At 38.8% G+C, this 72,089-nt stretch overlaps 1 protein-coding gene across 1 annotated transcript; it reads left to right on the forward strand.

The window, feature by feature from the left end:
* The first annotated feature begins 15,507 nt into the window (after nucleotides 1-15,507).
* LANCL1 (LanC like glutathione S-transferase 1) lies at nucleotides 15,508-58,655 on the forward strand. Its single transcript, XM_024763285.1, has 10 exons — nucleotides 15,508-15,540; nucleotides 15,852-15,948; nucleotides 19,359-19,476; nucleotides 40,391-40,598; nucleotides 49,353-49,488; nucleotides 50,037-50,183; nucleotides 52,474-52,656; nucleotides 54,561-54,737; nucleotides 55,824-55,896; nucleotides 56,507-58,655. The coding sequence occupies exons 2-10, from the start codon at nucleotides 15,868-15,870 to the stop codon at nucleotides 56,581-56,583; spliced, it is 1,200 nt and encodes a 399-aa protein (XP_024619053.1). The 5' UTR covers nucleotides 15,508-15,540; nucleotides 15,852-15,867; the 3' UTR covers nucleotides 56,584-58,655.
* The last annotated feature ends 13,434 nt before the right edge of the window (nucleotides 58,656-72,089 follow it).

Raw genomic sequence — 72,089 nt, forward strand, 5'->3', positions numbered from 1 at the left:
CAGTGTTGGCTGCTGCCAATGGCTCCGTTGCACTGTCACCAGCTCTGCTACTACCACCGCTAAATCTCCACTGAAGCCCCTGCTAAGTTAAGGAGGAAGAACTGAGTGGAATGACATGACTATTCCTCAGGTTAATAGGCTTGAGGGAAGGCCCGGTCCTCCAACAGGAAAAGGCGCCCCCTGCAGAAGATTCCTCTTAGGAGGGAGCCATCCACAACTCCCCAGGGCTGTTAGATCTGCTAGAGGTGATCCCACATCTCTCTTTATGAGGGAATTGGTGGATACCTGGTGCCTTAATGGTGGTGGCGAGATGGTAACTGCCTACTGTCACAGGACACTCAGAACACCAAGGGGAACTAAATAAACCCACAGATATCAAATGCACACTTGTACAACCGATGCAATTCAAATACATCTAACATTTAAATCATTCCTGCAGGAACTCAACACAGGCAGTAATTACATCATCCGAAGAAACAAAACACTCTCTTATAACCAATTAAACTCATTCAAGTCAACTATTCAAACAGTTGCTGCCAATACACAGTTTAAACCTTCACATCAAAAGAATTTGCTTATAAACCAACTAATCGCCTCTAGAAATAGCTCTCCGGAAGCACTGTAAGATGTACCAGTCCAGAGCATCACAGCCCTCAAGCGGGGTTTCCAACTTTGCCCCGCAATATTCTGCATCTTATAGATGAGCAATCCAGCAACCAAGGAGTTTGACGGGACTCCTCTGAGACCACAGACTCTTGAGGTAGAAACATAACTGGAATCTCAAGTTGGGCTCTGTGGATTATATTGCTATTTCAGACACACAGGAAAAAATATAAACTGAGCTTTTTAAGAATTACATTAACAGACCAAGAAGTTCACTGTGTACACATGTATTGTGTGGCCCACGTTTTAGATGACAGTTTGATGGTACAAGAATTGGACTAACCCACTTTTAATTTTCCAAGAAATCCAGCTTTTGTTGATTATAGCCATGGCTCACCACTGAAAGAAGAGAGCCTTTCTTCTCACTTTTGATATACCCTGTCACCATTAATTAGGCCAATAAATGCCCTAATCCCCACTACCTTCCACAAGTACTCTGAAATCCTATCTCCGCAGACACAGTGGGCCTAACTCCACAAGCAGAAGAGGAGTTCAAGCTGCAGTGGCAAATTCAGATATTAACATGCATCATTTAAAATTTTTCAATTCTGCAATAAAAATGCTATTTTACAAGCACTTAGGACATAATTCTTCATTTACGTATTAAAATCGTATGCATATATTAGCTGCAAGATTATTTTTTACAACCAATGCTAAGACTGATCTACCAAAGTCACATAAACCCATATAGAGAAACCCATCATGGCTGCTCAGGAAAGGAAAGAAGGGTTTATGCACAATTATAATCTATACTGGGGACAGTTTGTGGGTCAGAAGTCAGTCTATATATATCTCTGAGAATATTACTGCTAGCAACAAGGCTCCAGTTCTAAGAGATTTCCTAAATGCTATTCAGAGGAGCAGAACAATGCTGATAACACTGTTATGTGCTGATAACACAGTTATGTGCTGATAACACGACCCAGAGAATGCTGATAACAGCTGAACCACTAACTGAAGCAAGGCTACATATAAAGTTAAACTTTCTTTCTCTCTTTCTCTTTCTTCTTCCTTTCTTGCTATCTTCCTTCCTCCCTTCCCTCTTTCCTTCCTTCCTCTCTTTCACTCTTAGGATAGTATAAGGAAAAGAAAGTACGACCAAGGTTCTGTGATTGGTTTATGGCTCTGTCTCGCCATTTTATGATGTTTGACTTAAGCTAGATTTCCATATCTTTGATTGTTCCTTATCTAATATTTATTTACTTGCTCCTATGACCTCCACATTGGAAATATCAAAGCGCTAGCAGATAAGTATGCCAGGGAAGGGAAGTTTCTCTCCTGCTCACACATGAAGTGGAGCAGCCTTCTTTCTGGGTCGCTCCACTGGTGTGGAGTCCATGTGCAGGGAGGAAAGTGTTCATTCCTGAGATATGCCGGGAGTGAACCAGTGCCAACACACACCCACCTATACTGCACCCAGCAAGAGATGTACTCTGTCTTCTGAAAGTTCTGTAGCCAGAAATTCAAAGCAAAGTCAACAGCAGTTGAATACCTCACCCCTCAAGTCAAACCAACCCTGGGTGCAAAGAGGGAAAGGAGGACCCCTTTCCCTTTAAATCCTGGAATAAATATTCTTCAGTCCTAAAAGGTAAATCAAACTAAAGATTTTCTTCTAGGGCTGCTTGCACGGATCCAGGCCTCCTCCAAACTTCCCCATCATTCTATAAATTTGCAGTCTAGACCACACAATTTGTCAAATGTTAAAATAATATGTTTCTTACCAAGCTCTCTAATGAACAAATAGCAATATTTCTTAATAATCTGCTGCATCTTTAATTTACTAGATTTGTATGAAACTAAGGATTAGAGGGATATACGTGAAAAGTGTGAACCTGCAGTCCACTAAGATTTCTTCTAGATTTGCTAGGAAAATCTCAGTAAATGTACTTGGGCAAATGTTTTCACCTTTTTTTTTCTATAGAACATAAAAAAAAATTAAGCGTTCCATGATTTTTCTGGCTATTAATTGCAATTATAAATAAAAAAGTAAAAGGGATGAGGGAGTGGGAAAGGGGATGTAGGCACAGTTGTAAACACGAGTTTTAACTCCCAATTCCCAAAGGAAACTTTACTTTCCCAAGAAGAGATCTTTCAGTTATTGTCCAAAAGGTGGGTAGAATTTGTACAGTCACTAATAGATCCGTTGGTTTATTTCTGCTCACAATGCACCCTTAATCTCTGAGGGCAATAGTACCTATACACACAAAACAATCACTACCACAGCAGGGCAGCAGGAGTGGACAGAAGGAACAGGCAGCATGTTAATAATGAGACTTAGAAAAAGCACAGTTTGTCAAGCCCTGGAAAAGAAATGTGGTCATGAGCAATTCAGCCTGCAATCAGAGGCAGGGTTTTTCTGAATGAGGATGATGGGCCCAGATATATGCTGTCATCCTTCCTCACTTTTCAAATAGAAAGGATGTTTTTGCTTCCACTATGGCACTGGAGCCATTATAATAACTCTTTGTATTGAAAATTAGTTCGTCTCCCATCTAAACCAGAGGAGGTGTGTCTTTTCCTCCAACACGAAAGGAAAGGTTCTACCTGTGATCTAACAAACAGTATGATTTAGCCCCAATTTTTTCTTTTCTTTTTCTTTCTTCTCTTTCAACCTTGGAGAATAGCCAACTTGTGCAGCCAAAAAAGAATAATGCAAGCAAGCCAAAGTAAAAGGTTGTCGAGCAAATCAGATATTTAATAAAGAAAGAAAAAGGCCATTTCAATGTAGATTCACTTAGTTTCAAGTCCAAAGGTTTCCCACAGGTCCCCTGTATGGACCCATGAGTTATACTGAGTGAGTTTCAGTTGCTCCTTTTTTTTTTTAAAGAACTAGGACATATCCCTATGGTCCCTGACACAGGCACGAAAACTGATTTAATGGCCTAATTCCATTCTCAAAATTTGAAACTCCAGTATTGCATTGGTGCCTTCTGGGCATTTTCCTGACATTTCACTGGTGCTAAACTGTTCTCTATTTGGCTTTTTACAAATTGATATGTATGGCTGGGAACACAGACATGTGTAAAGGTAAATTTACTCACCAAACACTTGAATGAGGAAATACAAACTGTGGGGAAAAGAAAACCAAAAAAGAGAAATCAGACTTTGCTTTTAAAAAGGGGGTGGGAAGGTGGGGTGGTGCATCTCAACGTCCTAAACAACACCTAAGATAAACATAAAGACACCAAGTCATTCAAAGAATGCCAGTGCCAAGAGGTGGCTTGGAGGAACATTAATATAATTTCCATCAACTTCCTCATCGTTCATTCCTTCATACACACAATAGACTCTTCTTCTTTCTTAGGTAAAGTTTTTTGCAAATGCAGGTTCAGACAACCCCGTTCTGTGTTCCACCCCATGAGACAGCTACCTGAGCCACTCCCACGTACAAATTATGGAGCTGCCACAAAATTCCAATGACTCAGATTGAATCTGTTGTATATTAGGGTCCATGCATGATTTGTACAGCTAGTTTTAAGACACAAGAATGCATATCCCTCTGCTGAATATCTAAATGGCTAAGGTCAGAAAGGTGACAACAGGCTAGCAGGAAGGAGGTTTGGAGGTGGAGGCACTACACCTAGAGCCCCATGAAAGACAAGCGGAGTGGCCTGTGGTTCAGTAGGTCCTTCTGAGAAAGTAACGTACAGCTTCTTTAAGGAAAAAAGAGGGTAGAAGAAGGTTATGTATATGCTTGAGTTAGACTTGATTTCCAGAAATTTTAACTAGGGACAAACAAAGATGTGCTTCAGTGTACATTTTTGTGTGTGTATAGGGTAGGATTCAGTTAGAGAGTAAGGATTTAAAGCAAGCAAAAACAGTCACAGGCCCTGCTTTAGGTGTGGTTCCTGGAAACTGACTCAGAGAGAAACTTGCATGTAAGAGGTTATTGTAGAGTATCCTTTGGAATAAGAGCTGTGAAGAAGAGAGAAGGCAGATTGCAGACGGAGCAGCTGACCCATAATGTAGTCAGAATAGAAGCCCTCGCCCATCCCATGGGGAGCTCTGGATCTAAGATGTCCCTTCAGAGTCATCCCAGAATGAAGCAAGGGTTCTGGGCACTTATACTCCCCCAAATAACCAGTCATTAGATGCTCTTCAAAGACAGTGTTAAGAAAATGAGAAGACAAGACACAGCCTGAGATAAAACATTTGCAAATCACACATCTGATAAAGGACTTGTGTACAGAATATATAAAGAACTCTCAAAACTACTAAGAAAATAAACACCCTAATAAAAAGAGGGGCAAAGGAACTGAACAGACACATCACCAAAATAGACATATGGTTTGCAAGTAAGCATATGAAATGATGTTTAACAGGTGCTAGTAACTGGAAGAATGAAAACTAAAAGTATAATGACATACTACTGCAAATCCACTAGGACGGCTAAAATTAAAGGACTGAACACACCGTGTGTCAATGAATATATGGAGGAACTGGAACTCTCATACACTGATGGTGGGAATGAGAAATGGTACAGCCACTTCGGTGAACAGTTCATTCATTTCTTAACGTCTACGTACTACCCAGCCATTCCATTCTTAGGTTTTTACCCAAGAGAAGCAAAAGCGTATACCCTTACAAAGGCTTGTACATGCTTCTAGCACTTTTATTTGTAAATAGACAATAACTGGAGATAACCCAAATGTTCATGAAGAGGTGAATGAAGAAGCAAATTGTGGTATATCCACAGAATAGAATAAAACTGAACAATAAAAAGGATATTGATATATTCAATATGGATAAATGTCAAAATAATTATGCCAGGTGAAAAGGAGGCAGAATACATACCATATAATTTCATATATATATAATCTAGAAATGAAATCATTCTAGTACAGAATGATCACTTCTGCTCACTTTTATTTAGCTCACTGCTACACTTCCTTCTAGACTCGTCTCAGGTGTCACCTGTGAGGAAACCTTCCAGGCTCCCCCAGGTCGGGTTACGTGCTCCTGCTATGATTTCCCAGTTTCCTGCACATCTTATAGCATAACTTTTATGTAGGTTGTACTCATCTATTTACTTGTTCATCTTCTTACTAGACTGAGATTCTTTAGATCAAAGACCACATCTTTTAGCTTTGTATTCCCAAAACCTAGAACACAATAGACGCTCCACAAACATCTACTTGAAATACCTATTTGAAAAGTAAAAGGATGAATAATGAACAAAAGAACCAACAAATGAATCAGAGAGTATAATTTGGAGGCATGTTAGAGGCCCAGCCCTTAGATATCCAGGCAGGGCCAAACTTGTGTATAAACCAAATATATGGAAACAGATAATAGGTGATTTTTACAGGCAAGTGTAAAATTTTACCTCCCACCACATACATCTGCATCAGGTTATTTGAACTCTAAATATTCAGAGTGAGAGAAACACAGATTTGGAGCAGGAAGAATAAATAGGAATTTATAAGGAATGGTGGGGGTTATGAGAGGGTCTGAGTAACTGACAGGCAGCACTGGGGCCCTAATGTCAGCAGGGGGCAGGGACGGAAGCACTGAGGGCTGGGGCTGGGTTGAAGGAGAAGGATAATGTGTGAGCATGCTGGCTCTCCAGTTGGAAGGTCTAGGGCCACCTTGGAAAAGTGTCTTAACTTTGGAAGTCTTGGTTTCCTTACCTGCAAAAGCAGGATGTTAATAGTAGTGACTACTCGCAAGACTGTTCCGAGTATCAAAGCAAATATCTCAAGTAAACTTCCCAGCACATGCTAAAGGCCCTGTATACAGTAGATGTTGTTATTAGGAAGGGGCAGTGGACCCGTCTTTCCTTCTTGGCCTTTTTGTAGCCCCGTCAACAACACCAAATGCTCTGGCAGGTTTATGAGCGACAGCAACCTCCTGGTCCCCTCAGCACTATCTGCCTGGTTCCCAGCTTGATGATTTGGGGCTTTATTAAAGAAAAACAGTAAAATAAATAAATAAAAGGAAACTAAAGGTAAAAAAAATGGGCAGAGGTGCAAAACAGACATTTTTTCAAAGAAGTCATCAAGATGGACAACCGATGCATGAAAAGATTCTCAACATCACTAATTACAAATGATTATAAATAATCACTAATTATAAATGAGATTCCATTTTCCAGTATATTTTCTTGCTAGTTTGTATATTTTGTATATTTCCTTGCTAGCTTGTAGATATAAAGGAAAACTCCCATTTTTTTCTTCATATTTTTCTTTTCCTCACCAGTCAGCTCGTAAAATCTCATTAAAATTTTGTCACTTTTATGTAGGAATCTTTTTCACTTACTTTTCTTGAGAATTTTTGCTGGAAAAACAAAACAGAAACAACTATTCAACCAGCCAATTAGAAAATAAAAACAAAGGTTAAAAAACAGAAAAAATAAAAATAAATTTGGGTGCCCTCCATGCACAGGTACAAACTGATCCTCTAACCATCAGCTTCTTACAATCCAATAAAATCCATGGGATTGACACTTAGGCTGGAAAAGGCTCTGCTGACTCTGCAGACCCCAGAAAGAAGTTTGGAAGTTGCCAATTGTCAGTTGGTCTCTTTAGACCTCTTGCGAATGATACCTTTGGAAAGTCAAGAGATGGACTGAAAATCTTAAGGGAACTCTCCACTTGTTACACGTTGACTTGTGTCCTTCACAAAACTCATATGTAGAAGTCTTAACTCTCAGTACCTCAGAATATGAGATTGCTGTATTTGGAAACATTTGTTGTTGTGGATATAATTAATTACGATCAGGTCATACTGGAATAGGGTGGGCCCCTAATCCAATATGACTAGTGTCATTTAGCAAAGGAAAAATTTGGACACAGAGGCATGCCAGGGAGATGCCATGTGAAGACTGGAATTATGCTGCCACAAGCCAAGGAACTACCAGAAGCCAGGAAAAACCTGGAACAGACCCTTCCCTAGAGCCTTCAGAGGGAGCATGGTCCTGCAAACAACTTAAGCTCAGACTGCCAGCCTATATAACTGTGAGACAATACATTTCTGTTGTTTAAGTCATTCAGTTTGTGGAACTTTATTATGGGATCCCTAGATCACGAATATTCCATTTTTCTTATTTTAAAGTATCAGTTTCTTATTTCCCCTATCCTCAACCTTTCCATTACTTATGGCAGCAAAATTGCCTGGATCTTACAGGCACATACATAAGATTTATTTCTTCATTATATTTTCAAAGAGAATCTTTAACTCTATGGGATCTTCCTAACATTACTCCTTCACTGGCCATTTCATTTGTTTCCCTTTTATATCCCAGGCTCTTATGGATTTGAGGATCATGAAATACCACCATGAGGGCAGGTAGGATGTGCTGTCACAACAGAGCTAATTATCATCTCTTCATCACTAAACTATCAATGAGAACAGGGCAGAGGGGATTTCTGCAGTCTAGACTGGAACTCACAATGGACAGAAATGACCTTGCCACTCATGAAGCCAACGGCCCAAGATGAAAGTATCCCAGGCAAGGCTCAGCCTTCCCAGTGATCTGAGGGACCCACTAGGTGTTTTGTCTTTCTTACCCAAAGATCCAAAGCACACAGCCCCTCGCAGGGGATGGTTAGAAGGTTTACTCACTTATTTTCCACATCGTGGATCGTGTCAGGCAAAGGCAGATTTCTGGTTTCAGGTAGCAAAAGGAGAACAGGACCAGCAATGATGGGAAAATCTCCATAGGTGATCCAGGGCAAGGTGGGTAGATATACCACTAGGGTCATCAAGAGCAGGGCCAGTGTTGCCCCACACCTACTAGCCATCATATCTAATCTTGAAGCTTTTGCCCTGAGGGGTAAACAGTAATACATAACAATTCAGTAAAAATCCAAACATGTAACTTATGATCTAATGTTTTGATGTGATTATGGAAGACATAAAACACAACTATTAAATAGATGGGTTTGATGAAAAGAATTAAAAATTTAAAGCAATTAAAAAAAATAATAAAGAGCTCTTAGATAGCCCCATGATGAAAAGGTGTAAAATGCACCCTGCCTGAAGAAACTCAAGCTCAAGTTTCAAAAAGACTTGTCCTGACCAGTTGTTCTCCACCTTGCTCAAAAGATGTTTAAACTTCTGTTTGAGAGACATGTAGGTTAGATCTAAGACAGAACTCCTGGAAATATAAGGATGTTAAAAACCCTAATTGGCTGTCAAAAGAAGTTATGAATGCTCCTTTTCTGGAAGGATCTAGGGTGAAACAGTTGCCTGTAGGTGCAGGCTGTACTAGCTTAGAGTGAACAGACATTTCTTTTTCCTTTCTCTTCTTTCTTTCTGGGGGGTGGGGGTTGTTTTCTGGTTTCTAACAGTAGTCCCAGGAAATATTTAAGGGCTATGATGCATCACATATAAATTGGAGAGTATGGTACTTCACAAAAGTTCAGTCTACTTGTTACCATTTAGCACCATCGTTTTTATATTCTCTCCCTCTCTCTTTCTCTCTCTCCAGCATTTTTCAAATTTTAGTCTGCAAGAGAATCCTACGGAGAACTTTTTTTAAAAACGCAGATTCAACCCCAAACTCCGGAATCAAGATCTCTGGCAGTGAAGTTAGAAAATCTGTATTTTTAATAAGTTCCAAGGTGACACAATACATTGATTGCTCTAGAACTTGCAATTACCTGGGGGGAAAGTTCTGTATAACTCCTTAGACTCCAAGTCCTGTCTCTCAGGGTTAAGGAAATCAGCCTGAGAATTTGCTCCTGGCTCTCTCAGCCGCCTCCAAGAGCAGCTCTGGATCCAGGCTTTGAGGTTCAACCCAGAGGATGATGGCAAAGGAGCCAGCTCCTCCTTGGGTCTGCAGGCCCTCTCCTCTGTACCAAAGCCACTGGATGACCAGTAATGTGGTCAGTTCCAGATAATCTCATGTGGCAGTAGCAGAGTGAACCAGCTGAATTCTTGAAGTTTCCTTCTAAGTCTGTAAGTTGCATGGCAAAGTTCATATTGCCCTGAAGTAGCAGTTCCTCCCACATTTTGTGTTTGTTTGTTTTCTTTTTTTTTAAAACATCTTCATTAGAGTATAATTGCTTTCCAATGGTGTGTTAGTTTCTGCTGTACAATAAAGTGAATCAGCTACATGTATACAAATATCCCCTCGCTCTTGGACCTCCCTCCTCCTCCCATCCTCCCCGCCCACCCATCTAGGTCATCACAGAGCACCAAGCTGAGCTCCCTGTGCTATCCAGCAGGTTCCCACTAGCTATCCATTTTACACATGGTAGTGTATTTATGTCAAACCTAATCTCCCAATTCATCCCGCCCTCCCCTTCCCCCGCCTGTGTCCACATGGTCCGTTCTCTATGTCTGTGTTTCTATTCCTGCCCTGCAAATAGGTGCATCTGTACCATTTTTCTAGATTCTACATATATGCGTTAATATACGATATCTTTCTCTTTCTGACTTACTTCACTCTGTATGATAGACTCTAGGTTATAAACTAATCTACTCACGTAGTTACTCCCCGATCCATTTGAACTCTCTCCTCTTATGGCAAATAGAAAGGAAAAACAAAGTACAAATAACGTGGCTACCAGGCAAGTCAGGAAATTTTAAAGTTTCTCTTTTAATGATTGAAAAATACCTGCTGTGAGGCAATTCTGAAGCTTAAAAGAAGGACTATATGGGCCAGAATGTCTCTCTGTTGGTTACTTCCCCCTACCAGGAAATAGGACTGCCAGATATGCCAAAAGAACACCTTGAAATGGGAAAACATTTTGCAAGGCTTTGATAATAAATCATCTCATTCCATGGGTGGGTTCTGTATGGTTGAGTGGTGAAGGAAGCAAATGTAATCCGCCTGATTAATGATTCATTGTCGTGAGAAGGTTGCTCTGCTTAGGTACACTTTCCATTGCAACCTTCATTATGCATCTAAAGCATATAGAGAAATGGGGAGCTGCATAATTTTAACAACTAGTACAGGTACATATGTTCAGCAACAAAGGGCGAAGCCTCTGTTTTATTTTGCTGGTAAAGACATAGACTAACACTGTTGATCAAGATCCCTTCTCAAATGTTAAGTGTAGAGAGGAAAAGACAGTTTAAATGTTTGTACACTTTTTACCAACTTTCTGTACTCACAGTCCTTAATATCCCAAGAAAACCCCAGTGCACCTGTCTCACATAATAGAGGCTCTCACCCAGCAGGTACATTTAGAGAAAGGAATCTGTCAGCATACTAATAACAGTCCTGACAAGGGAGGGAGGAAATGTTATCAGTACCTTAGGAAATACTCTCTCTGGGAAATTAAAACCGTACCATAGTGCATGTGGTGTACATCTGTTTAGGTTCTTGTTTCCTCCACTGGCAATAGCTCCTGTCAATCCATGAATTCTGTACTATAAATGAAATAGAAAATTGCTTCAATATTACACAGCCCCAGATGGATGTTAAAACAATAGCGTGGCGATATTAAACTCAAACTTAGATAATGCTTGCTTTATACTTCTTTGAGCTGAAACGGAAATAGGGTACTCTCCACAAAGATGTAATACTTAAGAGAAAAGTGAAAAAAAGTCATAGCCATATGCCTGATTTTGTGCATGCATTTCATTTTCTTTTGTTTTGAGAGAGGAGAATTTTCTAGAAAAAAGAAAGAATATGGAGTCTTACAATCTATCTTCTACCATAAGTCAATGACCCAGAAAGTTCAAGGGAATATGCAGGAGGAAACAGAGATGATGTGGTTGCTAGGAGGTCAGAGGAAAAGGGAACACCACAGAAATTTAAGCATGTTGCCCCTTTGATGGGAGACACAGTATCAGTTACTAGAGCTTCCACTCTGCATTAGAGACCAGTAACTGTCCACCACAGTGAGTCTTCCCTTTCTTTCATTATAGCTGGGCACTTCATTCCACAGCCTCCCAGGCAGCTGGAGGTGGCCACGTGCTGGATTCTTACCAATGGAATAATGTGGGAAGTGATGGATTCCACTTCCTGCTCTGAGGTTGAAGGCATCAGATGTGTACTTCTCTGTATTTTCCTGACCTTCCCACAAGCTGGAAGAAACATGCCTAGGACCAGCATGGATCTTGCAGACGAGGATAGTGCACTCTGGAGGGAAAAACAACAAGATGGAAGTAACCTGTGATCATAAATGGCTGCATGGAGCAAAGTTATGTTTGAGTAAGAGAAAAATAAATTTCTATTTATGTCAGTGATTGTGTTTTTGAGCCTCTTTATAACTGTAACTTAGTCTTCATCCTAATACACATTATAGCATTTTGAAATTAAGGTCTTAGAAGAGAACTAAGGAGCTTACAGATGGTACATGTTTTCTCAGTTTAATATAAACCTTCCCAGATTTCTAGAGGTATTCTTTTTTAAAGGCAATAATACAATGACTGTTTCCTAGGAGTTCACACAAAACAGATTCACAAATTAAGAGAAAGAACATTAGAATGCTTTTCAAAAAAATTCTAAATTTATCAAAAGTGTAATGGTCCTTGAAACATAATCAACAATCAAACCTATGTTAGCCACAAATGTGTGCAGACACCACAGCCATACATGAAAACATAAGCACTATTATGGGCTGCACTGTGTCCCCGAAAATTCATTTGTTGAAACCCAACTCCCAGTACCTCAGCACATGGCTAAATTTGAAGATGTAGGTTTTTCAAGGAGCTAATTACAGTGAAATGAGGTCAGTAGGGTAGGCCCTAATCCAATATGACTGGTGTCCTCATAAGAAGAGATTAGGTAGCAGACACATACAAAGAGAAGACCGTGTTAGGACACAGAAGAAGACAACCACGTGCAAGCAAAGGAGAGAGGCTTCAGAAGAGATCAAGACTGCCGGCACCTTATCTTGGATTTCCAAGCTCAGAATTGTGAGACAATAATTTCTGTTGTTTAAGCCACCCAATCTGGTGGTACTTTGTTATGGCTGCCCTAGAAGGCTAATACAAGTATGTCAGTGTCAATCACTTTTCTTCTGAGTCAGAACCAAGGAGAAATTCTTTGGGTTGCTTCTAAAACAAAACAAAACAAAATGAACGAAAGAAATGAATTTTATATGATTTCCAGTCTTTCAAATCTTTGGGTTTTTCTGATTAACAAACAGAGGACTTGTCATGCTTTGACCATATCTGAACTTTCAAAACAACTCTATACCCTTCCAAAATAAGTGTGGATCCATGCCTTATACTATATTCATAAGCGAACTCCAGACAAAGACCTAAACATAAAAAGTAAAAAGCTAATAAAACAAAATGTAAGTCATCTTTGCAGCCTAGGAATGTATAAAGACTTTTTGAACATGAAGCTAAATCCATAAATTGCAATGTTAAAATTGGATGGGTTTTCCTTCATCAAAATGAAGAATTGTGGTTCAACGAGGGTTACCTTAGAAAAAGTTAACAGATGAGAAGATATGTACAACATCTAAAGCCAAAGGAGATTGATAGCTAGAATATCCTCTCCCTCCAAAAAAACAAAAACAAAACGAAAAACTGCTACAAATCAACAAGAAAATAATACAATCCCAAAAGAAAAATGGGTAAAAGATAATAGTAGGTAAATCTTAGGGAAAGGTCAGATGTCTAATGAGTATATGAAGAAAAACTCAACACTATTAGCTACAAAAATACTTAAAGTTTAACAATCAATGAGATTCCATGTTGTCCATTAGAATTGCAAAAAATAGAACACTAGATAATATCAAGCATTGGAGAGGACATGGGAATGACAGAAACTATTAGGTACTATTGGAGAGAATATACACTTGTCTAGTAGTTCTGGAAAGCAATCTAACAGTACTGGGGAAATTAAGTATGAGGATGTTCTGTGATCCAGCAATCTACTTCTGGTATATATCTCAGATACCGTCACATCCAGATCCTTCTTAGAACATGTACTTGGATATTCCTGACTGTATTATTTGTGATGTGGAAGTTAGAAACAATGCCCATCCTTGGGGGAAAGGATAAGCAAAATGAGGTGGAGACATACTATGCAAATATTAAGTATGCAATTATCTAAAACAACCAAGTGTACATAGAGCAACACAAATAGATATAAAACACAAGTTATTTATAGCACTACTCCACTTATTAAAAATGCATACCCGGGCTTCCCTGGTGGCACAGTGGTTGAGAGTCCGCCTGCCGATGCAGGGGACACGGGTTCGTGTCCCGGTCCGGGAGGATCCCGCATGCCGCCGAGCGGCTGGGCCCGTGAGCCGTGGCCACTGGGCCTGCGCGTCCGGAGCCTGTGCTCCGCGGCCGGAGAGGCCACAGCAGTGAGAGGCCCGCGTATCGCAAAAAAAAAAGCATACCTACACAACCCATGACATATTTTCCAAAGATTATGTAAACCATACATACTGTGGTGTTTGCCTCCTGGAGGAGAGGAATGGGTGGGAAATGGGAATTAAGGGAAAAATTGAGATAGAATATGGTCTTCCACGTATCTCAGTGGTTCACAACCAGAGTCAATTTTGTCCCTCTGTCCTCCCAGGGATATTTGGTATTTGGCAATGTATGGAAACATTTTTAGTTGTCACCACTTAGGGGGGCAAGGTGCTACTGGCATCTAGTGGGCAGGAGCCAGGGATGCTGCTAAACACACACAGGACAGCTTCCACAACAAAAAAGCATCCCTTCCAGTATCACTCTGATTTTAATTGCTCAAAGATTGTGAATAGGATAAACTGATAGTAAGCCTTTAATAATTAAAGAAAAATAATTAAAAATGCCTCTCACTCCTTATCCTTTTCTCTCTTATGAGTTTCTCCTCCATATACCCATCTATTAAAATAGGAAGGGTATCCAACTTAAGATGCACTGAGGGCTTCCACTAAACCTTCATGAATTTGGTGAAGGAGCTAAAAAGTATCCTAAGAGGGCAGCAGTTCAAAAGAACAAATTGAGCCAGAGCAGGGTCAGAAGTAGACTTTGGGATGGCAGTCACAGAGGGACAAGCTTGGGCCAAGGTGGGGGTGGGGTAGGGATTGAGCTTTAACAAGAGGTTTGGGGCTAGGGTCCTTCCTTGAAATAAGAGAGAAGGAAAGAAAAGAGAACGTGACTCTTTCTGACCATTTAACAGAACTTCAAAATTCTGTGAGCAACAGAATGGGCCTAATGTGTACCAGGTGGGATTTAAATGTAAATGAAAGCAAAATTTTTCAAATACTAGAGACTGTTAAACATTGAAATTGATTGCTTTGGTTATCCTGCTCTATTGGACATTGTTATCTTTTTAAAGGGCTTGGGTATACAGTATTACCATCTAATTTAGACTAAGGAGGAGCTTAAAGTTCTTAAGAGCTGTGATGTGTGTTTTCATGTTATTTTCCTTAAAGTTTTGACAATTGCTATTTGATACCTTGCCCTTGGCCACTCACATCCACCGAGAGCCTTTGAGGTTAAATTATCATGAATTATCTTCAAAGATTTTTGTCACTATTGTTGCTGATGGTAGTGATGGTGTTTTGTTTCGTTTGTTTTTTAAGAAATGAAAGAAAAAGTTTGACAAGTCTCTGGAGAAATATAATCCTCCCCAATTTTATTCAGTTCTAGCGGTAGGACTATGAATATATTCAGATCTCAAAGCAGTCATTTTATCTCCTCCAGATTAAAAAAAAAAATTTAATTGAATTCTTATGAATCATCTGGACTAATATTAGTTTACTTAACTGTTTTAAAAAAATTTTAAAGAGAAGAAAGGTAGGAAATATTGGGTACAGCTGCACATTATTCTAACATATGTCCCCACTCCAGCCCTCCAAGAATTACATCACCCTGTATCATCCTTTGGAAACCACACTTCTGTCTCTTTAACAAGTGAAAATGAGAAGGGGGCGGGCCTCCGGAGTGGCGAAGGCTCTGATTGGTCCAGCTGGCAGGAAGTGGGCCGTGAAAGCGTCCCTTCTGTTTTTGTCCGGAGGCTGCGGGGTGAGTGGCCCGAGACCGTGCAGGGCTTAGGGACCCTGGGGTGGTAGTTACTTTGAATCTCGAGAGTGCGAACGTGGGGTGCGAAACGGGTCGCATTCTTCGCTGTGGGTTCGGGGCCCTGGCAGCCTTCTTGCGGAGGTGCCACGCCCTAGCGGCTGGGCCGCGGTGGGCCCGGGGTCCGCTCGGACCGCCAGGACCAAGCAGTGGTCCGGGAACTGGAAGGAAGGTGTTCCCGGGGCGCTGGCCGCCGCCTTTGCAACTCGGCCGAGGCCCGTATTTCAACGTAGATTTTCTTTTCCCCTGTTCTGCAGGCTCGTTTCTGGCATCATGGCGCAAAGGGCCTTCCCGAATCCTTATGCCGATTATAACAAATCCCTGGCTGAAGGCTACTTTGATTCTGCTGGGAGGGTGAGTTTGGGAAATATCTGCCTGCACCCCTACCTCCAGCCCCGAGTGTTTGGAAAGTTCAGTTTTGCCTGAAAGAAAGGGATGAGCATCCTTTTTTAAAAAATATAATAGAGTTTCACTATAAACATACAAAATATATTTTAAATATATAAAGTATATGTGAAAATATACAATTTGAGCTCAAAATGTTGAACTTCTGTAAGGAGTCACTGTTAATATTATCAACAATAATTAATAATTGAAACAGTCTCGAACATTGATATCTAAATTATAAAAATTCGCGGCTCTGCAATTTTCTGTGTAATCTTGAATTTTTTGATCACTTTTGGTTTGTTTTTTAAAGAGAGGTGAGAAATCCTGATGGCATTTCATGGGTGCCGTGTTACTGTTTTATGATTGAACAGGCGTATGGACAGGGTAAGGACGAGAGTAAACCAGAATGTGGTGAAGACATCTTAAAACTGAAAGTGCTAAGAGAGATTTGGGACATAGTCCCTGAAATCTTTGTATCATTTCCACTCTTCCCAGGACATCCCCACAAGTGGAAAATAAATAAATACATAAAACTGGTCAGTTTAACTGGTGAGCACCTCACAAGTCAGTGTAAGAAAGAGAACCTGGATGTGAGATACCAGAAGCCTGTGTTTTCTCATGCCTCTGCATATAGTTGTTAAGAGGGAATACAGTTCTTTTTAAGAATACCTAGTTGAGAAATCCTAAGAGTGAGTTAGGTTGGAAGAGTGATATCTTTAAATGTGCACACATTTTTTTTAAATTTTACCAGTTTATTTCTTCTAAGCTTATCAGCCATATGAAAAGCATTTTGCATGTGATGTAAGGGCCTTAGAGATTTCATATCTGCCAAGTGAACTTTCAGTGATTCTGTTGGTTCTTTCCTTAAAACACTTGTCATTTATAAATTAACTTGGGTGAGTAATGCAGGTAGGAGGAATGAAAGAGATGGAGAAGAGCTGTAAGATAGAAGGCTGCCAAAATGTATATGGAGCTAGAATCAATCTGATTCTTTTAAGACCAGAATTGAACTCCCTAAACAAAGCCTGTAATCATTACCTTGAAGTTAGATCGCTTCCTTTTGGCTATTTGGACTTGCATTCTGCCCAGCTCTGCAGATCCTGAAGCTGAAGCATTTGTCTTGTCTTGTTGGAGGAAGACCTGCTGCTTCATGCTTACTTGGCAAAGAGAACACTTGAGGATGGATCCTAATGACAGCAGCCTTCAATAAAATGTATCTCACTATTTAGGCTGTTTATAAAGTAAATGCTTTTTATAAATTTAACTCTGTTTCTAACGGAGAAAAAAAATGTTCATAAATTTGAATTCTGGCCCCCAAATAATAGTGTAATTTATTGCCTAACACATGGTTTTTGGACCCATCCCAGAAAGAAATTAACCTACCAGTTTTTAAATTGTTTAATGTTGAACATCAAGGACTGGACCCTGAAGATCTGTCCTCCTTAATTTGTTAATGCAAAGATTTCAATAAGGAACTGCTCTATTTCCTGGCATCTATCAGAAAAAAAGCGTTTTTATACACTCTTCAAATTATTCCTAGGTTTGAATAATTTTGTGGTCTGCTACAAGCAATCAGTATTCTTAGGCAGCTCACTTTTCTTAAATGCAATTATGTGCCAAATAGAAAGTGACTTCCCTTCTTGAGGCTGAGGCATTCTCATCATTCTTGGTTGCTTACAGTAAGGCCAGGCAAGATGATAAATTATCCATGATCTATGAACAGAATATGACATGTTCTTATGTAGATGCACTCTTCTATCTAGTTGAGATTTATAGACCTTTTATATCAATACTGAAGTATATTTTACCTTACAAAATGTATTTTTAAGGCTTGTTGAAATCTTAACCCCTTGGCAGACATTGTTAAATAAAGGGAGTATGTCCATCAAACACTGGTTTCTTCTTCAGATAGTGAAATAATGGATCATAGTGGTGCTTAGAATAAATAACCCAGATATGGTTAATCATCTGATTTGCCTTATCAGAGATACTCTTCAGAGTATCAGTAAACCTTAATATCTTTTATTATTATTAATAATTCTGATACTACTTTTTCTACTTTTTTCAGTTTTTAAATGCCCTTTTTAAAAAAATGAGGTTATGATGCTAACAGGGAGTAAATAAGTTAGGTTTGTTTTTACAGTCCTTGTGTGATGAAATGTCTTGTATCCTTGTAATGTTCCCCAACATTGTTTTACAGTTTTACTGCTTTGTGAAATCCAAGTCTGGGAATCACAGCAGATTCCTAAAAATATTGAAGGATACATTAAAATGCTCTTTTAAGACACTTCATCATTCAGTGTCTACAGAACTTTCAAAATACTTTTCAGTTACTTTTAGAACAAATAACATAATTATTCGGTATGCCTCACCGTTTGTGCCACATCTGTGGGCCTTTATATGGATGTCACTAACCCCACACCCCAGCCTCAGTGTGCTTTCAACCTATATCCAAATTATTACATTTTATAGACCATTGGACTGCTTAAAATAGTAAAACTATCAACATTTACATCCCTGAATGCAAACGACATGAGAGACACAATCTCATTTGATCCTCAATGCACCTTTTGAAACTGGTGGGACAGGTATTATTATCCTGACTTTACAGAGGCAACTGAAGCATAAAGGAGTTATGGGTTGAGCATGGTCACTCAGCTAATAGTGGATAAGGATGTAGCCGGGCTCATTCACTGAGCAGTATTTATGAGGCCCCAAGCTTTCTGGGCACTGTGCTGGGCATGGGTTTTTGATACTTAGTCTGATGTTCTTTCCACTCTGCTGAAGGCTCCTGATATCTGTGAGGTTTTTTTGCTTTTCTTATGGTACTTCTACAATTTTTTAAAAATGTTTATACATTTTTAATAAATGGATTTTTTATAAATGTTTATCTTCATTTTTCAAATAACAGAAGCAATTAGAATGTTTCTTTAGGGGATTAACGTTGCTGCTGCTTGAATACTAAAACTCCAGTGGCTTGAAAACAGCAAACATTTTCTGCTTTGTGCTTAGTTTAATAAAATGACTTATTATAATAAAAAATACTGGTTTAAATAATAGATGATTCTTAGTAGGTGGAAATTACTATGATCCAGTTTATCATTGGCAGCCTTTTTTAGTATTTAACTAAAAATTTTATGTAAAACATTTAAGTTACATCAAAAATATTTCCCAACTTGAGTAAGAAAACACAGTAGTACTTTTAAGTTTTGTTAATTTGTTCTTGTTTAAGAATAAAGTAATTGTCCACTTCTCTTAGACAAAAAAAAATGTAGCTTAAGTGGAAATGAAGTACCCTCCTATTTTTAATAGCCTATAGTCCAGGACACCCAGTGCCCCATATTTTTTGATATTTGTTTTCCCTTTAATACCTACAGCTGACTACTGAGTTCTCACAACGCCTGAACAATAAGATTCGAGAGCTTCTTCAGCAAATGGAGAGAGGCCTAAAGTCAGCAGACCCTTGGGATAGCACTGTTTACACTGGCTGGGCAGGTATGAAGTGCTGACTGTGAACTGGCATAAGCGTGGTAGAGGAGAGCTGTCTGGCTGAATGCTGCACCCTTAAATGCTTCCTGCATCTGCATAGGAGTAATTGCTTCTGGGGAGAATGCTGTGCTCTCAGCCTAACCTGGATCTTTAACAGTGCTCAGAATTTAGGGCAGGGTAAGCATATTCCTGTAATTCACGCCTGACAAATTTGGATGGCTGCCATACTTGGAGAAAAATTGATGTTCAGCATTACATAGTTAATTCAGAGATGGAATTTCAGTGGGAAGAGTTGGGAAGATTCCCAAAATGCAGTGCATGAAACAGAGGAATTTGCCCATGGAAAATAAAACATGTCCAGAATTGTCTTTTTTTTTTTTTTTTTTTTTTTTTAACGTTACCACATAACAGGGATCCATACAGGAACTCAGGGTAGAGTATAGATTCCGTGAACTAATCCTCCAGTATAGTTGTTGCTGGCTGGTGTACAGTCACTGTTTTACTGGTCATTGAGGAGTTGAGAAAGTTTGGGAGGAAATAGTACATAAATGTCAAAAAAGTGAGAGCGAGAGAAACCAAAGAAGGAAAGTTGAATAACTGCAGCTAGCTTACTAATACAGAGAGATAGACAGCTTTCTAGTCTTGAAGAAAGCACAATTTAGAGACTTAGTGTTTCCCAGTTACTCTGAAAAGCAGACAAGGAGGAATAGGTTTTCAGCTTAAGGAGTTTGGATTTGATTTTAAGGCAATGATGCTTATCATAAACATGCAGGTTCCTGGGCTTCACAGCAAGATTCTGCTTCGGTAGTCTTGAACAGGCCAGGAATCTGCAGTTTGCAAGCCTCAGTGGTCTTGATGTAGATGGTCATCTTTAGAGCATACTTTGAGAGCTTTTCTGAGAGGAATTTACTAATAGCAGTCTCTTAGCAATCCTCTCAGTTATGGCAAGTGATTTCTTACGAGAATGGGGAAGGCAGATAAAATCAGTAAAATGATAATCTCTCAGGGACGTTTACGGTTAGTATTTTATAAAATAAAAGTATTTTATAAAATAAAATAGTGTTGGACCCTCCCTTTTATAGTTCAGTTTTATGATTTTTGTAGATTTTAGAAGCTTAACACAAGAAATGTTAAGGTGAGAATAAAATGAAAGTATTTTGCTTCAAGAGACATTATAGCAACAGCTGTCATTTATTGAGTAGCTGCTGTTTCCAATTGCTCAGTAATTGGTAGATGAATCTCATTAATGAGCATTACTGGTCTTTATTTTAAATTATGAGGATTTGAACAAAACAGGACAACTGAGACAGATGGCTAGATTTAATTCCATAACTGATTGTTAAAAGAATGACTTGAGCTTCCCTGGTGGCGCAGTGGTTGAGAATCCGCCTGCCGATGCAGGGGACATGGGTTCGTGCCCCGGTCCGGGAAGATCCCACATGCCGCGGAGCGGCTGGGCCCGTGAGCCATGGCCGCTGAGCCTGCGTGTACGGAGCCTGTGCTCCGCAACGGGAGAGGCCACAACAGTGAGAGGCCCGCGTACCGCAAAAAAAAAAAAAAAAAAAGAATGACTTAAATCTCTAACTCACTTGCTTCAGGTGAGCTTATATTATTTATTATATAGTATAAGGTACCTTGCTTTAGGAGAAAAAGAAGTGGTGATCAATTTCAAGTTTGAATTGATAGTTTGGCAGTGTAAGGAAAAGCTCCTCTATTGGCAGGGCTAGTTGAGGAAGAAAGTTAAAATTTACTTGGAAATAGAAAGAAAAAATGTTACTCCAAAGTAAAATGCAAGTTTGTTTAAATTTTTTTGGCACTATGGAGTTTTTGGCATCATTTTCTTTGAATTGCCCATGTCCTTCAACTTTTTATGCTTCAGTATCCATGATACTCATTGCCGTCTCCTGAAAGCAGCTCATAGGGGCAACTGGCACACTAAAGCAGTTTAGGATGTCTTCAGTTGCTGGTTAGTTCATGACGTAGCATAAAATTTTCTAGATAAATTTGCTAATGGCTTTCAAGGCAAGGTTCCTAATGTCTCCCCATCAAGCACTGTTAAAAAGCCATTGTTCCCATGTAAAATGAAGTCTCCTCCAGTGTTTTGATAAGTAAAATGCTTTCCTGTGCAGTGTTCCATCTGAATAGCATAAAACTCTGAGTTGCATGAGAAACTAAAGCTGATTCAACCGCAGAAAATCATAATACCTTTTCCTCCCATTATATTATATCAAGAATCATCTATTCATAACTGCTATTACCAAAAATACATTCACAAACATCTTAACACAATAAAAATACTTGGTGTTATGTCTCAAAGCAGTGTTTACATAATTATGTGTGACTTTGTATGTTACTTTTTGTGCCTCATTATCTTTCTTTTTTTTAAAAAAATTAATTAATTATTTATTTTTGGCTGCGTTGGGTCTTCATTGCTGCGCCTGGGCTTTCTCTGGTTGCGGCAAGCAGGGGCTACTCTTTGTTGTAGTGTGTAGGCTTCTCATTGCAGTGACTTCTCTTGTTGCGGAGCACGGGCTTCAGGCCCACAGGCTTCAGCAGTTGTGGTACACAGTCTTAGTAGTTGTGGCACACGGGCTTAGTTTCTCCATGGCATGTGGGATCTTCCCGGACTAGGGCTCGAACCCGTGTCCCCTGCATTGGTAGGCGGATCCTTAACCTCTGCGCCACCAGGGAAGTCCCTTCATTATCTTTCAAAAAGTAGTAGTTTTGAGGAAAAGGAGATTATATATTTTTAACTTTGTCACAAAATTTAGGGTCATATTTCTATAAATACTAACTTATTATTTGCTCTTTTTATTAACTTGTCCAAAATAATATTACTTTGGGAAATACTAATTCTAGAAATCCTTTAAAACTTTATTTTCTTCTTCAGCATTCATGTTTATTAAGCATTTGTTGTCAGTATGCAATGAAAGCTTTTGCATACAACACATAGTTTATTTGAGAAACTACATGATTGTTAAAACTAGAACCTTAAATTACCATCTTATTTTGTTAAGTTTCATTCCCCAATGGAAGTACGGTCTGATATTTGTGCTGATTCAGATAGGCTTGGTTTTGGAATAGGATTGGGTTCAGCTGCATATACCCAAAATAATCAAAATTGCAGTGACTTAAATAAGATAGAAGTTTTGTTTTTTTTTTCTCTCTAATGTAAAAGAAAGCCAGAGGGAGGGGGTCCAGGGCTGCTATGATGGCCTCAGGATGTCAAAAGGAACCCAGGCTCCTTTCTTTCTGCTTCATCATCCCTCAGCCACTAGCTTCTAACCCTCGGCCAAATAGCGACTATATACAGCCATTACATCGGCCTTTCAAGGCTGCAGGGAGTAAAAAGAGGCAAAGATGAATGCATTTCCTCCCTTTAAAAAGACTTCCTGGAAGTCCCACTCAGCATTTCAATTCTACTTTCTTTGCATTGGCTGGAGCATAGTCACATATTCATACCCTTTAGCAAGAAAGGATGGTGAATGTAGTCTGTTACCTGAGGTTCTGTTACTAAAGGAAAGAGGAACATGGATTTGGGGGTAAGACCTAGCAATCTCTGCTATAAGTCCTGTATAACAAAAAAAATGATCCTTTTTTGTTCCTCTGTTTGCACAGAGTATTTAGTCAGCAACACACAATTTTTTCGTCTGCCAAAGGATCTCTAGCTTCTGCCCACTTCAGGGGAATTTTTATAAGGATAAATTTACCAATGTCTATAAATATTTGAAATTTGCTAAGCAATATTATGCCTGCTCTATATTTCTAGGGAAATTGATATTTGATTTTGACTGAAAATTTCTTATTCATTTTTAAGTTCATTTGCTTATTGCAGTAAGTAATAGTCTTTTCATAAAGCCTGCCATAGAAAGGAAGTGTTATAGAAATGCCAAATCATAAATAATTTTTGAAGAGCCAAGTGTAATTTCAATTTAGAAAGGGGCTACAACAGGTTCTAAATTTGATACTGGGAAACATTATTGTTTTCTCAGCTTGATTAAACCGCTCTCTGCCTCCCCTTTCTGCTTCCTCTCAAGTCTTGTTTGCTTCTTTCAGGGTATAAAGTCCTTAATTTGTTTTTTGTTTTTAGTTTTTTCTGAGATATACATTTTAAGTAATAACTAGAATTATGACTTATAAAATTATACCAGAACATATAAGACTTTTAGAAATTTCATATAATATCTGAAACATTTATTATTAACATATTTCCATACAAATAACCCAAAGAAAGTTTAGTATTAGTTGTTCTTTTTGTTTGCTTTTTTATACTGCAGGTTCTTATTAGTCATCAATTTTATACACATCAGTGTATACATGTCAATCCCAATCGCCCAATTCAGCACACCCATCCCCCCCCCACCGTGGTTTTCCCCCCTTGGTGTCCATACGTTTGTTCTCTACATCTGTGTCTCAACTGCTGCCCTGCAAAGGGGCTCATCTGTACCACTTTTCTAGGTTCCACATACATGCGTTAATATACGATATTTGTTTTTCCCTTTCTGACTTACTTCACTCTGTATGACAGTCTCTAGGTCCATCCACGACTCAACAAATGACTCAGTTTTGTTCCTTTTTATGGCTGAGTAATATTCCATTGTATATATGTACGACAACTTCTTTATCCATTCGTCTGTTGATGGGCATTTAGGTTGCTTCCATGGCTATTGTAAATAGTGCTGCAATGAACATTAGGGTGCATGTGCCTTTTTGAATTATGGTTTTCTCTGGGTATATGCCCAGTAGTGGGATTGCTGGATCATATGGTAATTCTATTTTTAGTTTTTTAAGGAACCTCCATACTGTTCTCCATAGTGGCTGTATCAATTTACATTCCCACCAACAGTGCGAGAGGGTTCCCTTTTCTCTACACCCTCTCCAGCATTTGTTATTTTTAGATTTTCTGATGATGCCCGTTCTAATTGGAGTGAGGTGACACCTCACTGTAGTTTTGATTTGTATTTCTCTAATAATTAGTGATGTTGAGCAGCTTTTCATGTGCTTCTTGGCCATCTGTATGTCTTCCTTGGAGAAATGTCTATTTAGATCTTCTGCCCATTTTTGGATTGGGTTATTTGTTACTTTAATATTGAGCTGCCTGAGCTGTTTATATATTTTGGAGATTAATCCTTTGTCTGTTGATTCATTTGCAAATACTTGCACCCATTCTGAGTGTTGTCTTTTCATCTTGTTTATGGTTTCCTTTTCTGTGCAAAAGCTTTGAAGTTTCATTAGGTCCCATTTGTTTATTTTTGTTTTTATTTCCATTACTCTAGGAGGTGGATCAAAGAAGATCTTGCAGTGATTTATGTCAAATAGTGTTCTTCCTATGTTTTCCTCTAAGAGTTTTATAGTGTCCAGTCTTACATTTAGGTCTTGAATCCATTTTGAGTTTATTTTTGTGTATGGTGTTAGGGAGTGTTCAAATTTCATTCTTTTACATGTAGCTGTCCTGTTTTCCCAGCACCACTTATTGAACAGGCTTTCTTTTCTCCATTGTATATCCTTGCCTCCCTTGTCATAGATTGGTTGACGATAGGTGTGTGGGTTTATCTCTGGGCTTTCTGTCCTGTTCCATTGATCTATGTTTCTGTTTTTGTGCCAGTACCATATTGTCTTGATTAATGTAGCTTTGTAGTATAGTCTGAAGTCAGGGAGTCTGATTCCTACAGCTCCGTTTTCTTCCCTCAAGGCCACTTTGGCTATTCAGGGTCTTTTGTGTCTCCATACAAATTTTACGATGATTTGTTCTAGTTCCATAAAAAATGCCGTGGGTAATTTGATAGGGATTGCATTGAATCTGTAGATTGCTTTGGGTAGTAGAGTCATTTTCACAATATTGATCTTTCCAATCCAAGAACATGGTATATCTCTCCATCTGTTGGTATCATCTTTAATTTCTTTCATCAGTGTCTTATCGTTTTCTGCATACAGGTCTTTTGTCTCCCCAGGTAGGTTTTTCCTAGGTATTTTATTCTTTTCGGTGCAGTGGTAAATGGGAGTGTTTCCTTAATTTCTCTTTCAGAATTTTCATCATTAGTGTATAGGAATGCAGGAGATTTCTGTGCATTACTTTTGTATCCTGCAACTTTTCCAAATTCATTGATTAGCTCTAGTAGTTTTCTGGTGGCACTTTTAGGATTCTGTATGTATAGTATCATGTCATCTGCAAACAGTGACAGTTTTACTTCTTCTTTTCCAATTTGCATTCCTTTTATTTCTTTTTCTTCTCTGATTGCTGTGGCTAGGACTTCCAAACCTATGTTGAATAATAGTGGTGAAAGTGGACATCCTTGTCTCGTTCCTGATCTTACAGGAAATGCTTTCAGTTTTTCACCATTAAGAATGATGTTTGCTGTGGGTTTGTTGTATATGGCCTTTATTATGTTGAGGTAGGTTCCCTCTATGCCCACTTTCTGGAGAGTTTTTATCATAAATGGGTGTTGAATTTTGTCAGAAGCTTTTTCTGCATCTTTTGAGATGATCATATGGTTTTTATTCTTCAGTTTCTTAATATGGTGTATCACATTGATTGATTTGTGTATTTTGAAGAATCCTTGCATCCCTGGAACAAATCCCACTTGATCATGGTGTATGATCCTTTTTTTGGGGGGGTGGGGGGTACGCGGGTCTCTCACTGTTGTGGCCCTTCCTGTTGCGGAGCACAGGCTGCGGATGCGTAGGCTCAGTGGCCATGGCTCACGTGCCTAGCCGCTCCGCGGCATGTGGGATCTTCCCGGACCGGGGCACGAACCCGTATCCCCTGCATTGGCAGGCAGACTCTCAACCACTGCGCCACCAGGGAAGCCCTGTATGATCCTTTTAATGTGTTGCTGGATTCTGTTTGCTAGTATTTTGTTGAGGATTTTTGCATCTATATTCATCAGTGATATTGGTCTGTAATTTTCTTTTTGTGTAGTATCTTTGTCTGGTTTTGGTATCAGGGTGATGGTGGCCTCACAGAATGAGTTTGGGAGTGTTCCTTCCTGTGCAATTTTTTGGAAGAGTTTGAGAAGGATGGGTGTTAGCTCTTCTCTAAATGTTTGGTAGAATTCACCTGTGAAGCCATCTGGTCCTGAGCTTTTGTTTGTTGGAAGATTTTTAATCAAAGTTTCAATTTCATTACTGGTGATTGGTCTGTTCATATTTTCTGTTTCTTCCTGGTTCAGTGTTGGAAGGTTATACCTTTCTAAAAATTTGTCCATTTCTTACAAGTTGTCCATTTTATTGGCATAGAGAGTTGCTTGTAGTAGTTTCTCATGATCCTTTGTATTTCTGCAGGGTCAGTTGTTACTTCTCCTTTTTCATTTCTAATTTTATTGATTTGAGTCCTCTCCCTCTTTTTCTTGATGAGTCTGGCTGATGGTTTATCGACTTTGTTTATCGTCTCAAAGAACCAGCTTTTAGTTTTATTGATCTTTGCTATTGTTTTCTTTGTTTCTATTTCATTTATTTCTGCTCTGATCTTTATTATTTCTTTCCTTCTGCTAACTTTGTGTTTTGTTTGTTCTTCTTTCTCTAGTTCCTTTAGGTGTAAGGTTAGATTGTTTACTTGAGATTTTTGTTTCTTGACGTAGGCTTTTATAGCTATAAACTACCCTCTTAGAACTGCTTTTGCTGCATCCCATAGGTATTGGATCATCGTGTTTTCATTGTCATTCGTCTCTAGGTATTTTTTAATTTCCTCTTTGATTTCTTCAGTGATCTCTTCGTTGTTTAGTAACGTATTGTTTAGCCTCCATGTGTTTGTATTTTTTACATTTTTTTCCTTGTAATTCATTTCTAGTCTCAAAGCATTGTGGTCAGAAAAGATGCTTAATATGATTTCAATTTGCTTAAATTTACTAAGAGTTGATTTGTGACCCAAGATGTGATCTATCCTGGAGAACGTTCCCTTGCGCACTTGAGAAGGAAGTGTAATCTGCTGTTTGTGGATGGAATATCCTATAAATACCAATTAAATCTATCTGGTCTATTGTGTATTTAAAGCTTCTGTTTCCTTATTTACTGTCATTTTGGATGATCTGTCCATTGGTGTAAGTGAGGTGTTAAAGTCCCCCACTATTATTGTGTTACTGTTGATTTCCTCTTTTAGAGCTGTTAGCATTTGCCTTATGTACTAAGATGATCCTATGTCGGGTGCATATATATTTATAATGTTATATCTTCTTCTTGGATTGATCCCTTGATCATTATGTAGTGTCCTTCCTTGTCTCTTATAACATTCTTTATTTTAAAGTCTATTTTTTCTGATATGAGTATAGCTACTCCAGCTTTCTTTTGATTTCCATTTGCATGGAATATGTTTTTCCATCCCCTCACTTTCAGTCTGTATGTGTCGCTAGGTCTGAAGTGGGTCTCTTGGAGACAGCATATATATGGGTCTTGTTTTTGTATCCATTCAGGAAGCCTGTGTCTTTTGGTTGGAGCATTTAATCCATTCACGTTTAAGGTAATGATATGTATGTTCCTGTGACCATTTTCTTAATTGTTTTGGGTTTGTTTTTGTAGATCCTTTTCTTCTCTTGTGTTTCCCACTTAGAGAAGTTCCTTTAGCATTTGTTGTAGAGCTGGTTTGGTGGTGCTGAATTCTCTTAGCTTTTGCTTGTCTGTAAAACTTTTGATTTCTCCATATAATCTGAATGAGATCCTTGCCAGGTAGAGTAATCTTGGTTGTAAGGTCTTCCATTTCATCACTTTAAGTATATCATGTCACTCCCTTCTGGCTTGTAGAGTTTCTGCTGAGAAAGCAGCTGTTAACCTCATGGGAGTTCCCTTGTATGTTATCTTTCATTTTTCCCTTGCTGCTTTCAATAATCTTTCTTTGTCTTTAATTTTTGCCAATTTGATTACTATGTGTCTCGGCATTTTTCTCCTTGGGTTTATCCTGTATGGTACTCGCTGTGCTTCCTGGACTTGGGTGGCTATTTCCTTTCCCATGTTGGGGAAGTTTTCGACTATAATCTCTTTACATATTTTCTCTGGTCCTTTCTCTCTCTCTTCTCCTTCTGGGACCCCTATAATGTGAATGTTGTTGTGTTTAATGTTGTCCCAGAGGTCTCTTAGGCTCTCTTCATTTCTTTTCATTCTTTTTTCTTTATTCTCTTCTGCAGCAGTGAATTCCACTATTTTGTCTTCCAGGTCAGTTTTCCGTTCTTCTGCCTCAGTTATTCTGCTATTGATGCCTTCTTGTGTATTTTTTTTTTTTTCAGTACGCGGGCCTCTCACTGTTGTGGCCTCTCCCGTTGCGGAGCACAGGCTCCGGACACACAGGCTCAGCAGCCATGGCTCACGGGCCCAGCTGCTCCGCGGCATGTGGGATCTTCCCGGACTGGGGCACGAACCCGTGTACCCTGCATTGGCAGGCAGACTCTCAACCACTGAGCCACCAGGGAAGCCCCCTTCTAGTGTATTTTTCATTTCAGTTATTGTATTGTTCATCTCTGTTTGTTTGTTCTTTCATTCTTCTCGGTCTTTGTTACACATTTCTTGCATCTTCTCAATCTTTGCCTCCACTCTTTTTCTGAGGTCCTAGATCATCATCACTATCATTATTCTGAATTCTTTTTCTGGAAGGTTGCCTATCTCCACTTCATTTAGTTGTTTTTCTGGGGTTTTATCTTGTTCCTTCATCTGGTACATAGCCCTCTGCCTTGTCATCTTGTCTATGTTTCTGTGAATGTGTTTTTTGTTCCACAGGCTGCAGGATTGTAGTTCAAAGTCCTTAATGTGTTTGAAACATTTATCAATCCATAGTACACCCCATAATGATGCATCTGTGTTTCCGGTTTATGACTCTAAAGAAAAGTACATAGCTAGGCTGCCCAACTTCATCATACCTCATTCATGCTATGCCTAGATTTTTCTCAGTTACTCACTTGATCTTGAAAGAGTTTTACTGAAGAGAGGAAGCACCCAGATGTTTTTAATGTTACATATGTACTTCAAACTGGACTCGTGTCATTTTTTTCCCATTTTCTGTTTGTTTGTTTGTTTGTTTTCCATAAAAAATTGAGATAATTAGTGACAGGGTCCTTATTGGAATGTGTGCTAGAGCACCTTTGTGTGTTGTATGTGCTTTAGAAAACAATATAATGCTTTATTGGTAAGGGTGATACATACAAGTTCAAGTTGAAATTTAAAAGAAGCAAATCATTGCTTTAGAAAATTAACATTCATTTCACAAACTATTTTACAGCTGAAATAATGTTGGCTTTTATTTTTAAATGAACCAGAGGGTATAATAGAGTGATGGGAGTGGTTCACATAAGCTTTTAATAGGATTCAGACATCATCTTCTCCAAAGCCTGCATATTTATTTATACATGTGGGTTGTCATAGTGCAGTTTTATAAGCTGTATTCTTGGCTTTTACCTTTATTTTTATTCACAGCAGAGAGGTAAAATGCCTTGAGACCCTTAGGAAGGAAAGGAGGGAAGAATTTTAAAACCCCACAGCTGTCTCGTATTGGCAAATGAAGCAGTTATTACCATAAATCCTCACTGTTACTTATTCAGGAATGAAGTGTCATGAATAATCAATTTTTCAGTTAGTAACTGAGAGTTAACAAATTATTACTATACATTAATGTTCAAAAAACAAGAATTCAATACTTTAATCATAAAATACATTGATTGAATGAATTTTGGTTCCTAAAGGAATGGGGATCATCGGTATGCAGTGTGGTCATCATTTGACTGTGGAAAGACAGGAGTAAAGATTAAAACATGATTCTTGTTAATAAAATGTTAATAGGATTGACATTTGAATGATGGGAGCCAGGGGGTGTGTGCATGTATGCCAGTAATTAATGTTAATGCCAGGCACTGATGTAAGTGCTTTGCATTAAATAACACATCTAAATCTCAAAACAACTCTGTGGTGTGGATACTGTTCACATCCTGATTTCACAGATGAGATGTCTGAAGTAAAGTGAAGCTGAGTACCTTGCTCAAGGTTACACAGCTAGTAAGTGCCAAAGATAAGATTCAAGGCAGCAAGCCTGGCTTTAGAACCCTGCTCTTTACCCCATGAGAGTGTGAGTGTGTGTGTGTATGTGTGTTACTTTCCACTCCTACATTATGGTTTACTCCATGCATTTTGTAAGTGAAGAAGATCTACACATAAGCTGTAAGATGGAATAATTTGAGTGATACCTACATGATGATGCTCATGATATACAAACTTTTTAGAAATGGCTAATGACTAGTCAATTTTAAGTGTTTTAGGAAAAAATATTAGAATAAGCCCTGCTCAAACATGACAGGGATTTGGAATGCTAGAGGGAAACATAGCTTGTTAGACAGGCAACAGTAATTACTATTAAAATGTCTACAGGAAGAAGTTGTTTGGAACTGGACATAGAGGAAACCCTAGAAAGATTTATGGGCATTGGCAGCTAGAAAAGTGTAATCTCCAGCATTGTTCCATAGAATGTGTTTTTCCCCTTCCTAATCCTGATTTAATATATTCAGTGTGGTTTCAGGATAGAAAATTAACTCGGCCAAAACAGAAGCTCTTCCTCATAATTGCTTGTATTTGAAAAGGCATGTTGAGGATCCTCTTGAGTAAAATAGTACCCCTAGTCTGAAAGCAATCAGTAGCTCTTGCAACTGTTTATAAGCGATATTTGAAATAAACAGCCTCAGTTCTTTTCACCGAAGTCCTCCTTTATAAAATTTAATACACTGAAGTGCAGTGCATCATCGTTTTGATGTATGACATACACCTGCAGTAAGCATTGAGTTGTTCTTTTTTAGCCTTAATCCTATCCTGGTAGATTTTCAAGAATTCTTTGCTGCGTGATCCCAGTTTGGGGGCTAAGGGAAGCCATTTGGTTCTTTATGCCTGTGCATATAACAGACAGTGTAGAAAAATAGCAGGCATGGAAGCCCCTTAAGATCAAATCTAAAGGCCAGCTATTAAGTGATGGTAGGTGGTGTCCAGGGATCTCTGGGGACTCACCAGAGGGCATGACGCCCCCTGCCACCTGGGTTTTGTTTGAAGTATATCTATTCTAGGGTGGAGAAGATTTTAAAGTGCTTTATAAAATGGAAAACATGAAACACTGTTGAGGAATTGCTGTTATAAAGGATTAAACGAGCAGATGAAGTATTCTCGCGTTTGAAGTAAGCATTTAGTAGGAAAGGTCGCTTCCCTCACAGATAACAAAGTAGGAAAGTTAAGTAAACCCAAGGGATGGCTGATCTCACTAGTATCTTTAAGAGAGAATGAGGGAAAGTGCTAGCCCTCATTTAATTGCATTTTTTTCCCACTCTTAACTATGATAATTCCCAAGAGAAATGATGATCAGCTCACACTTAAAAAATATACACAGGACTCTAGGGGCTTTAGTTCTAGAAGACATGACCCAATCTTCTATAACCAACTCACAAAGTTAATGAGGCTAAGATTGGCATACATTTCCTCTTTTCAAGTATTAGATAACATTTTAAATAAGAGGATATGCAGCATAATCCCTAGAGTAATATTAACTCACGCTCTAAATGCAAGTTATTAAAGTGTTTCAAGCTGCTGTTCCTCTGATCTGCCAAATGTATAGCCTCTGAGCTACAGCTTTAGCATGTGGGTCTTAGTTTCTGCAGATACCAGACTTGTTTGAAAGGAACTGCACTGGCCAGGTGTCTTTTCTTTGCAATTTGATATTCTTATAAGTAGCTCTTCATCAGAGCCAGCATTTCATTGTCTAATTTGAGCCCTGACCAAGTGTCCTTCACCTTTATGAGAAGCACTAAACTGTTAGGACAAACAGAAGGCATCAGTGGCATGGATCTACACCGGGTCTATTAGAGCTCTTCACAGTGACTGCTAGACAGATGAATGCACCAGGAATGTCGCCTGCTTTCTTTGTGCCTGTACTTTATATGGTGCTGATATCACTGTGCTGTCAGTAATCTTAAATGGCTGAGACACAAGCTTGAAACAGCTAGAGGGTTTCGATATCACCAGTGTGCTTGGGTGAAGCACAGAGCAGGATGAGAATGTTTGTAGACAGATCAGAAGAAGTAGGAAGAGGTCAAGAAAGAAAACATCTAAGCATTTGATTTTTACGGACAGCACCAGGAGGCTGAGGCCTGTCTTGTCATTTTCATTCCATTAACTTCAGCAGTTAATACAATGCCAGGTCCATAGTTGGTGCTTAATAAATTGTTGAATGAACAAATGAAGGAACGAATGGAGAGTAGCCTCCTGTTACTACTCTAGCTATCATCTAAGCAAACTAAAAACAATAACAAACATAACTAGGTGGAATGGGGAAAGGGTGGGAATCCAACTCATTTCATGTCTTTTAGGATGTAAAAGAGTCAGTCACATCTCTTTCCCTTCAACCTCTGATGCAATCGAGCGTGAACTCAGAAATGAGACAGGGCTCGTAACATTGACTTTACACCTGGTAAAGCTGAATAAAGAGCATACTGTTTAGACCTAGACATAAAGTGGGCTTCCTTCTTGCACCCGATTTGAATTTACCTCCCTAGACTCAAAGAACATCTGGACAGCCAAAGAATGGATTATGACATGAGAAACATGATTGAGAAGAGAGAGCACATGATGTGGGGAGACTCCCAGAAAGCTCAACATGGTACATATATAGGGAACACTTTGCTAATTCTCCCCAGTCTGAGTAGCCAGTGAGGGAGGAGAGAGGCAGGAAATGGGAAGAGGAAGAATATGGTTCCCTCTGTACTTTCTGTCCCTTTAGATCAGGCATCAGTGATGAGACAAAGTGACTCATTCAACACTCATGGAGATTCACAGTCTAATGGGGTTTGGACATTTATTGAGTAGTTACTATGTGCTAGGGACTATTGTACTGATCAGAATGATTTACAGTAACTGTGGAGTAGCTACTGCTATTTTCATTTTATAAATAAAGATGCTCAGGCACAGAAAGGTTTAGTAAGTGGGGCACGATCTCACAGCTGGGAAGTGGCAGAGCTAGGCTTCAATCCCAGGCAGTGATTCCTGAACCCGTGCTTCTTAATGACTACTATGCTGAAGGAGTTATCACCTATTATGGTAGTCTGAATAAAAGACGAGGAGCTCTTCCTAATTTGACAGTTACAAAGCAGTACACTGTTGGGCACTGAGGGAAGAAAGGAGGAAGGTATATATCTCCTTTTTTTAAATTTTCATCTCTTTTCCTATTTAGCTCTGGAAATAGATAACAGAGAAAAGAAGACACATCTTCAGAGTGCTCATTTGCCTTTCTTAATTTACATTTCCACTTCTTTGGGCCAATATTATTAAATTAAGGGTGTGGAGTCACAACTAGTTTCCTCCCCACGTTACCTGTATTAAAAGTACTGGAGTATTTGGAAAGCCAGCACTGTGCCCAGCTTTAATCTGAAGACTGACTGGATGCACTAGTCGGTGTAGTGTTTACATCCAGGCTTTGTGGAGAGTAACTACAGTGACTAGGAATGGGAATCCTGCCCTGAAGACCCTGTCATTTAGTTGAAGAAATGGAAACACACTCAACACACACACTCAAAACACAAACAAAATTTAGACAGTTACAGAACAGCACATTAGAAAGTACCAACCTGCTTAAAAAGCAGGTGATCATGCTGTATGGGGTTAATCAGAGAAAACTTTCATTTTTTATATTTCCATTAATCTGAAAGGAAAAAAAATTAATTGATGAGCCTTTAAAGTTTCAACTAGGGAACAGTTTATTTGAAACTTAGGTTGGAACAACCCATGCCCCCGCCTTTAGGAAGTTCTTGTCTCCGTATCACTCAAAACTGTTAAGACCCATTCTTGGGCATTAGCTGAACATCTCTAGTGGCTCCAGCAGTACCCGTAATCTGAACATGATTTTTCCCACCAGAGTACATGAAGAGAGTCTTCAAAAGCACCTAACCTACAAGGAAATAACTTGTAGATCTGAAGTACCAAAGGTTTTTACATCGGTGTAGGCTGGTGGTAAAATAAGTGAATAATGTTAAGGAATAATCTCTAAAATGCAGAATTACAGAGAAGTGCTTTGAGAGCTTCATACATCTGTGGAGATTTGTATCATCTCCATAGACATTTGAGATGCATCGAGGTCTTGATTGGTCAAGATGAATAGGACTAATGATCCCTCAGAAATCCAAAGGCTTAGTATTAATTACTTCTCAACAGCTGGCTATATTTATAGTACTACTGGGGATAAGTAGCTGAGTAAGGAAACTGCAGATTTAGAAGTGTCCCTAAACAATTTACCCTCCCTTCCCAGAATTGTAGCTACAGAAGGAAACAGAATAGAAAAAATATGGTTCAGAGCTTCCATACTGAAAGCCAGGACATATTCCTGTTACAGCAAAGTTTTATTTGTTTTTGTCTTTCAAGTAAATTAGTTTTCAACATTTCAAAACCAACAGATTCATAGGATGAGCTGTGAGGCAGTGCCGGACATCCTGAACTTCTTGTAAAGAATGACATCTGTCCCTGGTGTTCAAAACAGTGCTGTCCTTAGACCATTCTGCTGTGATGGATAGTTTCTTTGCTGTCCATACAGCAGCCACTAGCCACATGTGGCTATCAGGCATTTGAAATGTGGCCAGTATGACTGAGAAACTGAATTTTAAATCTGTTTACCTTTAACTAACTTAAGTTTCTATAGATACTTATGGTTAGAATCTGTCACATTGGACACTGCAGTTCTGAGCAACCAAACAGGCTCCAGGAGTTATAAGGTCAAAGTAATAGATATCTGGGTTTCTACTAGCCTCTGAGATCACAGGAGATAAGTAGGTTCTTTTCTTATTTTTTGGAGGACATTTGTCCAGCCTCTCTTCCCCGAACTCAGACTCATATATCCAGCTGCCTACTTTACATCTTCACTTGGATGTCTAATGAACATCTCAAACCTGACCTGTCCAAGGTTTGGCTCCCTCTTTCTGCCACCTCCCTGCCAGGCCCCGTGTTAGACACTTCTAGTGCTCGTCCATATCAGGTTGTCCCTCTCCTTCTGGAGGGTCCCGGGAGGACAAGACCTCAACTTCATTGTAGTTAGATGAGGGCACCTCTTCTGGTCCAGGGGCTCCGGGTGGAACCCCTGGACCAGAAGAGGTCACTTCCAAGCCAAAGCATGCAATTGCTGGTATGGTGCCCTGCAGTACTCTTCATGTTATATATGTCTCTAATAAAGTCCTATATATTCAGTCCCATCCTAGAGGACCTGGACTAACACATGTAGCCAAATTTATCTTTGAAAGATGCTGTTTTTGAATACTCCTCCTCTACATAAACTGACAGTTAATTAACATCAGATCTAAATTTCTATGTCTAGTTTTTAATAATTTGAACCCCCAAGGAGTCCAGCCTAACCAGGTCATCCTCTAGTCTTCTTGTCCACGTGGATTTGCTCAGATAATTCCACGTGCTGGGAGTACTCTCTGCAGTTGCTCCATTTCGGGCTTCCCACAAATGACGCTCCCCTTTCAGTCCACACCCCACCCATAACTACTTCCTGATGGTGTTTTTTTTCCCCTGGGATAGAGCAGATACTCTGCCCACTTGTCTGTTCCTTCTCCACCAAGTCAGCTTCCAAGGCTGTGAATAACTACGGAATTAACATACCATTTCTAAAACAATTACTGACTTCACATGCTTAATTCTAAATGGTACTTTACTGATATTACTTAAATTTGTCTGGTTTTGCATGTAAAATAGAGATGATATCCCTATAACAACTTTCCTATACCCTCTGGGAAATAAAGTAAGACATCATCCAGAGTAGGAATAATCTCTTGTTCCTGAACGAAAGTACTCATTACTTAACAGAATTAGGATATTATCCCAAATATTTATTGTAAAGTCACCTTTAATGACTTGAGAATTAATGGGAAAATAATGGATTCGATTTTGCTTTTCTGATTTCTCAGCATATCTCTCTTCAGGTGGATTATTTCCTTTTTTAAATAGAATGTTTAAGTCATATATATGAGCAAATCTAACAAGATAGTAAAATTAAGACCAAAAGCATGAGTTTTCATGGCTTTGTGACAGTCATTATCATGGAGTGGACCAGCTAAAAAATAGAAGAATATTTAACTTAAATTTTATATCAATGAAAATGTCAAACTTCATCCAGATTCATAAAAGGTAGGGTGGTCTTCCATTTTTTTAACAAAATAATTCTGAAGTCTAAAACAATTTGGAGTATATTTTTACAATTAAATTCAATCAATTTTAAATCTCATTTCAATCTTTTCTGGTCTAGAAAAAGAGGTGAAAGGGGTAGAAGAAGGAAGCAAATCTTGATTAGTCTACCTTTTGCTTAGCAAACAGTATAGAAGGACATTTTATCTGCTGCTCAAATTTAAGCCCAAGAATATTCTTGATTAAGTAACATATTCTGTGATTAAAGAAAAAAAGCATTAAAAAGTTTAAACTCCGTTCATCATCCTGTATTGAGCCTCATGACCAGTTTTGATGGTGGTTATCCTAGAAGCCAGTAAGAAACATTCTTTCTCATTATATCAAATGTCCTTCAGGGACTGGAATCGTATTTGGAGATGAGTTTACGAATGGATACAACTGTAGTCTTCCCTCCCAAACCTGGCCCTCCCCTAGAGGCGTTTGCCATCTCAGAGATGACACCATTGCCCGTCTAGCTGTTGAAGTTAGGCATCTGGGAGTCATCTTGGTATCTCCCTCTCAGTCGTTCCCCACCAGGTTCTGTTGACTTTTACCTTCCAAGACAAGTATCTTTCCAGTTCAGTCTCACGTCATCTCTGCTGCAGCTACTCTTGTCTCTCGCTTGTGCTCCTGAAATTGCTCCTCCTGCATCCACTGTGCCAGATACTCTTTTCAAACCCTACAGTCCAATTACGGTGAACTTTTAAAAACACAAATTTAATTATGCTCTTGAATGGTGCTTTTCAAATAAAACCCATAATCCTGAGCTGGTTTATAAGACCCTATGTGGTCTATCTTCAGCCTACCTCCCCAGCTTTGAAGAGAGCTGTATTCTTCAGGAGTAGGCTTACTAGCATAAGGGGAGTGCACCTAAAATAACAGTGGCTTTAACACAACAGAATTTCTGTCTTGTGTAAGGCAGTCAGTGTGTGGCAGCTTCACAGTCCTTCGGGTTCTAAGCTTCTTTGATCTTGATGCTTTACCATCCTCATCACAGAGCTGCCACGTCATGGTCTAAAATGGCTGCCCCAGCTACACCATCACATCTGCATTCCAGCCAGGAAGGAAGAAATGGCAGGTCCCCTCCCTTCAAGAACATTTTCTGAATTTACCCCCATTATTCCCACTGTGTCTTACTGGTCAGAACTTACCCATGCACATGGCCATACCCATCTGCAAAGGAGACTGTTCTGGGCCGCCATGTGCCTAGCTAAAATCCAGGGCAGTATTGTTTAGAGAAGAGGGAGATAGATTTGGGGGGACCACTTAGCAGTGTCTATTATAAGAGCTAAATCCTTATCTTCCAGAGTGGGATGTGAATCAAAAATAACTGATAAAGAAAAATCAAGAGAAAGTACATAGCATATTATTAGAAATATGGAGGCAGATATTAGAGGAAATAGATAAAATGATTGAAAGTGGTTGCTTCTGGGAGACAGGAATAGACTGGGGCAGGAGACTGCAAGTGCATATTAAGCCTTATAGTACTGTTTGACTTCTTCCATGAAGAACAAATTTATTTTGAGAAAAATTACATTTTGAAAAGAGTTTTTAAAAGCATGGACTGAGGCCACGGTTGTGAGTACACATAAGGACTGGATGAGTTTACCCTGCAGAGCCCTTGAAGTTGTGTTTTTATTTCCCACCTTGCCAGTTATCGCTCAGCCTTCAGTATTTATGCAAAGGTGTTGTTATATGCGTGAATATTGTCGAAGGTTAGAAGATCATAATAATCAAGTTCAAGATATTTGGTCACAGGCAATTCCCCCATTTTTTCTATTACTAAATTAGGCCACCTGGGGTATAAAACATTGATGAGGCATTAAATGTCTTTGACTTAGGCATTTTGTCTTATTTTCCTGACCTAGACTGATTTGTAATAGGTTGTCCAGGAGGCACTCCTCACTTGAAACCCTTTTCATCCTTTAGTGTCTTGTAGCAGGGAAGAAGGTAGGCACTGTAAACTACAACCTACAGAAGATTCCTTCATCAAAATATGCAGACACAGAGGCCCAGAATGAAAAGACAGAGAGAAATAGAACCTGAGGTGATGGAAAGCTAATTCTCTGCTGATCAAAAAGAAAAAAAAAATTTCATCTAAATGAAATATTGTGAGACTTGAGAAATGATTACCTGCTTTTCTTGAGAAATTCATCAGACCTTAAAATTGCACACCTTAATGGGTTTTGTTTGTTAAATGTTTAGGCCAAGAGGAATTGTTGATAATAAGAGACAAAGGTCTGAAAAGGAAAACCATCATTGGGCTTGTATTTAATCACTTTTTATTTTCTCAGATCTCAGTCATGTCATTATCTGGCCTCGGTGCCTACATAACTTAATTAGGGGAGTACAGGCAGTGATGGGAACAGGAGGGCAAAATGAAAGGGTAACAATTTAAACGGACTGCCTGCAGATGCCTGGTATGGATGGAGATGAAGCCTATTAAGGACCTAATTCTAGAAGAATCTCTTGACATTGATCATTTGTGAAAAGCAGAATTTTTTTTCTTACCCACGTACAGGTTTTGTACACTTATGTCTACAAAGCTTAAGTATTGGTACATCTGATCAGCAGCTTGTAGAAATACTAACACCAAGTCACTTTGAAAGAACAGACAAGGTTATTAACTTTGGCAGAAAATGAAAATTTGGCCTTAATATACATGTGAAATTGAATTGTCTATAGCACAAAGCTTTGGAAATTACCCATGCAAGATAAGAAAACTATCTAAATTTAAAATGGTCCTCAGTACAGTGAAAAGTAATTTTGCAAACTGCATTTTTACTGCATTGAAATCCATAAAGAGATTGGCTCTGTGAATTTAGATTTAGACAGAGGTTCAGTGTCTTCTAAAACTGGTAAATGAGATGGAAACTGTACTTTAAGGGGAGAAATGAGTTTCTGGAAATGCTGCAGGAAGGCAGGCTCCCTACCCCACATCCTTGAGTCTGCCCTGAGACTAGTCAGCTTCAGAAGAAAGGCTCTATCTACTGTGGCAGGCATTTGGTATGAGGACATGCAGACAAGGCCTCAATTACACATAGCAGGCTTCAAGAGTAGGATAAGAAGCAAATCAAGTAAAGCCCAAAGCAAAAGGCATTGGCAGCTTTTCTAGTTAGTATAGTTCCTCAAGTGGCTGGGTCCTTGACAGTGAAAAGAAAAACTGGGAAACTGAATATATTTTCTTAGATCTCAAATAACTTAATAGTTTTCTTATAATCCCCTGCCTGGAACAATACTGGGATAGAGGATTTGGTTACTCTACTTGTCTTCTCATGCAAAAAATGATCTTCTATATAAATAAAAATCTAGTTTTTCATTCCCTAGTCTTTGAATTTCTTTAGCTCATAAGAACAAACATTTCTTGTTTATTATTAATTACATAAATTATTATTTGTAAAATAAATAGGTTATTATTTACCAAAGGTTGATTACCTATTATTTTAACCATCGAAAAGAATACATCAGCACAACAGCCAAGAGTGCAATAGGGATTAATATTAAACTTGGGTTTAGAGTTCTTAGAGTTCCTATTTTAATTTAGAGTTGTAATGATGAGGAAACTGAGAACAAGGAAGTGTCTGCCTACTGTTCTTAGAGCTGCTTAGTAATAAAGCTGAGTCTAGACTAAGGTCGTCTGAACTTCCAGATAATTTACGTATTTGTTATAGCTTATCAAAAATCAACACTGCTGAGTAGACAGTACACCAAAATAATACAGTCAACTGCTCTCTCCTCATCTGTACATGATTTTCTTTTTGCTTTTCAGGTATTGCTGTGCTTTACTTACACCTCTATGATGTGTTTGGGGACCCTGCCTACCTACAGAAGGCACATGACTATGTAAAGCAGAGTCTGAACTGTTTGACCAAGCATTCCATCACCTTCCTTTGTGGGGATGGGGGTCCCCTGGCAGTGGCTGCTGTGGTGCATCACAAGATGAACAATGAGAAGCGGGCAGAAGACTGCATCACCCGGTAATCATGTTTCTTTCTGAGAATTGTTATCTAAACATTATGCCTTAATTCTGTGTGTGTTAGCAAAAGAACACTTTATTGAATTTACTTTTCTCTCAGCAGTAAATCTTACTGCTGTCATTTGATCAATCACATTATTCCTGAGTTGTAGTTAACGAACAACCATTATAATCCTTGTTTTATTGCAAGGTATAATGACACTGGGCTTCCCTGGTGGCGCAGTGGTTAAGAATTCGCCTGCCAAGGCCGGGGACACGGGTTTGAGCCCTGGTCCGGGAAGATCCCACATGCTGAGGAGCAACTAAGCCCATGTGCCACAACTACTGAGCCTGCACTCTAGAGCCCACAAGCCACAACTACTGAAGCCCGCACGCCCTAGAGCCTGTGGCTCCGCAACAGAAGAAGCCCGCACACCGCAACCAAGAGTAGTCCCCACTCGCCACAACTAGAGAAAACCCACGTGCAGCAAGGAATACCCAACGCAGCCAAAAAATAAATAAATTAAATTTAAAAAATTTTTTTAAAAAGATATAATGACACTGAAATGTTCCAGATCAAACATCAGTTCCTTAGCATAAATGAGATCAAAAGCCTAATCATGTGATTACTAATCCAAGGTGCTCTCCAGGATCAATAATTTGAAGAAACATGGTGCACGTGCTGCAGTGGGCTAAGAGAGGCCTCCGAAGGGAACACAGAATCAAAACTGCTTTGCTTACAGGCAAATGACATGCAAATCCAGATTTTCATTTTTAATGTAAATCAGGGCAACCCACTAGAATTTTGTGAATCATGAAGAATTATGAAACTTTTGTACAAATAAACTACAGTTTTTGCTTTAGTAGAATTTACTGAACGCTCTTTCAGAATTCTACTAAGAAATCTGGCTGCCATGCAACTCTTCATGCCGTGCTGTTAGGCTCCCCATAAGTATGCTAACATGCAGATAGTTGCAATTACAGCAGAGATTTCTTTGTTTTGTTGTTTAATAGACTTGACTTTTTAGAGCAGTTTTCAATTCACAGCAAAATTGAGAGGAAGGTACAGAGATTTCCCATACACCCCCTGACCCACACATGCATAGCCTCCCCTGTTATCAACATCCTCCACCAGAGTACACTTGCTGCAATCGATAAACCTGCATTGACACATCATAATCACCCAAAGTCTGTAGTTCACTCTTGGCATTGTACATTTCATGGGTTTGGATAAATGTGTAATGACATGTATCCAACATTATAGTATCATACAGAGTAGTTTCACTGCCCTAAAAATCTTCTGCGCTCTGCCTATTAATCCCTTCTCTCTTCTTCCTAACCCCTAGCAACTATTGGTCTTTTTACTGTCTCCACAGTTTTGCCTTTTCCAGAATGTCACAGAGTTGGAATCGTATAGTATGTAGCCTTTTCAGATTGGCTTCTTTCACTTAGTAATATGCATTTAGATTTCTCCATGGCTTTTCATGGCTTGATAGCTCATTTTTTTTTTTTTAGAGCTGAACAATATTCCATTGTCTGGATGTACCACAGTTTATGTATTCATTCACCTACTGAAGGACACCTTAGTTTATTCCAAGTTTTGGCAATTATAAACAAAGCTGTTAAAAACATCCATTTGCAGGTTTTTGTGTGGACATAAGTTTCCAGCTCTTTCTGGTAAATACCAAGGAGCATGATTGCTGGATTGTATGGTAAGACTATGTTTAGTTTTAGGAGAAACTTACAAACTGTCTTCAAAAGTGGCTGTGCTATTTTGCATTCCCAGCAACAGTGAATGAGAGTTCCTGTTGCTCCACATCTTTGTCAGCATTTGGTGTTGTCAGTGTTCCAGATTTTGGCCATTTTAATAGATGTGTACTCGTATCTCATTGTCAGCTTAATTTGCATTTCTCTGATGACATATGTCTCGGGGCATCTTTTCATATACTTATTTGCCATTTGTATATCTTCTTTGGTGAAGTGTCTGTTAAAGTTTAGCCCATTTTTTAAGTGGGTCTGGCAACATTTTAATTAGTGATCATCTCTGAGTTGACCATGGTTTTTGATTCCCACTATTCATTCTTATAAATTACTGTTAGAATAGCATTATCATTTCTGATTTTATTTGTTGAGGATCCCTCTGCTTTAGAGGTTCACAAGCAAGTCTCATTCAATGAATCACTCTTAACTTTCATAAAAATAAATTGTAGTGGCCTTTATAGTCTATTATTATAATGCCAGCCTCTCTCAAAATATGTACAGCCAAATAATAATAGTTTGGTATGTGAAGAATGTTAATAGGTATTAAATGAAAACAAGAGTTGTGTATTCAGACACAGTGGGGAAACACTAATTAAACAAAGTTACATATGTGCCTTCACTGACTGCTCAGAGTGTTCAGTAGCTTTTATACTTGGGGGAAACCCAGGGGACTCTAGGGAACAGAATTTGCCACGCTTGTCATGTAGGCAGCCCTTTTTCCTCAGGACATCTTCAGGCCTGTGGTTCTAACACTCTTTGGGGAATAATACCATATATTAATACTGATTTATTATAAAACACTCTTAAGAGAGTAAACTAAAATTTCTTTTTTTTTGATACCTTGCTATTGAAGGTGTTTTTCTTATTTATATCTTTTTTTATTACATTTCAACAGTATTTTATTTACAGACTTGCTAAGGTTAAAAATATAAAATGTAGATATATGATAGGAAATAGCCTGTTTGTGGATGCAGATTTAATTTTTTAGATTTCTAGAGTTCATGGCAGACCAGAAAGAAAAAAAGAATTATTTGTAAATTACTTTCACATCTCCTCCCTTTTAAGGGAAAAATTTCTAAGTCTTTTCAGTTCAGCTTCAGGAAATCCAACATTACTTGATGTCATCAATTATTTAATAAACCTACTTACTTGTTTTACTTTCTACCTCACCTTTTTCCTCACATCACACAGCCCTTTTATATCACAGACACTCATATTCTCCGTGTGGTGTCTGTGTTGTGCTCTACTGCCAGCATAGTATTTCATCTTACCATTCCTGTATTTGCTTAATACAGTGGTCTTTCAGAATCATAATCTTGAGTTTTAGAAACCAAAAGGACCTTTGGGATTAATGAAAGTCTAATCCTTAGACAAACTGAAATCCAAAGAAATCAGTTTCCCTAGGGTAGGGGTTCTTCGCTTTGGAATTTTGAGAATCTTAGGGCTTCCAGAGGTATATAGAAAACCCCCAAACTGCATTCAACATGGAGAGAACATTTATTACACTTTTCTTGGAGGGGTCTGTGACTCCCCAAAAGGAGTGTGTATGCATGTGTGTGCGATCATGTTCAAATTGTCCTGCAGTTGTCTGAAGCAAGTGTTGGGGAAGATAATAAATAGCACTAGTTCTTCCTACTGCTTGATTTATACTGTCTGTTTTCTCCCTTCCTTCTATATAGAGATAGCTGGTGTCACTACACAAATAAAGAGCATTGCCTGTTTTGTGCCCAGTTAAGTGACTATAGCATATAGCGTGCTTTTGGGCCAGCACTTAGAGTGATGAAGCACTTTGGCTTTCTGGTCAGAAAATGTTATAACCTGTCTCTTTTGTAGTGTGATGAGTAAGAAAAGGACTTCTTTTTAAAAAGTTACAAACTTTTGATGACAAAAGGCAAAAACTCTCCCAGTAACACCCTGGGGAAATATTGCTAGGAGTGGAACAGAATTATCCTGTTTTTATATGTCTTTTTTCTTCCTTCAGTGACTTGCCTCTTCTAAAGATCAGTTGCTATTAATATCAACATAGCAAAACAAATAAATGGAGCTGCAATGATACGGGTTTGAGAGTTTCTGAAAACATAAAATAACCATTTGATTGATAAATGCTGTCATTTCTTCATTTTATCTTAAGAATATAGCATGTAAAACATGGATTTAAAGTCCTGCTTTTAGTAATTGTCAGATCCAACTAATAAGTTTTATTTTTTATTTTTTTAGGGAACGTACCAACAGTTTTTTTCCTTTGTCTTTCTCTTTCTGACTTTGTTTTTAACGTTTATTGAAATACGGTTGATTTACAATATTGTGTTTCAGGTGTACAATAAAGTGATTCAGTTATATATATATAATATATATATATATTCTTTTTTAGACTCTTTTCTGTTATAGGTTATTATAAGATATTGAGTACAGTTCCCTGTGCTACCTAGTAGGTCCTTGTTGATTATCTATTTTATATGTAGTAGGGTGTATATTTTAATCCCAAACTCCTAATTAATCCCTCCCCCCACCCTTTCCCCTTTGGTAACCATAAGTTTGTTTTCTCTGTCTGTGAGACTGTTTCTGTTTTGTAAATAAGTTCATTTTATCATTTTTTTAAATTCCATATATAAGTGATATCATATGATATTTGTCCTTCTCTGTCTGACTTACTTCATTTATAATAATAATCTCTAGGTCCAGCCATGTTGCTGCAAATGGCATTATTTCATTCTTTTTTATGGCTGAGTAGTATTCCATTGTGTATATATACCACATCTTCTTTATCCATTCATCTGTCACTGGACTCTTAGGTTGCTTGGTTGCTTCCATGTCTTGGCTATTGTAAATAGTGCACTATGAACACTGGGTTAGATACATGCAACTAATGAGTTTTAATGAATTTAAATCCAGAAAAAATGGAATACTTCCTTCTTAAGTATTATTATAATGAGATGCACTGAACAATACTTTATTTTCGAGTATTTGAAAGGTACCTGCTATCAACTTCCCGGATGCAAATGTGTTTGGTTGCAAAATAATTGGTATGCTAATTATATATCGCCACCTAGTGGTAATGCAGGTCATAGCACTGGCAAATAAAGGAATGGTGTTTTCTAATTCAGTGGTTCAAACACATTTTATTTAGGTGAGAACATCATTGGAGTTAATGCAATATGCAATAATTGTTTTTAGTAACTCCCATAGAGCAGTGTTTGTTTAAAAAATTGATAGTCATTTCCCTCTTTGAATAGTTCTTTCAATACCCTTTACAAAAATCAAGAGTGCTTTTCTATCTCTAAATTCTATACAGTTTGATACATTTATATTAAAACTCGATAATAAATTCTTATGAAAACTCTGAGATGTTCATTTTGTTTACTACAACAGTTAAGTTTGTATCTAGTAACAGATTTTATTAAGTTCTCAACATTACCGAGCTGCCAGTTCTGGTGTGAGAAAAAAATAGAATTTTTCTTAATAAATGTTATTAAGTTATTTAAAAATATTAGGGGTATTGTTTGTGTGTGTGTGTGTGTGTGTGTGTGTGTGTGTGTGTGTAGTATTGAAGTAGAAAAAAATGGTCCATAACCACCATAACTCTGTTGGCACTGGGGAGGGAAAAAGTCAATCAAGGTATTACAAATTGAAAGCAACCTCTGACCACTGTGTCCCTATTCCTAACATAACCACTGTTCCACTGTAAGTTAAATGCCTGTGTTTGTAATAGAGAAAAATGCATGAGCCAACATTTGCATATTTAACCAATTTGATTGAGATGCCTCCATTTGCTGAGATATAATATGGACAAATTTAACTTTGTCAGTAACTGCAGCCAGCCAAGCTTTTTCAAACCCCTCTTTCCTGTTGGGGAGTAAGTTCCCTTAAGGATGCTTTCATAACTTTTTCTCAGTCATTGTTTCATAACTGTAAGCCCTTTTTACTCACTAAAATCATCTCATTCTGCTTATTTAAACATGTCTTCTTCATTTTTAAGCCTAAGTGTTCCCCTCCCACCACAGGCTTGTGGAAGTGGGGAGGGAGGGGTTGGGAGAGGAGGATTGTTTTCTCTTTCACAAGTACCTTCCTTTCAGAGTTAGGACTCTACCTACTGATGTATATAACCTGGTGGTAGCAATTGTTAGGTTTTTGTTTTCTTGTTTGTAGATATTGGTTGCCTCCAGAGATTAGAGGTAGGGGCTGTATACCCTCTCAGCTATCACCTTACCACTGAGTAAATGAAGGCACAAGCAGTTAACCAAACTCTACCAAATGTACAAACATTTATTAGGAAGAAGACACACACACACACACACACACACACACACACACACACACACACACGATTGGTCCTCTGCCCTGTTCTTGTGGCTCAGAGAAAGCCACATCATCCTTTGACCCTTCTTAGATCTTACTCATCAAACGGTGCTAGAGCCCGTACCATCTCCCAGATGTCCCACCCATCTTCACCACTCATTCCACCAATGAAATCCATTTTCTAACATTCCTTACTACACTTACTATCAAATCCTCTGGTGTAAATTTTGATAAAGTTATTTGAAGTGCCAAGTCTCTCTGAATGTTGATTCCTTACTAGAATACTTCAGATATAACCAATCACTCCAGGGATATGATTTTTGATACTTCAAATGCTTATTAACCATTCTTAGTATATAAAGTTAAATAATATACATACACAGGCATCGTTTATACGTAACTACTTTAAAAATACATTTTTAAATCAGAAGGGACCATTCATTTTATAGATGAGAAATTTAAAGTATAGAGATTAAATAGCATGTTTAGTGTCATAAACTACCCGGTGACAAGGTCATTTTTTTGGTAAGGCTAATGTCCTCTCATTACTACTCTTTTCCAGAAATTCCCTGACTCTACCCCCCCATACTTTCATAGTATACCAATATCATTTTGTCCAGTTTCACAAAAAATTAAATTGTTTTAATAATTTAAATGGTCTCATATTGAATTTATAGAATAATTGAAGGATAACTGGGATGTGCTTTCAAAATTTCATGAAAAATGTATGTGATGAAAAATGTAGAATAGCAAGGACATTTTCCCTACCTATCATATTTCCTGCCCCCCCCCGACCAAAAAAAAAAAAAAGGTTCATTCTCAGAGTTCAGACTGCAAGTACAGTCGCGTCCCTGAGCTCTTATCCCTCTGTGAGCTCCACCTACTTTCTGGTTCCCTGGTACTTCCCTTGTTGGTTCTCTGGATAGAAATCTGAGGCTTTGGTTATCCTACTCAGGCACACACTTCCCACGAATGTGCCTGCATCTTGGGAGTCAAGTGATGGGGAGGCTAGAAGGAGAAGTGAGGCAATGGGCCTTCCCTCACCCCCTCACCCCTGGGACCACAGCCCCTCCAGTCAATGAGGACAGGTCCCTCCCTCAGAGTTTTGGCTCCTGTTGCCTTGGCTTCTGCTGCCACCATGAGATTGCCTGTGGCCTAGGGAGTGAAAGAACAGAAAAATGCAAATAAAGAAGAATGAGGTGTTTTACCCACTCTCTCTGATATTAAGAGTTCCCCTTCCTGGTCTTTCTTGAGATAAAACTAAAGGGCTGGGGCTTCCCTGGTGGCGCAGTGGTTGAGAGTCCGCCTGCCGATGCAGGGGACACGGGTTTGTGCCCCGGTCTGGGAAGATCCCACATGCCACGGAGTGGCTGGGCCCGTGAGTCATGGCCACTGAGCCTGCGCGCCCGGAGCCTGTGCTCCACAACAGGAGAGGCCACAGCAGTGAGAGGCCTCTCTGCGTACCGCAAAAAAAAAAAAACCTAAAGGGCTCTTTCCGGGACTGTCTCTGTCAGCACTTTCATGCCCACTTCCAGGTTTCAGGTGGCACTGAGTTCAGGCCAGGGAAATACCAGAGGGGAAAATGTGGTAAACTCACCACTGATTTGGCAGTACTTCGGATTCTGGTCATCCCCATTCTGCCAGCTACTGGTTAGTTTTCAGGGTTCTCAGTAGCAGCTTCACACATTCTCTCTAGGTTTTGGAGCTACATATACTGACTGGGAGAGGCAGGTTGGCATATGCTTAGTTACTCCACCTGACCTGGAACCAGAACCGAAAACAACTTTTTTTTTTTTGAGAAGTTTAACTGAGTCTATCAATAGGGAGCTAATAAATTATAATACATTCATTCAGTGGAATACTGTACAACCGTGATAAAGAATGAGATCACTCTGTATGTAATGCTAAGGAATGGTTGTCGAGATGTATTGTTAAATAACAAAGCCACAAAACACTTGGGGAAATGTTTATAAATAAGTATATGTATTCGTATATGTGCATACAATAGTTCTAGGAATATACAAGATACTGGTAATCATGGTTATTTCCAAAGAGAAGGAGTAATAGCTGGGAGACCGACTGATCCCTTTGTGCTGTCGGTATGTGCTACCGTTTGTGGTAACTCAGGCTGCTATACAAACACTTCAGCTAGGCCAGATGACATTTTAAGAAATAAATCAAGCAAGGAGATAACTGGGGTGCAGCAGGCATTTCATTTTATGGAAATAGGCCCTTTGAGTGTTGCCTTAGTCCTTTCCTCAGACTGAATGTTATAATAGCCAGTAGGTCTTGGCTTCTCTGACCCCAACTGCTGGTCTCAGAGCATGCCACCATGAGGGGCTAGGGAGGCTGCAGGTGGTCCCAGCCACACTCATGTATTCCTTCATTCTTTGGACTTCTTATTGGTCAGTTCCATTGTGGGCTGAAGAAAAGAAATGTAGTTGATGGTTCATCTTTGAACCCTGATTATTACCCTTTGTGGTCTGGCCCAGCCCTCTTAGTATTTAAAGTATAACAATATATAGGTTATAATATGTAAGTATATTTAAATATTTTATATATTTTATTATTATATATTTAAAATAATATAATTCCATATATGTGTATATATATAACTATATATATATTTGTGTGTGTTGTTTTAAAACATATCATTTTTAAGTATATATCTCTGCCTGGTCCCTTTTACATTATCTTAAGCATGTATTTTTATTCCCAGGCTAATTCACCTAAATAAGATTGATCCCCATGCTCCAAATGAAATGCTCTATGGACGAATGGGCTACATCTGTGCTCTTCTCTTTGTGAATAAGAACTTTGGAGTGGAAAAGATTCCTCAAAGCCATATTCAGCAGGTACCGCGTTTTTGTGCTTTTTGGAGTCTTTTTAGGATCCCACCTACTATCTGCCTAAACTATTGGTTTTGTTTCCCTGGTTGGCACATCCCAGGTAGCTGGAAGGTAAGGTGTATCTTAACCTCTGAAGGTCAGGCATGATCAGAGAAGCAGCAGCTTCACTTGGAGTGCTGTTGGAAACTGTATAGAGAGTGACTTGGACTAAGAAGTCCAGCTGCTCCATTTGAGAGTTTAGAGGCCATTCAGAGGAAAATACGGGGCAGATTTCACCTCCAAGGTGCAGGTGTTCCTCTCGTATCTGAAGGAGCTTTGCTTTCCTTTGACAGGTGAATTCTTGTGAGCTGTAGTAGAAAGAGTTCAAAATCTTCTAGACTCTCCCTCTTTTAGGCAGAATAATCCCATGTGCTTCTCTGAGTACAGAAGCAAACTGTGCCCGTCCATGGCCATCAGGTGGTGTCGAATTTGCCATGTTCTCCAGTACCTCTTAGCAAAAAGTTCCTTGGCGCCATTCTAATTCTTTCCTTATTTTGGTCAATTTCTCCCTGCAGATTTGTGAAACAGTCTTAACCTCTGGAGAAGACCTAGCTAGAAAGAGAAACTTCACAGGAAAGACTCCACTGTTGTATGAATGGTACCAAGAATACTACGTGGGGGCCGCTCATGGCCTGGCAGGAATTTATTACTACCTGATGCAGGTAAGAGGGGATGATGATGGAGCTAGAATGTGATTCCTGACTGTACTACCTAGGGTGAGAAGACAGGTGCTCCAGCTCTACTTTTTCATTCTGCCAACCACTGTATCACTCTCCTGGTAATCACCTGGCCTAGGTAAACAGGGACAGTGCTTGTGAAAGTACATTTAAAGTGTGTAAACATAAAAGCCAGTGTGCTTTGAGATGATTGATTTGTAGGTGAGCACACTTGCCCACCTCATGCCGCTTGTGCAGACTAAAGTGTTTCGACCTGTTCTTCTAGATGAAGTGCCTTCTGCTCTGCTCTTCTCTTTCAGCAGATGCCTTGAATTAGTATTATTCCACACTATAAGGCACAACCCATTGAAACAAATTTCAGGAGTAAGAACAAAATCAGTAGAAAACAAAGGAGAATATGCTGCCTAAAGCTCAGTTAGAGAGCAAAACTAAGGAGCCTTTTCGGTGGATTTTGTGTAACTTACCTGAAAAATAGCTGAATATGCCATGCTCAACGGTTCTTCGGATCTAAAACTATTGGGGGACATCAGCCAAAGCCAAATAGACTAAGGGCAAATAGAGTTTACTGCATCAAGCATAACCTGGAAAGGGAGGTCAGAAGAGGGCTTCTCATGAGAGCATCATTTCCAGGGGCTTGTTTAACTCTCCTTAAGGAGAAATCGGCACTTTGTGTAAGAATAAGAATTCATGGTAAAAGAATATTGAATTTTTAATGATGGTAAAGGTGCCCCCCTCAACTGCCCAAAGTACAATGTGGCATAAAGAAAAGTGTTTCATTGATATGTTCTACCAGAGTGGTTGGATATAAATACCAATAGCTGGTTGAGTAGCTGGCTATAATAATGCAAAATCAACATCAGACCTATCCTCTCCCTATAACTAAACAAGGACAACAAAGCTGAAAAACAGGGTTATTATTGCTTTTCAATGCAGAGTCACTCTTTGAATGTTAGTGGCGGTAGGAGACCAGCTCCTGTGTTTATTCTGCACTTCTCAATTCAGAGTTTTATAATTAGGGCTTTTGACAATTCAGACTTAAATTCCTTTACTTTTCTGGCACACTCCCTCGTTGGCTCTCTATTTCCAGAAGTAAATATAGATTCTTGAAAGTTTTCGGGAAAGAAGAAAAACCTTGAAGTTTCAAGGTGAATTAGAATCATACATGTTAATGACTGGATGGCCTCATGACCTTTCTTTGAAGCAGATCATCAGGTGTCTTACCCTCTGCCTCCATGTGTTGGTTGTAGTAAGAAACCTGGAAACCCAAGTATTGAATTTTCCATTTGCACATAATTATCTATTTGAAATGATTTAATTTTTAATCCTAAAAGTACATTCTGGTAGGTGCCTATGTATCAACATAAAACATTATTTTTAGGCCATTTTGGATAACTTCTGCAAGTTTGAGGAGAATCCAGTCACTCAACTCTAGCATTTTAAACTGAGCTTGAACAATATTCTTTGGGTAAAGTGAAATCTAAATGTGCCCTAAAGAACTTTGTTGCGTGTTCGGTATCTGTGAGCACCTTATGGTCGGTATCTCCTCGTTCCCTGCCGCCTCTGCCTGTGCTTCACAGCACTGCCTCCCTCTCATCCCAGGTACTCGCCCCCTGCCTGGCAAAGACAAGACTGAATTTGTTGTTTAAAGAAGTGTGAGGTGCATTGAATTAAGACCAGGACCAAAAGGAGAAACTAAAAATTGTATCAAAAATGAAGGCTCATATGCCATATGGCAACGAGTCCTATAAATCCATACATTGTTGTATCAAAATAATCCTTCATAAGTATCAGTCCCAAATTTTTTGCAGAAAGGCTTAATCTAGAGTCACACCAATTCGGGATCTAGATCCCAGGTCTCCCAACTTGTTAGCATCCTCTCCTATTGGAAATATCACCTATCACTTCTCTAAATGCAAGTTGTGCCTGGTTTGTCTAATGCATCTCTTTGTGGTCTTTAAAGTGTATTTAAGGTATCAGAACCTTAGAAAACTTCTCATACACTCACATTCTTAAGCATTGGCTTTGGAAAATTATTCATATGTATATAGATAACAATAAATATCGAAAAAAAATACATACATAAGGCTCCAAGTATTAACTGATAGCCTAATTTTAGTTTGGACCAATAGGTAAAAAAATTGGATGGAATCCAGAACCTCTTAATGACTTTCAGTTCATTTTGGTCATGTTTTCCTTCTTATTCAAAACTCATCCCTGAGCCTTAGGAAGGTCTGTTTGTTTACACAGAACTGATAATTCCCTTTCTTGTTTTTAGCCCAGTCTTCAAGTGAGCCATGGGAAGTTACATAGTTTGGTCAAGCCCAGTGTAGACTATGTCTGCCAGCTGAAATTCCCTTCCGGCAATTACCCTCCTTGTGTGGACGATACTCGGGATCTGCTAGTCCACTGGTGCCACGGTTCTCCTGGGGTAATCTACATGCTCATTCAGGCCTATAAGGTACCGTGAATTTTCTCGTTTTTAGAAATAAATTGGAAAACATAATATAAAATTCTATAATTTAAATTAGTTTTCTGTATAATTCTTGAACAATATATAGACAAAGCATTTGTTGGACCTAAAATCACTTTGCTGTATGCATTATAATTCATTTTCACAGTATCCATCTGTACCACAGCACACATTATTTCATAGAACAGGGGACTGCTTCACGGACAGGTAGAGGAGCCAAGATTAGCATCAGTGGCAGAGCCAAGATAAATATCCCAGGAGCTCAATTAAAAATAGAAGGAATCTCCTTGGGCATTGCTGGTGGGATGTAAAATGGTAAAGCTACTGTAGAAAGCAGTTTGGCAGTCCCTCAAAAAATGAAACACAATTAACATATGATCCAGCAATTCCACTCCTAGGTATATATACCCAAAAGAAGTAGAAACAAGGTTTCAAACAGATACTTGTACAGCAGTGTTCCATAGCAGCATTACTCACAGTAGCCAAAAAGTAGAAACAATCCAAGTGTCTATCAACAGATGAATGGATGGACAAAATATGGTGTATGCGTACAATGGAATATTATTTAGCCATAAAAAAGAATTAACTTCTGATCCATACTACAACATGCATGAACCTTGTAAACATTATGCCAAGCGAAGTAAGCCATATCCAAAAGGACAAATACTGTAGGATTCCACTTATATGATGTGATGGTTAACATGAGGTATCTAGAACAGGCAAATTCATAGAGAGTAGAATAAAAGTTACTAGGGGCTGGGAGGGTGAGAATTATTGCTTAATGGGTACGAAGTTTCTGTTTGGAATGTTGAAAAAAATTTGGAAATAGATAATGGTGATGGTTATACAACACTGGGAATGTAATTAATACCACTGAATGGTCCACTTTAAATGATTAAGATGGTAACTTTTATATCTGTATTTTACCATAATTTTAAAAATTCAAATATCACTTCTAAAAAGCATGCTATGACAGAGCCATAATCGAAGAAGAAAAGGTTTTTCTTTGAGGGGAAAAAAATGGAAGTAAACCAAGATATCTATGTTCATTGGTGCCCATTCTACAAATTACAAATCTATAGACTCTAAATAGGGACTGGCATCTCATGGTCTAAGTAAGCGTTTAGTATATCAGATTTTGCCTTCAGGAAGTTAAATATAATGCACAAATTTTTAAACTGTCTTATTCTACTTCTCTACTGAAATGAGATATTAAAAATGTCAGGAATTCCCAAGCGGTCCAGTGGTTGGGACTCCATCCTTCCACTCTAGGGGGCACAGGTTCCATCCCTGGTCAGAGAACTAAGATGCCACAAGCCATGCAGTGTGGCCAAAAATAATAATAATAATAATAATATTTTTAAACCTTTGATCAAGATATAGGAGGCCACAACAGATTGTTAAGATGTATCTATTTTTCTGAAAAGTATAGTGTTTTATAATCAAATCAGTTTTTGTAATCAATTTGATAAACAGTTTCTTCTCCAGTGTATAAAGAAACTTTCTAGTAGTGAAGGGTATCATTGTTACAGAAAAGACAGTGTTTATTCTTTGGAAATTGACTAACGATAACAGTAAGTTGCAAGTAAATAAAGCTACTTCACCAATAACAACCGCATACGCAAACATACATACGTATAAAACTTACACCATGCAGACAAGGTCATGCCCAGTTATGTATTTAAAAACAAAAAAAAAAAACTAGTGAATTCTTGTAATTTGTCCCCACCGATAAAACACATCTCTCTGTCTCTGTATTCCTACCTTTCTTGCCGAGGCACCTCCCTGTCTCCTCCCTTACCCTGTCTCCCTTTCTCTCCTATCAGGAAGGAAGGTCAGTGGAGGTTTCTTTTCTATCCCTTGTAATAAAACTATGTCCCTTGACTCTGCAGGTGTTCAAAAAGGAACGGTATCTCAATGATGCCTATCAGTGTGCTGATGTGATCTGGCAGTATGGCTTGCTGAAGAAGGGGTACGGGCTGTGCCACGGCGCTGCAGGGAATGCCTACGCCTTCCTGTCGCTGTACAACCTCACGCAGGACGCGAAGTACCTGTACAGGGCCTGTAAGGTAGGAGTCAGAACCGCTGAACAGAACGCACCTTTGCACAGGAGGCTGTAGAAGTGTCTCTAGTTAATCTGATTTAATTCATTCATTTTTTTAAACCATAAGTCTATAGAACAAACACAGTTTAAGAAAAACCTTCAAAAGCTATTCAGTTGGTCATTTGTAGAGATGTGGATGGACCTAGAGAGTGTCATACAGAGTGAAGTAAGTCAGAAAGAGAAAAGCAAATATCATATAATAACGCATATATGTGGAATCTAGAAAAATGGTACAGACGATCGTATTTGCAAGGCAGAAATAGAGACACAGACGTAGAGAACAAATGTATGGGTACCAAGGGGGGAAGGGGTGGGGTGGGAGGAATTGGGAGACTGGGATTGACACATACACATTATTGATACTATGTATAAAATAGACAACTGATGGGAACATGCTGTATAGCACAGGGAACTCTTCCTAATGCACTGTGGTAACCTAAATGGGAGGGAAGTCCAAAAGGGAGGGGATATCTGTATGTGTATGGCTGATTCATTTTGTTGTGCAGTGGAGGCTAACACGACATTGTAAAGCAACCATACTCCAATAAAAATTTTTTAAAAAAGGAAAAGAAAAGAAAATGAGAGAAGAGGGCATTGGTGGGGCAGTTCTATAAACAGGACTGCCTTAGTTGGTTATTTAGAACTTTGGACTACCCATGTGTCATTAAATGTTTTGCTGTGGAAGAAAAAAAGTTTTAATCAAAAAATAAAAATTTAAAAAGCTATTCAGTTGAATTAGTTGTTTTTTTTTTTTTTTTTTAAACGACATAAATCTACTCAGCTGCATTTGTGGTGGGGTTGGAAGAGTGCTGGGAGATGTAAGGTGGTTTTGTTCCTTTCTTTCTTCTCTGATAACCTTGGAGATGGCTCAGACAGCTCATTAAATTCCTCCCATGCTTCATTCGTACTCTCTTTTCTCTGCATCAGCCCCTTTCTCTGCCTTGAAGATAGTTTTTGACTTTTCAGAGTAAATGTTAGAGACAATCTCTGTCAACTTTTAGGGGTCTGTAGAAGAAATCACTTCAGTAATTTAACTTGGTCTCATTTTCAGTTCGCTGAATGGTGCTTAGATTATGGAGAACATGGATGCAGAACACCAGACACCCCCTTCTCCCTCTTCGAAGGTATTTTTCACACATTACTTATTTGCCTTATAATATCAGCATCTGCTTCTCTGCTTAGTAATTAATGTATCTTAATTTGAGTTTTGTCAACAAATTAATTTCATGGTTATTTCTTAAACTGCTTCTTTATTTCCTAATACAATAACTCAGTATTAAAAATCAGTTAGCACACAGACCACGATGGACCCAATAGTAGTAGTTATTATGGTGACTACTGTTTATGGAGCCAGGCACATGCTGGGCATTTTGCAGATGTTATCATAAATCATCGCAGCAAAAATATACATTATTATCCTCATGTCACAGATGAGGTTCCTGAGGCTCAGACAGGTAAATGGGGCCACGGTGAAGGAGCTCACATATGGTAAATGGCAGGGCCATGCCTTGAACTTGTCTGGCTCCGCTTTCCCTCCTGTCTTCCACCTGGGTAAAGGGGCTGAGCCTCTCACTCGTGATCTTGTCTAACGAGCTGCAACATATATAAACAGGTGCCCACTTCGTTTAAATCATTTAAGTTAATATCATAATGTTGTTTATGCTACAAAGTGAAGCCAGTCTATAATACATCATCATTTAGTGTAATAACTTGTGCCTCTTTCTTCTCCTTCAGGAATGGCTGGAACAATTTATTTCTTGGCTGACCTCCTAGTGCCCACGAAAGCCAGGTTTCCTGCATTTGAACTGTAAGAGGAAAGTCCCCCCAGTGCAACTCACTGCATGAGCCTTTCTGTATGTATATCATACCTGGGCTAAAGTAACAATAGAGTCAAACTGTGTACTTGATTTAGTTGATTTTTTTTTCAGAATATATCTTTAATTCAGTTCCTTTTTTATTATTTACTTTTATTTTAAAATATCCAGGGAAATCTAAATTAACTTCAGTTTATCCTAAAGGGAGGACAGGTGATATATGTACAGTATTTTGAGGGCATATATGCATATATTTCAGAACTTGGAGGCAGTCGTATTCTTACTAAAGCTTATGAATATAACCATCTGTTACAGTTCTAAAAATGTTTAAAAAAAACTAAATGTAGATAAATACATGCTTATCGCTGGATATTGACCTCCACCTCTTCTCTTTAGAATTTTTTTTTATGACAGTTTTATGACTTTGCTTTTCTCTAAGTGGTTGATTATGAAAGGGGACAAAAATATAACTATATGCTTCCAGGGCAAAAATTGCAAGAGTTGCCAACTGGGCTAGGGACCTAAACACCCTTTTTCAAATTCACAGTGCTTATTTAAACTAGAGATAAACATACTTTCAAATTTGCCTCTTTTTGTTAGTAGAGCATCCAGGCTCTATAATCCAACATCTTTATCGAAAACTTCTGAAATGTGATGGTCATTATATGAAAATTCTGATTTGAAAGTTATTTCAAGATAAGCTAACAAAAAGTTTGTTTTCTCCAAATAAGCTAGTATGTTTTGGAACTACTTATGTATATTTGTTTCTTCTTTGGGATTAGTGTAAGATCCGGAAATGAGATTTCTGTGTGTAAATATATTATGACCTAGGATTTGAGTCCACCCTTTCTGACTGACCTTCTAAATTTTGATTTGTGTTTTACTTACTTTGCAATGACTATGCTTTATAAAGCGTTGGCTGCTTGGTACAAGCCATAAGATATTTTCCTTCCTATCTATCTAGATGTTGATCTTTTCACTAAATAGTAGAGCATTCTACTTGTTTAAAAAGGGAGGGAGGGCTGCTATATGGCAAAATCGCTAAGCTTTCCATAGAAATGCTGGTTCCTGAGAAGGTATTATCCAGTGATTATTCTTAGAACAAATGGCTTTTGTCCCTTTGCATAGCCTAGGCTTTAACACTCATCCATTTCTGAGCCCTCAGGATGGGTACTGATAAGGTAGGTGAGGAATCCCTGGTGCTTCAAATTCTGTACAAGTGTTTTGACTCATCAGCTCCCATTCCTCCTCCTTCCATTGCTGACTTTCCCAGGCTTGTTTTGTCTTTTCTATGTATTTTGACTGATTTTGAAACATTTTGCAGCTTTTAAGAAAACAGGCTCTAAGAATTTTTAATGTGCCTATTTCACAGCTTTCTCGGTCACAAAAACATGCTATTTTTATTGGAACTTTGCACCAAATCCCCACTGAGTATATGTTGGTTCCTGTGGATAGCAATCCCCTATTATTTTCCATTTAGCACCAAAATAGCTAATATTATTGGCAATTGCCTGACCCTTTAAAGGCTACTGACAGTAGGATCTAAAACACAGCCCACTGCTCAGTTCCCAGGATTAGCTTATTCCTCTGTGACTCATGCTAGTCAGGGACAACCTTGTGCCTCTCGGATTTTGAAGTGTTGCTGGCAAGCTGTGTGCAAGCTGTGCCTTTCTCGTGAACATTTTACATGAACAGTGTCAGCATCCACAGGAAAGCTAATCTGCCTTTGGATGGGTGTCCAGCTTGAAAGAATAGACCCCGTTTGGTTTAAATGTCTTACTATACTGTACCTGCACTTTTAGCTACTATAGTTACTAACCAAGGGAAAAAGAACAAAACACTTTCTCTTAACCAGAGGAGACTGATCACAGTGCTTCAGCAGACATCTTAATTAATTTAACCCCAGGAAGACATCAAGGCAGGGAGAAGAACATTTTGAATAAGATTCTTATTCCTATTTGGATTGCTGTTTAGCTACTGCCATCCCTTAACAAATTTATCAATGCAAACACAATTCAGTTTTCATTGTTTTCTTTAGCTTTGTAAGTTATTAAACTGGCAGGATTTTATATTTGTGCCATTGTTTGTTTTATTTATGTTTAAGAGCTCAGAACGTTTGACAGGATTTTAAACTCGGGCAAAGGCTATAAAACTCAAACTAATACCCTAACACCATGGTAGAAACTGAAATTTTTACACTAGTTTCTTAGTTTTGAAAGGAAGAGGCATCATTTCAGTTCTATTTCTGTTACATCATTTTTCCCTCAGATATTTTTCTTTTTGTTAGAAAACAGAACAAGATGAAAAACTGTGCAAAACTGCTTCCCAGAAAACTCAGAAATATCTTTTATCTCCATGTAAAGACTAGGTAGTGAAACCTTAAAACCTTGTCAAGCAGTATTCATTTATCCTGTCGTGTGTTTCTATGAACGTCACGATCAGTTATTTACATCAATCCTATTGGTCCCATCAAGAAGTCAGTCTTTAATCCTTAGAGTCGTTTGACCCTCTTTCATCTTTGATGTCACTTCCAATTATTTGGCATCAAAAGCCTTCATGGTAGGTAGAGTTTTAGGTAAAAGCGGCCGTTTTCTCTCTTATTACAACTTCCCCACATAACTTGAGAGGTATACTTTGCTCATAAGTCCTCAGGTTAATTGGTGTCTAATCTTATAATGCCCTGCCTTCTCTTGACTGAGTTTGAAATACAAAACGTGAAGAGTAAACATTAATCCATCTACTCCTTTGGCTATTTGAACTCACCTATAATCCTCTGTTATCCATACTCAATTTTGACTTCACCGCTGCTCCCCCTAAATAGGTCAGAGCACCCCACTTCTGTATTGTTAAGCTGTAGAAGAACTGTTTCTCTCCTACAGGTACAAAACAAAGTAGGATATTCAGGGATCCTACGCCAATGTTATATTGCCATTTATTGGAAAGGGCTGGAATTGTATGTATTTCTGTGTTCCGTAAAGGATTTGACTTAACTGGTTCTCAATAAAATTTTATTAGGACCATATATTGTCATGTGCTTCTTGTTTGCTTTGGTTTAAACTTAAGAAATATATTTCTTCAATGGCTTTTTCTTTATGCGCTCATTCCCTAGGGTTTGTCCCTGACTTTTTCTTCTTTGTTGGGTCAAACAAGATTTGAAGTACTTCATGAAGGTAAAAATTTATTAGAGGAAAATATTTAAAAATCTGATCATTATAGAATTAGGAAGCATCTACTAGGCTTCAAGCAAAGCAGTATATCAACCAGCTCATACATATGAGAATCCACTCTGAGGTTAGTAACTAAAGGTCTCATTCTAGAAATCGATTTCCCTGCTGACCAGTTCTGTAAGGAACTTTGACTAGAGGGGGAGATTAAATGGGGCATAATTATAAAGTGTATGTGCAGATGTTGGAAAGGAGTTCTGCTGAATCACCTGGCATGGCTGTACTACTTCTTTTCATGACACAGCTACTTAGTGTCACTTAGCACACCAAAATTTGCCAAATTATAAAATACTTGTTTCCATCCCCATATTACATTTTGTCCCCTGGTACATATGATGAAAATGCCTTTCATTCCCCTTGTCTATGGTTTGAATGACTCACAGTACTAAGGATAAATGCACAGTTATTTTTATTTTGCTCCTTTGAGTAAAGGTATATATGATGGCATCACATCTTTAGATGTGGGCAAGGGGGTGTGGAGAGGACAGTGCTTTGTAGAGGCCACCCAGAAACTCCAAAGTGATGCTTGGAGCATTCCCCCTAACTCTCCACAAGATTACATTTCAATTGGTAAGGACAGCTAGCTCTGTTCTCAGGTTTACCATTCCCTGGCTCATCGTCTTACCAGAAGAAAAATAATGACAAGCACTTTAAGTTGCACCACAGTTGTAACCTCATGAGCAAACAAAACTTGAAGAAGTAATTCATCTCCTGTGACTTACCTATAGTAGTTTATTTTTTCCTAAACTTTGCATTAGAAAAGGCCTTTGCCTCCCTGCTTCTCATACTCTCTGAATAGAATAATAATTGTTGTGTCATTTCTTCTTTCCCAAGACAGTTCCCACTGTGGATTCAGTGGCATTATAAAGCCTCATGTATTCTCTATTCTTATAAGCATCATTTAAAGTGAGAAAAATCTACAAGTCAGTCCCCTGATAATTTGCTTTCGCATTGTGTTTCCCATTCAAATTCGCCCTCTTACTTCTGAAGCTGAGGGTCAATTAACAAGGCAAGAGAACACTGGGCTTTTTTACAGTGGAGAGCATGTTGGCTTCATTGGTCCCATTATATAAGCTTTCCAAACACTATTTTCTAGAAGCCGTGTGCTAGCACATCCTCTGGGACTTACTTGACAGTTCTGTGAGTAATGAAAGCAAGCAGCAAACACAGTAAGCCAAGAGGTGAAATAACGAGGACAGATGAATGGATGGTAGCAGGACTGCTGCTGATAGTCAACCAGTTTAATTTCACATTTCTACATTATGTTAACTCTTCATCCACATGCAAATTACAACCATGGTGACGTTACATCTGCAGCTAACGTTCTGTGAGGCACTTAAGTCATTATGCAGGGAAAGGCAGGACTCTTGATAAATCAGTTTATAAAGCAGTGTCACAGTTACCTAATTTCTCTTCTCTAATGGAGCTGGGATATTGAGAAAGGTATTTGCAACCGGAAAAACCCTGATATGGCTCACGGTGAGAGTTGATGGTTAATATTGATTGTTCTCTGAGGATGTGGCATTCAGGAATTAACATCACCCCCTTGCTGGTATTATAATCCGAAGTGCTGGCACTGTTTATATGCTGCAGACATGCCATTTTATTTAATAATGCCATGAACAATGCTTTAAAACCATTTTATCCCCCAAATTCAATGAATGTGTATGTTGCATGCGAGACGCCTGGCAGGGGATTCTGTGTGCATAAGATATACATCCCCACTCTGACAGCTCAGAGTCTGGTGAAGAAGACAGGTAAAGAGACAAGCAATTACAAGGAAATGTTTTCTAATATTCCTGTTAACTCCCCAGTTAACTCCCCAGCTAGTCTTTCCCTTGTTCCACAAATTTCAAGTACATCCAAGTCTCTCCTGTGACCCATGTTTTCTGGCTGTATTTGTAGATACTGGAGTTCAGTACTCCTTCAGAGAGAAGGCACTTAAAAGCCACTCAGGCAGTGCAGAAGCACTCAAGAGTTCTTTCATGTGGACCACCTTGGTGACGAGCAAGGCGGAGGGAAATCTGAGAACAAAAAGTCACTTGCCCCCAAAATTACTTGCGCTTAGTTGAATGACTTCTCAAAAACTCCCAGCATTAGGTTAGTTAATGATTTAGGTTAAATCCATTTCCTTTAGGAATCCTGTAAAAATGCAAACATTTTTGAAGAGATAGTTCATCCATCTGTGATATATCGCACCTTCATAAATGGTTCATGACCTACGTAGCAATTAACTTGAAGAACTTTAATCCAAACAATGTTAATTGTACTGCTAGAATATCATAGGTACATCATTTAGCTAGGATTAGAAAGATAAGGTGATGCATGCTTTCAACCAAAGACTCAAAGGACTGTTGAAATCGGGAGATAAATATAAACAAGTGATTGCAATGAGATTCGGAACCTCATCAGGATTGGCTTTTAGTGAGTAATCAAAGGGGGAAGATAGTGTGTGAGAGTCACATAAACTTGTTTAAAGAAAGATTGCGGTCAGGGCTTCACCACCATCTATGCATACGAATCATTAGGAATCTTGTTAAAATGATTCTAAAATGCCAGTGTGATGGGACCTAGGAGTCTGCATTTCTAACAAGCTCCCAGACGATGCCCATGCTGCTGGCCACAGAGCCTTTGAGTACCACGGGACTAGATAATGCACCATGGAATCCCGACTCAGTACAGAAGAAGGAAGTAAATTGAGGAGCTGGCTGATGAGAGAACTGATGTTTGTGATCAAAGAGCACATGCACTAGTAGCAAGAGCGTGAAAGAGCTGGAATGATTGGAGTCTGATTTCTGATGTGACACGATTCCAAATAATGTCAAGGCAAAGAGTACAGTCTTGAGGTGATCAATTTTCTGTGATGGTGACTGTAGCAAGTGAAAGAAATGGACTTGGAACAAATATGTGTTTATAATTTTAATGGAAAAATTGCCAAGGATTTGGAATCTTTCAATCCAAAGAGTCATAACCTTCTGGTAATATGAGAATCATATGGAAGATAATCTAGACTAAATAATTAATTTGAGTCATCTGGAATCAATGCTTGTATGAGGAAAATTAGACCCTTCTGCCCTTGTTTAGAATTTAGAAGGAGCCATGATTAGCCAGCCAACTGTTAAAGGTGTTTGAATAGAAAAGCAGATCAATCACATTCCTTTCTCCATTTTTTTTTCTTAGCATGTTCTGAGTAGTAAATGTACACCAGAGGTGTCATTTACCCTTACTTGCCATGATCTGTCATTTGCCATGTTTCCTAAATGAGAATTTCATAAAGTGATGTGGGTCTATAGTGCCACAGAGGTCATCTATACAGGGATACTTCAGTGCATAAGAACAGGGCTCAACCAGGAAGCTTAGAAACATCATTAGAAACAGGAAAAACCCATTAGTTCTCAACTCCTAAACTGAAAGGCTTATACAGGTGAGTCTGGTCAGATACTCTTGTTCACATAATCGTATTCCCTGCATGTTCTATACCAGGAATTGATCCAAGATTAGATGACTCACATAACCAATACATTTTCTACCACTTATTTCAGTGAATGGACAGCATGTTTTATTTTATCTTTCACCAGTTCTCACCTGCCCAGCTAAAAATGTTTCATTCACACATAACCAATGCATTTTCTACCACTTATTTCAGTGAATGGACAGCATGTTTTATCTTTCACCAGTTCTCACCTGCCCAGTTAAAAATTAGTTTCATTCACACATTACTGAAGTATGTTAAAAGAACCTCTGTAGTTCTGGCTTTGATGGTCTTTTCTTCCGTTTCCTTGAAAAAGCCAAATTTATCATCTTTCTACCTGTCATTTCTTCAAGCTGACACTTCTGCTGAGTTTCCTAATGCAGTTAATGATGTTACTAACTTCCAGGGTGCTCAAGTCAAAAAGTGTGAATTAACATTCTCAGACTGTTGGTTTCCAAAGTGCAGTCTCTGCCCAGCAATGTTAATTAGCATAACCTGGAACTTGTTAGAAATGCAAATTCTAGGACCCAACAAAGACCAACTAAGTCAGATATGCTGGTATAGAAAGCAATCTGCTTTAACAACCCCAGGTGATTCTGATCACAGTCAAGTTTGAGAAAAATTAAATTTAAAAATAATGAGGTTAACATTATACTGTAGACATTTAATTTAAAATTTAGTGGTTTCAGTTTTCTGTTTTCTTGTATTTTAGAACATACACACCTATCTGTAGGCCCATGAAAAATACCTAGGCCCAAAGGCACTGTGTTATTACCTAATGGGCAAAATGATACTGCTCTGGTTGATCCTCTCCACAAAGATGTTCTTGGAACAAACAAACCCCATGATTGTCCTGCTGCTGAAAGAGGAAGCCCTCTGGATAGGATACTTTCTGAAATAACCTGTTTAGGTATATGTCTTCCCCCACCAGACCCTCCACTCCTTGCAAAGGGCCCTGTCCAAGTACTGAACCCACTGTGCATATAAAGAGGGTGACACATAGAGGTCACTCAGAAAGTGCGTGTTTACCAAACTGAATATGGCTCGACCAGCGAGAGAAATGGACTTCGAAGCCTTTTCTTAGATTTATTACATGCTGATTAATGATCTTATGTTTAACTTAGTTCTGTTTCCTGTTTTGTTTAGTACAGCTTTGCTAGATTGATTTAATAGTAACAGTCTAGTCAGTAAAACCTGAGTATTAATGAGTTGATAATATAATGAAAAACAAGATTTTGTCCAGCAGATGTCAGTAGAGCTCAGTTTAATAATTTCAACTGTTAATGAACTTAAAAAATTAATGGAGATGATGGGTGGGAGAAAATACTTGCAGCCAGAATTTTTTTGTTGACATTTGAGGAAATGGTGTCTAACGTCAAAAAATCCACACAGTATTTCAGGCATCTTGGAAATGCTGCACGTATTAACTTTAAAACAAACGTGACCTTAATGGTAAATTTCTTGCACTTCAAAGTTCAAAGCTGTTTAAATTGGACATTAAGTTATTGTTAACCAGAGACAAAATCGTGAGACATGAAGAGAGTGCAAGGCTGTATATTTAAGATTATATAAATGTGGGTTATGATGCAGGTTGAGACTCTAAAGATCAGACTTTATTTCACTTCACTAGTTACCTGGATCACTCCTCTTTCTTGAGAGTAATATTAAGCCATACTCTTATACTTTAAGAAATATAAAGGTCTTTCCGTGACTTTACTTAAAAGGAGAGAGGGCAAGGTAAAAGGGAGCCAGAAGTATTGTATTTTTTTTAATTGAAGGAAAATTCACTTAAAATTCATCAAACCCAAAAGAAACTGATGAAGCCATGACACTAAAAAATTATATAATTATCATTTGTATTACTAGGCTTTTCTTAGCTCTGAATGTCTAATTTGCTTATACCTAAGAAAGTTAGATCTTTCTAGTGAGCCTTAGAAGGCCTATCTCTATCTAGCATTGTGGCTGGGAATCAGGCCTTCTATCTTTTGGCCTCTGACTCTCTTTCCAGGCTCCTATCCCCTTCCAGCCTCCAGTGTTCTCTCCACACTCCAACCACACCTTCCTTTCAGTGCCTTGAGGGCAGATACAGGAAATCCTACGGAAGGACTTCTTTGGTGGTCATTACTTAGATGTCTGTCAGGGCTGCCACAGGGACAGGGCAGAGGTATTAGGTACAAGGTGGAGTAAGAGTCCTTCAGGCATCCTGCCTCACTTTAACTAGGACAGGTCCATTCTAATCCACTGGATGTTATGGTAGCTATTCCTATTTTATTGGCTTATTCTCAGCCAAAAGTAAATGAAATGGATTTCTTGATGCTCAGTCCCCTCCAATATGCATACACACATACATACACACACACAAACACACACACACACAGTCAAACTGAGAGCTCTGTCACGATTTTCTTCATAACCCCCTTTACTCTCTCCCACCCACAGTCCCACCAAGCCTCAAATTGCCCTAAGAGTCCCTGATGTACCATGCACAACAGATAGGTAATTTTATAAAACTCAACTTCCTCTGCAGCAGCCCAGTTACTGTACTTTTAAATTACCATATCTTAATGGGGAGAAAGGAAGTTTCTATTCTCAGCAATATTAGAGGATAAAGAAAGGCAGGAAGCAACTGACTCTTGTTAATAACTTTGCTGGAAAGTGACAAGGCAACATCTGGAATACTTATTATCTATTTGACATGCCGTTCATCTCCATGGATAAGATTCAACATGACAAGCTCTGTCAAAAGGAAATAAGCTCTATCTAGTTAAATTAGAATGATTAGGGTCATTTAGACTGGAAGTTTAATTTGTATGGGTCCAGAAAATTTATACAAACTGGAATAAATACCTAAGCATTTAATCTTCCCTGAAGCTCAATTTAAATTGAAAGAGACAATTACACAGGTCTATAATGAGATGAGACATATTAGAAATTAATCTAACTGTTACTGCACTGTAAGCATGTGGCCCAAGAAATCAAAGAATGTTTCACTTGCAGTTTGTACACACTAATAGAAGAAAACGTTCCGCTGCAACTCATTAACCGTTCTATTCTTCTATGAAGTCCTTGAATGGAAACGTGAGCATCCACAGTGTACCTGAATATTTTTTTGCTGCTTTTTAAAAATTCTCCTACCAAATTGATGCTGCAAAGTCAATGTCAACAGAATTCAATCCTAACCTTACCTTCTACAACAGGGGCATTAACCTTTCTGGTGTCGTGGACACCTTTCACAGTCTGTTGAAAGCTATGGATTCCTTCTCAGAATAACATTTTAAATATATAAAATAAAATACATAAGGTTTTTGTTTTAAATATGTAAATAATATTTTGATATGTAGGATTACAAAGGAAATCAACTACATTGAAATACAGATGACAAAGTCATTTTAAATGGGATGTAGTACATGTGCTTCTTTATTAGGACATCTAATAGCAAAATCTGGTGATTCATCTAAAAACTAATGTAATATTAAAGCACTGATGAATAGAAATAACTGCTATCATGTAATATAAAAATATGGGTGATTTCTATCAATGATAAAGCCTCAGGTAGTGCAAACACAACTGTGTAAGTTGCCTACATTAACAACTGAGGGAAATGCTTAATTTCAGCTAGAGCTTAGTGAAAATTAATATGTGATTGTTTTCCATCCATGTTTTTAGACCACCAAATCTATTTAACGACCACCACGGGTTGGTTAAGAACTCCGTTTCTATAGTTAAGTAGATGGGTTATGATGCAGTTAAGAGGACTAAGCAAAAACAGGACGCAAAGCGGGATTGGCAATTTCTTAGCTAATTAACAGCCTGGTCAGATATGAAGGCTAAATTACCCATCCTGATCACAGAAGAAGTGCCAAATCTCTGTTTCACTCCGTGCCATGTAGCCCAGCCTAGACTGATTCTCATTACCTGTTCTAAAGAACTGATCAGAGCCTAAGTCATTTAGCTAATTCTATATCTTAGGGTACTCTCTTATTTACAATACCCTTTTCACCTGTAATGTAGCAGTAATAAATCTTGAAGTGTTCTTATAAACTCTTTATCACCTTGTTTATTGTAAACAGCATAATACCATCCTTGAAAAGGTTGTGTTTCATTCAACAACATTTATTCAGTGCCCAGTCTATGCTAATGCTGTGAGAGCTGAGTGCTAGAGAGTAAGAGCTGACTTTGGCACTGTCCTGCCTTTAGAGAACTCATAAACTACTGGGAGAATCAAATGAGTAAACAGGGCTTCCCTGGTGGCGCAGTGTGAGAGTCCGCCTGCCTATGCAGGGGACGCGGGTTCGTGCCCCGGTCCAGGAAGATCCCACATGCCATGGAGTGGCTGGGCCCGTGAGCCATGGCCGCTGAGCCTGCGCGTCCGGAGCCTGTGCTCCGCAACGGGAGAGGCCATAGCAGTGAGAGGCTCGCGTACCGAAAAAAAAAAAAAAAAAAAATGAGTAAACAACCAAATCCAACACTAAGTTGTAATTCTCACAGTAAATATTATCAAGTACCATCAGACTGCAGAAGAGAGACAGTCCTTCTGAGGCTGGAGGAATAAGGACAACTGCAGAAAGGGAAGCCAGGATAGTTGTCGCAAATGTGGAGAATTATGGAAGACAAGGAAGCATGGGCAGACCAGGCAGGGGGGATTCGGATCTTCAGGGGCCATGCAAAGATGTGAAAAGGAATGGCATGTTTAAGGAAAGGGTAAGGTGGGAGGTAAGTCCAAGGATGTACCTGTGAAAGGGTCTTGGGTTTCTTGTTACGCAGCTTGGATATTACCTTGTCGGCCAGTGGTTATCTGAACCGGCATCACCAGCATCACCCGGGAATCTGCTGGAAGTGCACATTCTCGGACCCCATCACAGGCCGACTAACTCTGAAATCTAGGGGGTGGAACCTATCAATCTGTAGTTTAACAAGCCCTCCAGCTGATTCTGATTTACACTAAAGTTTGAAAACCACTGCCATCAGTATTAGGGGGCCATATCACCAGTGAAAGTTTCAGAAAAACCATCCTCTTTTATCTTCAGTATAGTGAAAGAAAAGGCTGGATTTGCCAATGGAAAGATGCTTTATGCTCCACATGGAAGATGAGTGGTAGAAAGGAAAGGCTGGAGGCGGTAAGATCATTAGGAGGCTCCCAGGGAAGCCCCAGGGAAGGACTAGGACCCAAGAAGCAGCAGTGAGGTTGAGCAGAAGGGATGGACTTGTGAGAATGATGGGTGGCAGCCAGCTGGACATGGGAGATGCGGGAAGGAAAATGTAAAGGATGACCTATTATTTTTAGTAACTGCCTTAAGAGTCTTGTGAGGAAGTCCCTGTGGAGGCTAGCACACCTGGCTTTAGTTAGCGTGGTCAGAAGTCACATTCCAGGTTCTTTTACAATCACAGCTTAGAAAAGGAATACACAGGCCCACTCTTAGTGATTGATAATGCATATATGTGCGCTGTTTTAGGAAACAGCCTATCCAAGACCCAGGACTTTAAGAACAAAAAGAAGAACATACTAATCAAAAAAGCCTGATATTGGGCTTCTTGTGGAAGTGACTGATTCCAGGGTCGGGGGAGGGGAAATAACAAGAGGAGCCTGGAACGTCTTTCGGTGCCACGAAGCAAAGAAATGCTTGAAAAAAGGTTGAGGAATGTTCACATGACACAGGAGCCGCAGCTCCTAAGGGCCACATGCTGAAACAATTTAGCAAGAAAATAATAGTACAGGTATAACTCGGAGATATTTTGGGTTTGGTTCCAGGCCACTGCAATAAGGTGAATATCACAAAAAAGCAAATCGCACGACTTTTTTGGTTTTCCGGTGCATATAAAAGTTATGTTTACACCATACTCGAGTCTATTAAGTGCAGTAGCATTGGGTCTAAAAAACAATGTACGTACCTTAATTAAAAAACACTGTATTGCTGAAAAATGCTAACCGCCATCTGAGCCTTCAGCAAGTCATAGTAGTAACATCCAAGTTCACTGACCACAGATCACCATAACAATGATAATAGTAAAACTTAAAAGTGTGAAACACTGTGAGGATTACCAATAGAAGTGAGCCAATGCTGTTGGAAAAATGGCACCAATAGACTTGATGCAGGGTTGCCACAAACCTTCAATTTGTAAAAAATTCGCTCTGCAAATCACAATAAAGCGAAAGCACAATAAAATGAGTTATGCCTGTATTGGAGGATGACCCAGGAGCACATCACTTTTGTAGTATTCTTGCCAAAAAAATATATATAACCTCAATCTTATTATGAGAAAACATCAGACAACACAAATTGAGAACATTCTACAAAATACCTGAGCAGTACTCTTCAAAAGTGTCAAGGTCATGAAAGTAAAGGAGAGACTGAAGGACTGTCACAAATAGGAAGAGACTAAAGGGACAGGACAACTAAATGTGTGGGATCCTGAACTGCATCCTAAAACAGAAATAGACTAGTGGTGAAAATCTGCTGGAAAACAGGTAAATTTTAAGGAAAGTCTGTACTTTAGTTAATAGTATTGTAAGAGTGTTAATTTCCTGGTGTCAATAATTGTATATTGTAAGGTTCAATATTAAGGTGAGGCGGATGAAGACTATATGGGGGTTCTGCATACTATTTTTACAATCTTCCTATAAGTCTAAATTTATTTCAAAATCAAATTTTTAAATAAATAACTGCCATCATTTGAATCCTCTCGCTGACCTGTGGAACTGATCCAGTTACATCAATAACACTAGATAGCTCTTTTCTTGGAAGGTCTGATGGCTACAACCCACTGCAATTATCTTGAGGCTGGGAACTCTACCCTTTGTTTCTTGATTCCCTAAAGAACTAGAGGCAGATCTACTTTGAAGTTTCATGAAGATTAAACTTCAGAGTTGCTCACTGGCACAGGCCCCATTGAGCACTAAGAGTTGCTGGGAGCTGTTGAATGTCCTATCTAGGTCAGGGGGAAAGCCAGGTTTCATTCAGAAGCATTTCTATGTAAGCAATTCTGGTAAATTGCCTATAGAGAGCTCAGAAGAAAGGGGCTTAAATCTCTAAGCTTCAGTAACTTGTTATGATTTCTTTTCTCGCTCTAAATAAATATTCACTTTTGCACCTAAGTTTGTATTTATAATTGCCTTTTTGTAAAGTGGGTCCCCCAAATCATAGAAGATCCAGTTCCAACAAACCTGGATAAGCTTCTGTACCTAGCACAGGTGCTCAATAAACATTTCAATTAAATTATTAGAAAAATAACCCCCATTTCTGTAAAATGGAGTTGATGATATTGATTAGTCACCTAACAGCAGACTTGGAAAGGACTAATTTGGGAAAGATTTTTATACAATAACAATTCACTATACAAAACCTTTAATCTTTAAAGGTACTTTTACATTTACACTCATAGCATGTTAGCACTTTCAAAATCCTTAGAGATTTTTGAACATTTCCTTTTGCAAATGTGTGAACAGTCAGTCCCAAAGAGGTTAAGCAACTCAAGGACAGCTAGTGGCAGACTGATTGGGGGTGGAGGTGTACAAAGTACTGATTTTAGTACTTTGAAGGTCAGAGGAGGGTTGTCAGGATTTCTATACATTCCCTAGAACAAAGTCTTCTACTTTTTCCTCTTACTGGTAACTACTATCCCAGAATAGTAAAAGACAGCTTTGCCCCTTTTTGTAACCTTTACACAACATAGTGCAATTTTAAAGGACAATTAAATATTAAGCTAGCCTAGTATACCAAACTAGCCTAGTAGCCAAACTCTTTGCAAAACTCTAAAGTCTTAAGCCACAATGCAGCTGTATTAAGAGAATAAAGCAGAGTAATATAGGGTAGGAGTTCAAGTTGGGTTGAGATTAGAGTTAGAGAAATGTTCCTTAGGGGCTGCGGAATCTCCTCCAGGCAGGTATGTGCTCCAGGGAACACTTGATGCCCACAGACTTTTGCAGTGACTGCAGTCTGTCGCCATTTCACAATGACTCCAGGCTGAAACCAAATCCACTGTTAGTTCATCCCCCATCAATCTGGAGCCAAGCCTAGAAATAGTTCCACTGCTGCTTTAATGGCATTTGGGATGGGAGCAAATGTTCTACACGGTGGCGCCTGTTGGCTCTAATCAAATAAATTAAGTTGAGCGTGTTTCCACCATTTGGTTTAGTTTTATTTTAGTCCCTAAGTCCCCTTGCTCCCATTTTAAGGCCTGGCACTTTCTCACTGGTGAAGCCCATACTGCCTTATCACTGAGAGAAGCTTCCTTAAGTAGAAGCACCACATGCCATACTCATCCTGAGGGACATCCAGGGTCCAGCAAACCAATTGTGCAGCTGTTCTGCAACATGACAGAGGCCATCTCTTTGTTTTGACATGCTTAAACTCATCACCCTTCAAAAATAAACTATGAAGTCTTCTTGAGAGAGAACACTGGGTGCATTTTTAGAGTTAAAGGGTGTTTCTCCAGATTGGGATGTAACGTTTGGGCAAATTGACTCTGGCTCTGTTTATAGAGACAGTATAAGGTTAGAGTTTAAGAATAATACCTAATTTCATCTTTGAAGAGAGTTACTACACAAATCACAGTTTTTCCTACATTGCAGTATTATTCAGATGAATCACATTACTTTGACGATAACTACTGGTTTGGACCTACAAAAAACTACAATTTTATATAGTTCACATAAATATGTATTTGTATCTTCAAATAATTGGTTCAGCTCTCTCCTTTTACTTCCCTGTGTAGATACCTCTTGGAATTCCTAATAGCAGGAAAAATCCCAAAATCACAAAAAACTGCAAATGACATTGTTCTGGGGTTACTAGGAACCTTCTTCTATA

Source organism: Neophocaena asiaeorientalis, unplaced genomic scaffold (genome assembly GCF_003031525.2).
Source record: "Neophocaena asiaeorientalis asiaeorientalis breed wild unplaced genomic scaffold, Neophocaena_asiaeorientalis_V1.1 scaffold86, whole genome shotgun sequence".
NCBI lineage: Eukaryota > Metazoa > Chordata > Mammalia > Artiodactyla > Phocoenidae > Neophocaena > Neophocaena asiaeorientalis.

Coding starts and splice junctions, on each gene's coding strand:
- LANCL1 (XM_024763285.1), top strand. CDS start 15,868: ATGGCGCAAAGGGCCTTCCCGAATCCTTATGCCGATTATAACAAATCC. Junction 15,949..19,358: donor ACTTTGATTCTGCTGGGAGG/GTGAGTTTGGGA, acceptor TAATACCTACAG/CTGACTACTGAGTTCTCACA. Junction 50,184..52,473: donor TTTATTACTACCTGATGCAG/GTAAGAGGGGAT, acceptor TCTTGTTTTTAG/CCCAGTCTTCAAGTGAGCCA.